The sequence below is a fragment of the Eschrichtius robustus genome, chromosome 11 (assembly GCF_028021215.1).
Source record: "Eschrichtius robustus isolate mEscRob2 chromosome 11, mEscRob2.pri, whole genome shotgun sequence".
Classification (NCBI taxonomy): domain Eukaryota; kingdom Metazoa; phylum Chordata; class Mammalia; order Artiodactyla; family Eschrichtiidae; genus Eschrichtius; species Eschrichtius robustus.
In genome coordinates this window covers 102,528,254-102,600,342 of record NC_090834.1, presented here as the reverse complement: position 1 = coordinate 102,600,342, position 72,089 = coordinate 102,528,254, and the positions used below count along the sequence as shown (strand labels likewise).

The window sequence follows — 72,089 nt, the reverse complement described above, 5'->3', positions numbered from 1 at the left end:
TGTGTTGTACACCCAAAACTAACATATTGTTATCTGCCAATTATACCTCAAAAACAGAGATAATTTAGATCTCAGTGCCAAGGGGAAGCCATAACCTGCCTCCCCTATTAAGTTATCATTGGCCTTCATCTTGTAAGGATGTTGGTGGTTATGGTGATGTAACCAGAAGAGGGAAAATTAGTAGAAAAGGAATTGGGATTACATCTTTGGGCAGCTTTAGGAAATGTTGATGTTAGCGTAACTTAAAGGGTAGCAGAAGCCATCTAGTCTTTTTTTTTTAACAATTAGAAAACAAGTGTTTTATATTATCACATTTTTGATACCCAAATACATATATTCAGTTCAATATATTTCAGTTCAAAAAGCTTTTATCTTTGCATGAAATTGTTGAACTTTAACACTCAAAGTAAAAACTGATACAGTTGGGTTTCAATCTGCCTCTTGTTTTCTATTCAGCCCACCTGTTCTTTGTTTCATTTTTTTCCTTCCTTTTGGAATAAGGTTATCTCAGATTAGGTAATTAACTACTTTTGCTTTTTTTGTCCCCTGTTAGTGCAACTTTCATCCTTTACTTATTAAGTTGTACCTTAATATTTTTATTTTTCCCTCACTAGGAAAGAACAGTATAACATTTTGATTCTGATTGCCTCTCACCCCTTTTTGCTTTTATTGTCATATATTTTAACTTTAAATTTAATTAAAACTTTAGAAGATTTTTTTCAACATTATTTTTTAAAGTTAATAAATTTATTTGTGTTACTCACATATTAGTGTTTCCAGAGCTTATTCTAATTTCCTGTATTTTCATTTTGGATCTTTTTGTTGTTGTTGTTCAAAGAACCTCCTTTAGTATTTCTTTCAGCACAGGTTTGCGGGCAACTGGATCCCTTAATCTGTTGTGTGAAAAGGTTATCATTTTGTTTCATTTTTGAAAAATAGGATATCTGATTATAAAATTCTAGATTGTGAGTTACTTATCCTTAGTACTTTTAAAGACATCACTCCACTCCATTCTGAATTTATTATTTATTTTGAGAAATTTGCTGTCAGTCTCACTTTTGCACGTTTGAAAAGAATGTTTCTTTTTTTCCTCTGGCTGCTTTTAAGATTTGCTTTTTGACTTCCATTAAATTAAAATATGATTCCAAATGTGAGGAACAAGCCAGTTGTTTGAATGACTTTACTACTTTTTTTTCTCACACTCCTTTTTGTAAAAAGTTAGTAGGGGTTCCTTAAAAAAGTAGGTCCAGGATTAAATATAGTTGAGGAAACACTGGATTTGTCAAATATGAATTTAACTTTAAAATCACATATAAGTAAATCTCCATGAAAGGGTTGTGCAGCGTATCACAAATATTTGAATAAATATTACCATCTTGAGGAAGTAGAATTCTGTGGAGCACTTTTTGAGACAGGCAGCCTTATTGTGATCTACTTTCTACCATAAACCAGGTCTTCGGTACTGTGTATGTAACACCTTTCTTAGCACCATAGCATAGAACTTAAATGTAATGCTTAGGATTTCTGTAGCCTGAATTCTCACACATACCTGCTGTGTGTCCTTTGCGAGTTCCTTATTTTCTCCAAGTGTGTTTTCTTTACATTTTTAAAAGAGGATAGTAATAACGTCTACACAGGGTTTTTTATGAGTACTATATTAGATAGTGCCTGGCATATAACATGTTTAGCAGCCATATGTTATACTATATATGTTATATGTGTAACATATAAATCTATATATTATACTATATATATACATTATACTATTAGTGAAATTAACATCAGAGTCATTGTAAATGCTAATAGTAACTGACCTGTACTTCATTGACCATAATCATCATTTATTACTTGTAGCATAATAACTTGTGTGCATGTTTTATATTCCAATTTTAAGTTAAGCGTCTGTATTTCTTGGGAGAAAAGGGTTTAGTACACGTGTTCTCAAGGAATGTTTGTGAGCTAATAAAAGAATAACAACAATCAATAAAATTTTTGAGTGATTATCACTTTAGGCATAGTGACTGCATCATATATATATGATATATATATATATCATATATATATATATATACACACACACATATAATCTCCTTCCAACTATATTATAATGTGATGATGTCTACAGTACCATCATGCCAATCTTACTTCAAGTGCTTGCTAAAGGTTTCATAAGTACAAAATGGAGAGTCTGGTATTTAAATCTCGATGTGTCTGTCTGCATATCTCTCACACTAAATAGATACTGGTAAAAGCATGAGCTTAGAGGAAAGAAAGATTCTAATGCATTTCCAGTAATAAGAGCAGCAGCTGTTTCTACAAGGACAAGCAAAAAAAAAAAAAAAAAAAACCTCAAAACATTAATAGTATAAGATGGTGATTAATGATATATGCAGAGTCTGAATACCTTGGTATGAGAATTCCATTCAGTCATGCCTCGATATAGTAGACATTAATTACTCAAAAATCACAAAGTAAATCCTAGGAATTACTGCACTGGGGCTTTTAAAACTCATAGGCTGTAAGGAATACTTTTTAGGTATGATGGATTAGCCTTGAGAAATAAGTTATCGCTCGGCTTACAATAATGCAGTTTCCCAGATCAGTTGGAATGAAATGTACTCCAGTCTGACGCTAAACGCCAATCCCAATGGTTTTTGCTTTAGGCAGGACGAGATTTGCGTTATTCTTACCAGTTATCCATGCTGGTCCTATGATCCATAATAGTCATTCCTCCTGATAATTTCAGTGTTTGGGATGAGCATTTTTGTTTGTTTACAGATTTTGTTCTGGAAAGGACACTGAAAACAAACTTCCAAGGAACAGGTCTTGCTAACTCTGCTGCAGTCCCTCTGGCGTCTTTAGATTCTACAAACTTCTTTGACAACTTGAGGCCTTACCATAACTCTTCATGTCGTTTGGGACAATCTTTCCCATGCTACCTCTATTCATCCTTTATGTATTGGCTGAGATGTTAAGTCTCCTGAGAAAAGCATTCTGACCAATCAATTCAAAGTAGATTTTGACTGTTGACTCTCATATGGGCAGCTTGTTCTATTTTTAATTTTATATCCTTATTTGTGAGTTTGTTTCATTTTTGTCTTCTCCAGTATAAACTTAAGCACATGAGACTAAGAACCATGTTTGTTTTGCATGGATATATACACCCAGGGCCAGGACTATGGCTAAACTCATTTGGGATCAATAAGTAGTTGAATGAATGAATAATTCTTATTAATGTTACAAATATTTCAAATGAATTAAGGGATGCAATAATTTCTATGATCCATTTGACTTAAAGACAACCCTCTGTCCCTATCCCCCCATGTTTATGTCAATATGGGGCCCTAGAGGTAATGATATAACTTGATTTTAACATTATCAAAGAGAATAAATGCAAGTTATGTTAATACACTCATGGTCTCCCTCAACAAGCAGAGCTGGATTCCTATAGACACATTCATCGCTTGTTCTCCAGTAGTGTGAGATAAGGACCTGTTTTTCCTCTCATGGGGGCTTTGTTCCCTGGGAGTTCCATGGGTGTGTAACTCTTTCACTCTTCAAGTTCCCATATGACTCCATTGGGCCTTATATTACAGGTAACAGACCAAATACCAGAGCCCCTTGACCATTCATTCATTCAACTGATTGGCAATGGTGTCTGTTATCTACGATGGCCTTCTCCCAAACTGAGATTTACTGAGAGCCTGCACTAATGACCATGGCAAATACTTGCAAATAATCATGACTTTGATTGTGATTATGATTACGGCCCTTTTTCAGGACATTGCAGGGATTCTCTTACTTTCTCATGACAGCAGTAGTCTTTTAGGGAGGATGTTGTTTGGGGCTACCTTTCTAATATTTCCATTTTATAGATGAAGATACAGTGACTTAAAGCAATTTAGTGACTTATCTGAGAAGGGAGATCAGCAGCTCTTACCATGAAATTCATGTTAGCTACTTCCCTGGCATTAAGTAATTTTTTTCTCAATCTCTCCTTGCCTTGGAGAACTTTTCCCTTTGATCAAACACTAAGAACATCTTAGGAGAATGTTTCTTATCTTTTACGGACTGAACTTCTGTTTTGAGACTCATATGTGAAAGCGCTGAATTTACCTGTTCATTGTTCAGAGAGCCAGGTAAGCCTCTGATCAAATCTACAATCTGTATAAATTTTCAGGGACAGAGGTAACCAGGAAAATACATCAAGGCACCCATTTCCCCCTTGATTTATTCATAACTGAATACTGAACATCTTGAATGTTACTATGTGTCTGTGGTTTTTAACAAGAGACTGTATCACAAACACCATGGAAATTCTTAAGGAGAATATGTATTTATCTTATAAAAAAATAAAAGGAACAAGAGGGTCTTGAGTCCCTGCTTTGACATGCATGAACTTGTAGAACTTGGACAAATTGTTAAACCTTTCTCACTTTTAGTTTCCTCTTTTGGAGTATGGTAATATTAGCTACATCGGCTAATCCCAAGGTCTTTGAGAGTATCAAATTGGATCTCAATTTGAAATTTTCTTATAATCTGGAGAGCACATAACAACATTATTGAAAAAGAGTAGGAATAGAGAGAGATAAATGAGGGGGACCCAGGCTAATAGACCAATTATAAAAATGCACTGAAAGAAGAGGTGTAAAAATCACACCAGAAGGAACAATTTACGGGAATGAGGGGACCTGGACTCCAGTTATTATTCTGAAGCTTTGCTGCATTAGGCACCCAGAATGATTAACTGTTAGATGTACTGACTGGTGAACTATAGTGTAAATGAGACCATTCTACCATCACACTGGCTTGAGGGACAAAAATAATGCTCTCTGCTTGGGAGTAAAGAATAAGAATATCCTACAACAATGATCATTTTATATATCTCCCTTGATCGTCTACACTTCCTGAACAGGGAATATGTTTTTTATATTATTGTAGACCTTAGAAAAGCACACAACCCGATATACTGTGAGCACTTACTTAGTACTTGGAGAGAGAATGAATGTTGGATGAATTACTGCACAAATTCCAGCACTTTATGTGGTTTATTAATTGGTGTTACTCAAAACTTATGTAACTGTAGAAGTATTTTTTCTTTTTCTTTTGGAGAGAGGGGAGAGGAATTTGATTGTAAACATGTGTGGATAGAGTTCTTGTCCCTCAGCTTGGATTCAGAGAGATAGTGTATTAGCCAAATTCCCACTAGCTAATCCTATGTTTGATTCCAAAGATCAAACTTATTTCCCCACATTGCTTCTGAATGATGGACTCAATAAAATAGTCATTCATGAAGAGGCCAATATAATGAGTAACTTTTTTTGCCCAGAGCTGTGGTAGAGAGTTTAGATTATATATAAAATATTAAGGGAATGTTGCTTAGTGTTCAAGAACTCAGGCTTTGATTCAAAATGGCATGGCTTCAAATACCAGCTCTGTTACTTGCTAGTTTTATGGACTTCAGGGTGTAACTCCTTGTCAGTAAGCTTCAGTTTCTTTATATGTGAAATGAGGATAATATGTCACATGGTTGGGTGATAAATCAATGGAGGTATAGTATGCATGGTGTAACATAGTGCCCTGAAAATAGAAAGTGCTCAGTAGTTTCTAGCTATCATAGTTTAATTCATTATTTATGTTTTTTGTCTATTTATACAGTATTGAAGCTCTATATGGGGGATGAAGCTTAAACTAAGATAAAACAAATTATTATGAGTAACAAAGTGATCAATGGTGCTCTATAGGTTATAACGGAAAAGCAGTGTCTAAAGAGGAAGAATTTTTGAAGACTTCATGAAAGCTTTGAAACTCATATTCTCTGAAGAATAAATTTGAATTGTACTGAGGGCACAGAATGTCTTGTGCACTTTTTAAAAAAGATTTTTATTGGAGTTTATTTGCTTTACAATGTTGTGTTAGTTTCTACTTTGCAGCAAAGTGAATCAGTTATATGTATACATATATCCACCATTTTTTTTTTTTTTTTTTAGATTTTCTTCCCATTTAGGTCACCACAGAGCTTGTGCACTTTTTAATTTTGTCCTGAACACCCAATATGTGGTGGTCTAATCCATAAAAATCTTTTCAAAAAGTTTGCTAAAAGGTCACTACATGATTCAAAGACCTTTTATAATTCTTATTTTTATCAGTAGGTTAATTTTATCACAAGAATGTTCCTGAAACTAGTTTTTTCTCCCCCGTAGGAAAATGCTGGATTAAGACTCACTCCTTCACGTTGTTGAGAAGATGGTAAAAAATAAAATGAAATGCTTTCAGTACATTACCCCCCCAGATTTAGGGACATCTAAGATGTGTATTGATTAAGGTAAGTAGGAACCAAGAGGGTGTCTTCTCTGGATAATAATGCCTCCCTACCCGCAAAAGCAGGAGTAAAGAGGGAGTGGGAAACTGCAGGCTTCTGTCAACACCTTCACCCTCCTTTCCACCCCACAACCTCATAGCCTGGTTGTCACCCTCTACCTTGAGACCTGAGGACTAATCTCATGATTCTCTTTATCACTGTATCACTTACAATGAAGCTGAGGAATCTCAGGTCAGCTCTCAACCCCTGTTAAATCATGTCCACATCCCTTTATATCCCCTTTTCTAAGCCCAGCAGCCACTCCTGCCCAACTCGTGATCATTCCACCGTGCCCTCTGGAATTATAGTCAGTTGTCAACATAACCCAATATACACTTAACCTCTCCTCTGAAAGGTCCCTTTACCTACTTGGTCCAACTGAAATCTGTGTCCTGGGACAGTGCTTCCCTTGCAGCCATCTCAGTGGTGGCAGTTTTCTCTTCCACTTTCCTCTTAATGCTGTATTGTTCCATGTTCTTGAGTTTGTAACATTATCATACTCTGATTTTTTTTTCTCCAAACTTTCTCCTTTATTGGTCTTATTTAGTTTTGTGTATTTAATATGATATGTGAATGTTAAACCATTAGAAAATTGCCAATACAGTTTGAATTAATAAAATCTGATGCAACCAGTCCAATTGTTTATGCAACCCTTCTAAATTAGATGGCTAAAAGGAATCTAAAACTCAGCATGACTAATCTGAAATCGTCTTTCTTGTTCTTTCTCAAACATCTGCTTCTTCTAAACCATTTCATTTGTTACTGTACAAAAAATGGAGTCATCATTGTTCCCTCTTTCTCTAATGCCCTACATTCAATATAGCAGGAAATCCAGCCAGCCCTACTTTTGAATTGGGTAATTTCTCCAGAACTGGGTAATTTCTCACTACCTCTCTCACTACCACCTTGGTTCAAGCCATCATTATCTGTTGATAGATTAATAAGATTAATGCAAAGGCAAATGAAATGGGTGAAATCATAACATCCCAGATTTCATTCTGACAAGGAAGCTTTCCTTAACCTCACTTACATTTTGGATCCCTAGATAGAACCTGCACAATCTCTAACTATTAGAATATCTATATTTTTAAATTCTTGTTTAGTGCCAGGCTATATTGTTATATCTATTTTACATATGGGGAAACTGAGGCTCAGACATCTTAGTTAACATGCAAGATGACTCAGAAAGTAAATGGATTCTTACTTGGTATAGCTGGACTGGCCACTATCTGAGTAGAAGAGGAATATTGTGTGAAAAATTGGAGGAAGGCATAGATGGAATATGAGGGTGGAAGAAATTTGGGACAGAAGCAAAGGGAATGAGTGAAGATATAGGATGTTTGATTTCAGAGTTATCTGGAATTCTTCTATCACAACATACACTCTTCTAATCAATACATGGACCAATAACTGTCCTAATCATAATGTGTAAAAGCCTACGATGCCAGTTTGCTTTATCACTACAGTTTGATAATGAGTTCAAGGGAAAACTGATGGCCAAGTGATACTGAGCAATACTCAAAGTCGGTCATCTAGTACGTGGTGGAGCTAGAACTTGTATCCAAATATCCTTAGTCTGGATGTACACTTTTAATTTTATTGTCTGGATGTCTTTACTCCTTGTACAGGAGTTTCTACAGTATCCCACTCTGTGGGAACTACACATTCTATGTGTCCTATTATCCTATGAGACTACTGAAGGCTAGAACATGATGTATTAAACTATGTTTTAGTAGAATATAATGCTGCTCTTGAGACAATAGTGGTAACTGAAATGAAATGAATTCAATTACAGTAACCTATTTTACTGCACGCATATTCTGTGTCAGTGTTTGAAAATCTGAATTGGTAGGCCAACATATATCATTTAGTAACAAATCCTGTGATTTTATGCATAAGTCACTTTCCATCCCTGAACTTTAATTTGGTCATTTATTAGGGTAGAAGATTGCATTATATTATCTTTAAAATCCTTTAAGCGAGGACATTCTACATTTCTCCCAATATTTAAAAATTACCTTTTGTTGTTATGCCCATCTTAAATTCAGAGAATTCTGACATAAAGCGTATCTTGGGCCTGATAGTTCTAAACCCAGTTACTACCCAGATCCTCTTTTCTCATTGCTACAGGTCATTCACATACTGCACAAATGACCCCCATGGAGAACAGTACAAAGGTGACTGAATTCATTTTTGTTGGGATAACTGATGCCCCAGAACTGCAGATGCCCCTCTTTCTAGTGTTCACTCTCATCTACCTCATCACTCTGGTTGGGAACTTGGGGGTGATCACGTTGACCCAGCTGGACCCTCGTCTCCACACTCCCATGTTCTTCTTCCTCAGTCACCTCTCTCTGGTAGACTTTGGTTACTCCACAGCTGTCACTCCCAAAGTGATGGCCGGATTCCTCATAGGAGACAAGGTCATTTCCTACAATGCATATACTGCTCAGTTTTTCTTTTTTACAGTCTTTCTCATTGTGGAAGCATTTCTCTTGGCCTCAATGGCCTATGACCGTCATGCAGCAGGATGTAAACCACTACATGACACCAACGTCATGACAACAAGGGTGTGCGCATGGATGGTCATTTGTTCCTATGTCCTTGGATTTCTGGAGGCCTCTATGCACACTTGGAACATATTCAGTCTCTCTTTCTGCAGATCCAATGTGATTGATCACTTTTCTGTGATGGTACTCCTGTCCTGGCTCTCTCATGCTCAGACAACAACAGAAGTGAGATGGTGTTTTTTGCTTTGGTGGGCTTCAATATCATCTTTTCTGTCCTGGTCATGTTGATCCCTTACGTGTTTATGTTTGTCCCCATTCTGAGGATGCACTCGTCTGAAGGACATCGGAAGGCCTTTTCTGCCTGTGCTTCTCACCTCACTGCCGTGTCCATCTTCTATGGGACAGGTGCCTTCATGTACTTAGAGCTCAGCTCCCGCCATTCCACGGACACAGACAAAATGGCAACTGTGTTCTATGCTATAGTCGTTCCTATGCTGAATCCACCTGAGGAACACAGAGGTAAAGATTGCCTTTAAAAAGGCTAGATGGAAGGCAAAGTCTTCTATAAGATTCATATTTTAATTATATAGAAACAACTATGTACCAAACAGGTCAGATCAAGCTAGGGAAAATATTGACTTGCTAGGCCAACAATTTTGTAAATTTTTAATGTACTTTCTCAAGTTATTTATTAAGTTTATGACAGAAGTGGCTTACAAATACGATATATCAGGAATAGTAGCTTAAGAAGTATCAAACTTGAGCATAGAAGTCTTATTATAAAATTTCTTCTTAATTACATTTCATTATTTCACATGATCATCCCCACTCTCATTTCACTCAAAGTATATTTAAGTACATGCCCGAAGAAACATCATTTATGCAAACCACATGTAATTCACACATCCATGAGTGGACAGAAAAATGAGTCCAAACATAAGTGGGATTAGTCTACTTTTATTAGTATAATTTAAAACAATGATTTTGGTGTCTGATAATACATTCATTTTGGGTTTTTTTTTTAACATCTTTATTGGAGTATAATTGCTTTACATTGTTGTGTTAGTTTCCGCTATATAACAAAGTGAATAAGCTATATGTATACATATATCCCCATATCCCCTCCATCTTGCATCTCCCTCCCACCATCCCTATTCCACCCCTCTAGGTGGTCACAAAGCACCGAGCTGATCTCCCTGTGCTATGCAGCTGATTCCCACTAGCTATCTATTTTACATTTGGTAGTGTATATATGTCCATGCCACTCTCTCACTTCATCCCAGCTTACCCTACCCCCTCCCCGTGTCCTCAAGTCCATTCTCTATGTCTGCATCTTTATTCCTGTCCTGCCCCTAGGTTCTTCAGAACCTTTTTTTTTTTTAGATTCCATGTATATGTGTTAGCATATGGTATTTGTTTTTCTGTTTCTGACTTACTTCACTCTGGACAGAAATGTACAGAGTCTAGGTCCATCCACCTCACTAGAAATAACTCAGTTTTGTTTCCTTTTATGGCTGAGTAATATTCCATTATATATATGTGCCACGTCTTCTTTATCCATTCCTCTGTCGATGGACACTTAGGTTGCTTCCATGTCCTGGCTATTGTAAAGAGTACTGCAATGAATATTGTGGTATGTGTCTCTTTTTTTTTTTTCTTTTTGAATTATGGTTTTCTCAGGGTATATGCTCAGTAGTGGCATTGCTGGGTCACATGGTAGTTTTATTTTTAGTTTATTAAGGAACCTCCATACTGTTCTCCATAGTGGCTGTATCAATTTACATTCCCAACAACAGTGCCAGAGGATTACCTTTTCTCCACACCCTATCTAGCATTTATTGTTTGTAGATTTTTTGATGGTGGCCATTCTGACCGGTGTGAGATAATACCTCATTGTAGTTTTGATTTGCATTTCTCTAATGATTAGTGATGCTGAACATCCTTTTATGTGTTTGTTGGCAATATGTACATCTTCATTGGAGAAATGTCTATTTCGGTCTTCTGCCCATTTTTGGATTGCGTTTTTTGTTTTTTTGATATTGAGCTGCATGAGCTGCTTGTATATTGTGGAGATTAATCCTTTGTCAGTTGCTTCATTTGCAAATATTTTCTTCCAGTCTGAAGGTTGTTTTTTCGTCTTGTTTATGGTTTCCTTTGTTGTGCAAAAGCTTTTAAGTTTCATTAGGCCCCATTTGTTTATTTTTGGTTTTATTTTCATTTCTCTAGGAGGTGGGTCAAAAAGGATCTTGCTGTGATTTATGTCATAGAGTGTTCTGCCTATGTTTTCCTCTAAGAGTTTAATGGTGTCTGGCCTTACATTTAGGTGTTTAATCCATTTTGAGTTTATTTTTGTGTATGGTGTTAGGGAGTGTTCTAATTTCATCCTTTTATATGTAGCTGTCCAGTTTTCCCAGCACCACTTATTGAAGAGGCTGTCTTTTCTCCACTGTATATGCTTGCCTCCTTTATCAAAGATAAGGTGACCATATGTGCGTGGGTTTATCTCTGGGCTTTCTATACTGTTCCACTGATCTATATTTCTGTTTTTGTGCCAGTACCATACTGTCTTCATTACTGTAGCTTTGTAGTATAGTCTGAAGTCAGGGAGCCTGATTGCTCCAGCTCCGTTTTTCTTTCTCAAGATTGCTTTTGCTATTCAGGGTCTTTTGTGTTTCCATACAAATTGTGAAATTTTTTGTTCTAGTTCTGTAAAAAATGCCAGTGGTAGTTTGATAGGGATTGCACTGAATCTGTAGATTGCTTTGGGTAGTAGAGTCATTTTTACAATGTTGATTCTTCCAATCCAAGAACATGCTATATCTCTCCATCTATTTGTATCATCTTTAATTTCTTTCATCAGTGTCTTATAATTTTCTGCATACAGGTCTTTTGTCTCCTTAGGTAGGTTTATTACTAGATATTTTATTCTTTTTATTGCAATGGTAAATGGGAGTGTTTTATAATTTCACTTTCAGATTTTTCATCATTAGTGTATAGGAATGCAAGAGATTTCTGTGCATTAATTTTGTATCCTGCTACTTTACCAAATTCATTGATTAGCTCTAGCAGTTTTCTGGTAGCATCTTTCTCTATGTATATAGTACCATGTCATCTGCAAACAGTGACAGCTTTACTTCTTCTTTTCCGATTTGGATTCCCTTTATTTCTTTTTCTTCTCTGATTGCTGTGGCTAAAACTTCCAAAACTATGTTGAATAATAGTGGTGAGAGTGGGCAACCTTGTCTTTTTCCTGATCTTAGTGGAAATGGTTTCAGTTTTTCACCATTGAGGACGATGTTGGCTGTGGGTTTGTCGTATATGGCCTTTATTATGTTCAGGTAAGTTCCCTCTATACCTACTTTCTGGAGGGTTTTTATCATAAATAGGTGTTGAATTTTGTCAAAAGCTTCTCCGCATCTATTGAGAAGATCATATGGTTTTTCTCCTTCAATTTGTTAATATGGTGCATCACGTTGATTGTTTTGTGTATATTGAAGAATCCTTGCATTTCTGGGATAAACCCCACTTGATCATAGTGTATGATCCTTTTAATGTGCTGTTGGATTCTGTTTGCTAGTATTTTGTTGAGGATTTCTGCATCTATGTTCATCAGTGATATTGGCCTGTGGTTTTCTTTCTTTGGGACATCTTTGTCTGGTTTTGGTATCAGAGTGATGGTGGCCTCATAGAATGAGTTTGGGAGTGTTCCTCCCTCTGCAATATTTTGGAAGAGTTTGAGAAGGATAGGTGTTAGCTCTTCTCTAAATGTTTGATAGAATTCACCTGTGAAGCCATCTGGTCCTGGGCTTTTGTTTGTTGGAAGGTTTTTAATCACAGTTTCAATTTCAGTGCTTGTGATTGGTCTGTTCATATATTCTATTTCTTCCTGCTTCAGTCTCGGAATGTTGTGCATTTCTAAGAATTTGTCCATTTCTTCCAGGTTGTCCATTTTATTGGCATAGAGTTGCTTGTAGTAATCCCTCATGATTCTTTGTATTTCTGCAGTGTCAGTTGTTACTTCTCCTTTTTCATTTCTAATTCTGTTGATTTGAGTTTTCTCCCTTTTTTCTTGATCAGTCTGGCTAGGGGTTTATCAATTTTGTTTATCTTCTCAAAGAACCAGCTTTTAGTTTTATTGATCTTTGCTATCATTTCCTTCATTTCTTTTTCATTTATTTCTGATCTGATCTTTATGATTTCTTTCCTTCTGCTAACTTTGGGGTTTTTTTGTTCTTCTTTCTCTAATTGCTTTAGGTGTAAGTTTAGGTTGTTTATTTGAGATGGTTCTTGTTTCTTAAGGTAGGCTTGTATAGCTATAAACATCCCTCTTAGAACTGCTTTTGCTGCATCCCATAGGTTTTGGGTCATCGTGTTTTCATTGTCATTTGTTTCTAGGTATTTTTTGATTTCCTCTTTGATTTCTTCAATGATCTCTTGGTTATTAAGTAGTGTGTTGTTTAGCCTCCATGTGTTTGTATTTCCTACAGATTTTTTCCTGTAATTGATATCTAGTCTCATAGCATCGTGGTTGGAAAAGATACTTGATACAATTTCAATTTTCTTCAATTTACCAAGGCTTGATTTGTGACCCAAGATATGATCTATCCTGGAGAATGTTCCATGTGCACTTGAGAAGAATGTGTATTCTGTTGTTTTTGGATGGAATGTCCTATAAATATCAATTAAGTCCATCTTGTTTAATGTATCATTTAAAGCTTGTGTTTTCTTGTTTATTTTCATTTTGGATGATCTGTCCATTGGTGAAAGTGGGGTGTTAAAGTCCCCTACTATGATTGTGTTACTGTCGATTTCCCCTTTTATGGCTGTTAGTATTTTCCTTATGTATTGAGGTGCTCCTATGTTGGGTGCATAAATATTTACAATTGTTATATCTTCTTCTTGGATTGATCCCTTGATCATTATGTAGCGTCCTTCTTTGTCTCTTGTAATAGTCTTTGTTTTGCATGGAATATCTTTTTCCATCCCCTCACTTTCAGTCTGTATGTGTCCCTAGGTCTGAAATGGGTCTCTTGTAGACAGCATATATACAGGTCTTGTTTTTGTATCCATTCAGCCAGTCTTTGTCTTTTGGTTGGAGCATTTAATCCATGTACATTTAAGGTAATTATCAGTGTGTATGTTCCTATTACCATTTTCTTAATTGTTTTGGGTTTCTTTTGGTAGGTCTTTTCCTTCTCTTGTGTTTCCTGCCTAGAGAAGTTCCTTTAGCATTTGTTGTAAAGGTGGTTTGGTGGTGCTGAATTCTCTTAGCTTTTGCTTGTCTGTAAAGGTTTTAATTTCTCCATCAAACCTGAATGAGATCCTTGCTGGGTAGTGTAATCTTGGTTGTAGGTTTTTCCCTTTCATCACTTTCAATATGTCCTGCCACTCCCTTCTGGCTTTCAGAATTTCTGCTGAAAAATCAGCTGTTAACCTTATGAGGATTCCCTTGTATGTTATTTGTTGCTTTTCCCTTGCTGCTTTTAATTTTTTTTTCTTTGTATTTCATTTTTGATAGTTTGATTAATATGTGTCTTGGTATGTTTCTTCTTGGATTTATCCTGTATGAGACTCTCTGTGCTTCCTGGACTTGACGGACTATTTCCTTTCCCATATTAGGGAAGTTTTCAACTATAACCTCTTCAAATATTTTCTCAGCCCCTTTCTTTTTCTTTTCTTCTTCTGGGACCCCTATAATTCGAATGTTGGTGTATTTAATATTGTCCCAGAGGTCTCTGAGACTGTCCTCAATTCTTTTCATTCTTTTTTTTTCATTCTGCTCTGCGGTAGTTATTTCCACTATTTTATCTTCCAGGTCACTCATCCATTCTTCTGCCTCAGTTATTCTGCTATTGATTCTTTCTAGAGAATTTTTAATTTCATTTATTGTGTTGTTCATCACTGTTTGTTTGCTCTTTAGTTCTTCTCGGTCCTTGTTAAATGTTTCTTGTATTTTCTGCATCCTATTTCCAAGATTTTGGATCACCTTTACTATCATTACTCTGAATTCTTTTTCAGGTAGACTGCCTATTTCCTCTTCATTTGTTTGTTCTGGTGGTTTTTTACTTTGCTCCTTCATCTTCTATGTATTTCTCGGTCTCTCATTTTGCTTAACTTACTATGTTTGGGGTCTCCTTTTTGTGTGCTGCTGGTTCGTAATTCCTGTTGTTTTTGGTGTCTGCCCCCAGTGGGTAAGGTTGGTTCAGTGGGTTGTGTAGGCTTCCTGGTGGAGGGGACTCATGCCTGTGTTCTGGTGAATGAGGCTGGATCTTGTCTTTCTGGTGGGCAGGACTGCATCCGGTGGTGTGTTTTGGGGTGTCTGTGAACTTATTATGATTTTAGGTAGCCTCTCTGCTAATGGGTGGGGTTGTGTTCCTGTCTTGCTAGTTGTTTGGCATGGGCTGTCCAGCACTGGAGTTTGCTGGCTGTTGAGTGGTGCTGGGTCTTAGCACTGAGATGGAGATCTCTGGGAGAGCTCTCACTTATTGATATTACATGGGGCCAGGAGGTCTCTGGTAGTCTAATATCCTGAACTCGGCTCTTCCACGTCCAAGCCTCAGGCCTGACACCCAGCCTGAGCACCAAGACCCTGTCAGCCTCACGGCCAGGGATTTTCTTGCCTTTTGGGAAGTCTGAGGTCTTCTGCCAGCGTTTAGTAGGTGTTCTGTACGAGTTGGTCCACATGTTGATGTATTTTTGATGTATATGTAGGGAGGAAGGTGATCTCCACATCTTACTCCTCTTCCATCTTGAAGTTCCTCCCCTGGTAATACATTCTTAAATATAAACTTGGTGCCAAATATCCTGGTTATAGGTTTATTACTTAATGTGTTGTTTTTGTTCCATTTCAATGACAATAAACATCATTATATGGTCATCTTTAATTAGTTCAGTTTTCATCTTTATCAACTTATTATCCAGAAGTTACATCTTCACATGATAATTTTAATTAGAAAAAAACAGACCAGAGTATGACAAGAGAAATAATAATAAAGGCGTATTTTAATTCACTGAAATAAAAATAACATTTAATTTTAAAGTATGGTTTGACTCTTTGTCTTCAGGTACTCAGCCAAGGACACGTTTTATGCTCCTTCCTTCATGTATGCAGTCAGGCCACCAATTTATAGATTGGCATTTAAGCTCAAATTAGAGGTTGACCTGATTGGTCCTTGCCAACCTCTAAGAATAACTTAGCCTAGTTTTAAATTTGGGGATGTTAGAACACTATGAATCATTCAGCGTTATGATAACAATTATAAAGATATCTTTTAGAGCAATCTAAAATTTAACACCATGATCAAGTTAGATTTATTCCATGGTCACATGGATAGTTCACCATACAGAAATCAATCAATGTGATACACCACATTAACAAAAGGAAAGATAAAAATCACATGATAATCTCAACAGATGCAAAAAAAGCATTTGACAAAACTGATTGTCCATTCATGATAAAAAAATCTCATCAAAGTGGGTAAAAAGGGAACATATCTAACATGATAAACCCACCTACTTATGTTCAATTAATTGATGACAAAGTAGGTAAGAATATACAATGGAGAAAGAACAGTATCTTCAGCAAGTGGTGCTGGAAAAACTGGACAGCACATGTAAAACAATGAGATTAGAACACTCCCTCATACCATATACAAAAATAAACTCAAAATGAATTAAAAACCTAAATGTAAGACCTGAAACCATAAAATTTCTAGAAGAGAACATAGGTGGAACAGTCTTTAACATAAATTGTAGCAATATTTTCTTGAATCAGTCTCCTAAGGGAAAAGAAATAAAAACAAAAATAAAGAAATGGAACCTAATTAAATTTAAAACTTTTTACAATGAAAAGACAACCTACAGACCAGGAGAAAATTTTTGCAAATAATGCGACCAACAAGGGATTCCTTTCCAAAATATACAAACAGCTCATAAAACTCAATAAAAGAGAAAACCAAATAACTCAATCAAAAAATGGGCAGAAGGGACTTCCCTGGTGGTCCAGTGGTAAAGAATCCACCTTCCAGTGCAGGGGCAAGTAAGCCTGCATGCTACAACTACTGAGCTCACGCGTCTCAATGAGAGAGCCCAAGTGCCGCAAACTACAGAGCCCATGCATTCTGGAGCCCACGTGCCACAACTAGAGAGAAAACGCACACGCCACAACTAGAGAGAAGCCCGTGCACCTCAATGAAGAACCTGTGCACCACAACTAAGACCCAAAGCAGCCAAAAAATTTTTTTTAAAAATGGGCAGAAAACCTAAATAGACATTTCTCCAAAGAGGGCATACAGATGGCCAATAGGTACATGAAAAGATGCTCCACATCACTAATTATTAGAGAAATTCAAATCAAAACTACAAAGAGGTGTCACCTCACACCAGCCAAAATGGCCATCATAAAAAGTCCACAAAAATTGTTGGAGAGGATATGGAGAAAAAGGAATGCTTGTACACTGTTGGTGGGAATGTGAATTGGTGCAATCACTGTGGAAAACAGTATGGAGGATCCTTAAAAAACTAAAAATAGAACTACCATATGATCCAGAACGTCCACTTCTGGGTACGTATTTGGAAAAAATTAAAACATAATTTGAAAAGATACATGCATAGCAGCACTATTTACAATAAGCAAGACATGGAAGCAACCCAAGTGCCCATCAAGAGATGAATGGATAAAGAAGAAGTAGTGGATTATATATATATATATATACAAACACACATACATACATATTATTCATCCATAAAAAAGCATGAAATTCTGCCATTTGCATCAACATGGATGGACCTAGAGAATATTTAGCTTAGTGAAATAATAGACAGAGAAAGACAAATACTGTATCATATTACATTTGGAATCTAAAAAATAATGCAAAAGAATATATATGCAAAGCAGAAACAGACCCACACATATAGAAAACAAACTAGTGGTTACCAAAGGGAGAGGGAAGGGAAGAGGGGTAAATTAGGTATATGGGATTAAGAGATACAAACTACTATGTATAAAATAGATAAGCACCAAGGATATATTGTACAGCATAGGGGATTATAGCCATTAATCTATCTTCCAGATCACTTCTGTATTACCTAGTCTGCTGCTAATTTTTGCTAGTGTGTTTCTCAGTTCAGTTGTTGTATTTTTCTGTTCTGATTTTTTCTTTTTTACATTTTCTATTTCCTTGTTAAAATTCTCACCGTGCCCATCTATTCTTTAATTCAGTTAGTGTTCTTTTTACTAATGCTTTGAACACTTTATGTGGTAAATTATTTGTTTCATTGGTTGTTTTTTCTGCAGTTTTCTTATGTTCTTTCAATTGAAACCAATTCCTCTGCCTTCTCATTTTGCTTAACTTTCTCTGTCTCTATGAAATTAATTGAAAGTTACCTATTCCAGTCTTGAAGGGATGTCCTTGTGTGGGCGCGTCCCTATACAGCCTGCATATGCTCACTGGATTTGGTGGAAGAGCTGGGTCTGATGTGAGCTTGAGTCACGTCCTTCCCCAGTGTGTGCTGGCAGCTATCTCCTTGGTAGGAGGAGGGGCTGGAGATGGAGGGGCGAGAGCCAGAACGAGGTGTGAGCTGGAGCTTCTCCTCTGCTCAGGGGTTAACCTTGCCCTATTGGGAACGGGGTCAGGTCCCAAGTTGCTGGAGCAGAATTCCTGAGGGTCCAGCCTCCTCTGGCACTGTTCCCTCTATGTGGATGTTCTACCTCTGCCGGCACAGTCACCCTTGTTCCCAGAGGGGAGCAGTGCTGGAGCAAGTGGGGCAGATACAGGCACCCAGCATGGGTCTGGGCACAGGCTGTGGTGTGCCGGCCACCGTCAGAGTCCTGGACTGCTTTCGATGTTCTGTCTCCATAAACCCCAGTTATGGCTGCCCCCACCCTGCTCAGCGGCTGTTCTGGTTCCAGGCTGGCACAGTCTCTCACAACTGAGCAGTGCCCTCACCCACAGTAGCCCCTGCATTAGTGTGGAGCTGTATTGTGAAGCAAGCGGGGTATGGTGGGTGCTTGGGTCAGGCGGAGGGCATGCACTGAAGTGGTCACGGGAAAACAGCCAGAATCCTAAGAAGATTTTTGCACCTTGTTTCAGGAGTAAGCAAGTGTGGGGCACACTCTTCGCTAGCAGAGTCTAGGTGTCTTACAGGCCTCCTATTAGTCCACTGTTTTTCGAACCAGCTAAGGGGACTCATCTTCCTCGTGTAGAGCCCCCAGGCTGGCGTGCCTAATATGGGGCTCCAACCACTCACTCCCCAGGGAGGATCTTTGCCCTTGTAATCCCCCCTTCTATGTGCCTTCCCAGGGGCACAGGTCCCAACCTGATCATTTCTCTTCCCTTCCTGCCTGATTCCGTGTGGACCTTTCTTACAACCTTGGTTGTACAAAAGTCTTTCTGCCAGTCTTCACTTAGTTTTCAGTGAGAATTGCTCCACGTGTAGATATTTTTTTTTATTGGACTAGAATTGCTTTACAATGCTGTGTTAGTTTCTGCTGTACAGCAAAACGAATCAGCTGTACGTATACATATATCCCCTCCTTTTTGGATTTCCTTCCCATTTATAGATGTATTGTTGATGTGTTTTTGATGTGTTTGTGAGGGGAGGTGAATTCCACACCCTCTTAGTCTGCCATCTTGATTTATTCTCTCAAATTAGTGGGAAAAATTTTTCCACTCTGAAGCTAAATGTGATGGCTTCTGGCAGGCAGGACAATATTTGCGCTATGCTTATAACCTACCTGTTCTAGCCCCGTGATCCAGACCTGATGATAGTTTTGTTATTAGGGATGAGTGTCTCTGTTTTGTTTTGCTTTGTTTTATTCAGGTTTTGTTCTGGGAGGGTGCTAAAATGGAAACCACCAAGGAAGAGGTCTTGCTACCTATGCTGCAGCCACACTGTCTTCTTTTAGATTTTGCTGACTACCTTGAAGTATGGGACCTTTACTACATACTTTTAATTTTGCTTGGAATGACCTTCCCCCAACACTGATTCTTTACGATTTTAGGTCTGGCTGAAATGTTAACTTTCCTGAGAAAACATTCTGATCAGCCAATGTAAAGTAGATTTCTTCTTTTCTCTCTCATTTTCTATGTATAAGTACATGCTTATTCTACACATAAGCACACATAGCATTTTGTTCTACATGTAATTATATGTTTCTTAGAATGTTTACTTGTTTAGTGTACTTTTTCTCCCTTAAACTTAAGCACCATGAATGCAAGAACGAAGTTTATTTTACATGAGTCTGCATTATCAGTGTTCATCATTATGGCTGAAATATATTTGGGATCAATAAACAGTTAAATGAATTAAATAACCTACTATGTATAGCACAGGGAGCTCTACTCAATACTCTGTAATGGCCTATAGGAAAAGAATCTTAAAAAAGACTGTATATATGTATACGTAGAGTTGATTCACTTTGCTGTGCACTTGAAACTGACACAACATTGTAAATCAACTATACTCCAATAGAAATTTTAAAAAAGAATTGATATTTCTTCTCACTGGTACAAACATTTAAGGTGAATTAAATGAAGAACTAATTCCTGGGGTCCACTTATCTTGTTTAATGACAGAGTCCTTGCCTCTATCCCCCAATATTTATGTCAAATTGTAGCCCTGGAGGTCATGCTGTGGATGGATTTGTGCATCACCAAAGAGAATTACTGCAAATAGTGTAAATAAATACACCCATGGTCTCCTGCATCAAGCAGAGCTGGATCCCCACAGACACTTTAATCACTTATTCCCTAGTTAGGTAAGATAAAGAGTTTTGTAGCCCTCACAGGGTATTTGTTCCCTGAGAGTTCCATGACTACATAATTCCCTCCTGGTTCCCATGTTTTAATCTTTCTGGTCTCCACATGACTCCAGTTGGCCTCATATTAGAGAGTGCAGCCCAAGATTCAGAGTTACTTTGGCCATTTATTTTTCTTTTGATTTGTTACTTGTTGTCTAGCAGCAACAATGACCTTCCCCCAAACTGTTGTTAAGAGCAGCAACAATTTTTTCCAGGGAAAAAACCCCCAAATAATAGTGATGATGGTTGTGATTATGATGATCACCCCTTACCAAGTATGCGGTATTTTAGGGTTTTCTTATTTTCTTATCATAGCAGCAGTCTTCAGGGAGGATGTTGTTGGGCCTGCCTTTCTCTTATTTCCATTTTACAGATGAAGATATCAAGGCTCAAAGAGGTTAAGAGATTTATCTAAGAAGAGTGAGCAGAAGATCCAGGAGTAGAATTTTAGTTGCAATTTCCAAGGCCAATAACATTTTTTCCTTCAGTTTCTTCCTGTCTCTAGAGAACTTCAAGCACTTTGGCCACACTAAAGAACAACATCACAACAGGGTGTTTACTTTTTTTCACAGACTGAATTTCTGATTTAAGATTCACTCACATATGAAGGTGCTGGACTTGCATGTTGAATTGTTCAGGGAATAAGGTAAACCTATAAATCTACTAGATGAAATCTACTAGATGAAATCTACTGTCTGCATAAATTTTCATGGGTAGAGGTAATCAGAAAAATGCATCAAGGAATGGGTTTCTCCTTTTATTTATTCAGAGTTTGGGCTTGAATGTTTTGAAGATTTCTTCTGTCTGTTTCATGTAACTGGGAATTGTATGTCTAAACAATGTAGAGATCCTATTAGAACATGTATATTTATTATGTGACATAGAGGAAAAGCACAAAAAGATCTTGAGTGTCTGCTAAGTATAAACTAGTTCAACTTTGAACAAATTATTTAAACTATTTCAACCTGTTTTCTCTTTCAGGGAATGTGATAATATTAGTTATTTTGACTAATCCCAGAGTTGTTGAGAAGACCAAATTGAGTATCAATATAAAATCTGATTGTAATCTAGGAGCTAATAGAATATTTAAAAAGAGGGAGGGCTTCCCAGGTGGCGCAGTGGTTGAGAATCTGCCTGCCAATGCAGAGGACATGGGTTCGAGCCCTGGTCTGGGAAGATCCCACATGCCGTGGAGCAACTAGGCCCCTGAGCCACAATTACTGAGCCTGCGCATCTGGAGCCTGTGCTCCGCAGCCAGAGAGGCCGCGATAGTGAGAGGCCCGCGCACCACGATGAAGAGTGGCCCCCACTTGCCGCAACTAGAGAAAGCCCTCGCACAGAAACGAAGACCCAACACAGCAAAAATAAATAAATAAAAAAAAAAAAAAAAAAAAAGAGGGAGAGGAGGAATGGAAAATAATAATGTGGGAAAAATCAGGCTTAGAAATAAGTTATAAAATGCACTAAAAAGGAGATGTGTAAAATTACACGACATAATTATGTGCACAAATAGAACTAATCTCAATGTCTAATCCTGCCACTAAAGACTTATCTGGTGTTGGACACCTAATTTATTAACTATTACATGGACTGATAGATAGACTAAAGTGTAAATAGAATCACTCCCATCACACAGTTCTGAGAAAATAATCCTCTCTCTTGGGAATAGAGAATAAGAATAGTACACAATATTCATCAGTTTATATATCTGTCCTAGTGCACTCAATATCCTGAGGTCAGGAAATGTGCCTTGTTCATCACTGTAGACCTGGAAACCAGCACACTGATTGGTGCACCACAAGGACTTAGTGCTTATAGAGAGAATGGAGAAATGGACAGTATTAAGCACTTTATGTGGCTTATTGGTTGGTATTACTAAAGACTCATGACACTTTTTAGCTCTTTGAGGATTTTTTGAGAGGTTGAAGTGGGTTGTAAACATTTGTGGTTCCAGTTGTTGGTATTAACTGAGATCCAGAAAGGTAAGTTATTTGCACTAAGTCACACAAACAGGTAAGTATATTTGATTCCCAAGTTTATTGTTTTTAATGATCCACATTGACTCCCAATGACAGATTTAATCAGTCACTCAATCAATCAACCAATCAACTAAATGAGTTACTTTGTTGTGCCTAGCTTAGGTTAAATGTAAAAAGTTTAAAGGAGCATTTTTTTCATGATAAAGAGGTAAGGCTTAGGTTCAAAATAATTTGGCTTTAAATCCCAGCTTTGCTACTTTCCTCAGACTTAAGCAAGTAACTAAATGCCAGTAATCTTTGTTTTCCATACCTGTGAATTGGGGATAATATCTCACAGGAGGTGTAAGGATTAACTGAGGTAAAGTAGCACACTTTCTAGCTTGGTGATGGGAGCATAGCAAATGCTCAATAAATCATATCTATTACAGCCTACATCATTATCAATCATGACTTCTACTATACAAAATAATAAATTATATAAAAATTTAAAAATGTTTTGAGTAACAAAGTGATAAATTTTACTCATCATAATGACATAATCATATCTGAAGAGTAAGAAGCTGGGGAAGACTTCAGAGAATCTTTGGAAGTTGTGTTATTTTATGAAGACTACATGAGAGGAGAGAGCATTTTGTCAAGACAACTGAATTTTTTAGTTTGTGCTGAGCACCAGCTCTATGGTAGGCCATTCTATAAGAAGTTTCCATCTATGGAGCAAAGAATGATAAGAGATCAATAAATGCCTCAAAGAACCATTGTAGGTTCTTAATTTCTTTTCAACTAAAACAAGTTTTAACTGTCTTTTCCTTCCAGGAAGGTGTTGAATTAAAACCTAAGATTTCAAGTGTGGAGAAGAAAGTTAGTAAAAAGTTTGAAATAATTCCAAGAACATTTTTTCCCCAGAATTTAAGAAAATTGGAATGGCCGTTATATACATAGAGAGAGAAATGTGTAAAAAACTGAAGGAAAGGATATGAAAGATAGGAGAGTAGGAGTTTGAGAGGAAAGCAAATGTCATGAGTGATATTATCAAACCTTTGATTTCATCCTTAATCTGGATACTCCATCTTATATCATCCACCTCTCTAATATAAGATAGGACAAGCTCTCTGTCCAAATCATAATATCAACCACTTACGTAGTTCCAGTTTGCATCATCAACCCAGTATGATGGGAAAAATGATGGCTGAGTAATGTTGCACTCTACCAATGTTCATTGATTCCATACACGGTAGAGGTGGGATTTGCATCTTTTGACATGGCTTTAACATAGCTCCAGATCAGGGACATCTGAATGCAAAAGTTAAAAACTGTATTAATGTAATAAAAGTCAAAAACTGTTATTTTATAGATGTTTTAGTCCTTGTACATTAATTTGTTTCCCATTTAATTGAAGTATAGTTGATTTACGATATTCTAATATTATATTAGTTTCAGGTGTGTACCATAGTGATTCAGTATTTTTACAGATTATAGTCCATTAAAAGTTATTACAAGATAATGGCTATAATTCACTATGCTATAAATATGTCCTTATTGCTTATCTATTTTATACATAGTAGTTTATATCTCTTAATCCCATACCCCTAATTTTCCCCTCTCTCCTTTGCTCTCCCCTTTGGTAAACACTAGTTTGTTTTCTCTGTCTGTGAGTCTGTTTCTGTTTTGCTTTATACATTCATTTGTATTATTTTTTTAGAGTCCACATGTAAGTGATGTCATAAAGTGTTTGTCTTTCTCTGTATTATTTCACTAAGCATAATATTATTAAGGTCCATCTATGTTGCTCCAAATGGCAGAATTTCATTCTTCTTTATGGCTGAGTAATATTCCATTGTATATATGTACCATAACTTCTTTATCCATTCGTCTGTTGATGGGCAATTGGATTGCCTCCATGTCTTGGATATTGTAAATAGTGCTGCTGAACATTGGGGTGCATATATCTTTTCTAAGCAGTGTTTTTTTTTTTTTCAGATATATGCCCAGGAGTGGGGTTGCTGGATCCTATGTTAACTCTATTTTTAGTTTTTTGAGGAACCTCCATACTGTCCTCCATAGTGGCTGCACCAACTTACATTCCCAGCAACAGTGTACAAGGGTTCCCTTTTACCCACATCCTCACCAACATTTGTTACTTGTAGACTTTTTGATGATAGCCATTTTGACAGGTGGGAGGTGATATCTCATTGTGGTTTTAGGACATGTTTTATTTAACTTTCTTTCACTACCATATACAACTGTTCTGACACAACGAAAAAGACAAAAAAATGTCAGTTGCAGTAAAATTAATTCAATTTCACATTAATTTTGTTAAGCTATTCTAGCTTAATACAAAGAATAATTTGTGACTATTTTGTAAACTTTGACTTGGCTGTCTGAGCTGCTCTTGTTAGCAACTAATCTGATGATATTGCTTAAATCCTTTCTTTTTATCTTAATTCAGTTTTCTATGAAGTTAGGAGATTGGATGCATTATCTCCATATCCTTTTGCCTGGATTATTCTATGATTTATCAATAATTCAAAATTGCATTTTACCGTCATGGCCATGCTTTAGACCTAAAAACTCCTGGAAACTGGTTATTGCAATACTGAAATAAGGCACAGAGTAAACATGCTGATTGATTTCGGTGGAATCTTCCTTTCATTTAGTATTCTGATTCTGCTTTTTTTTTTCTTTCTTTTTTTTTTTAATGTCTTTTTTTTTAAATTAATTAATTAATTTATTTTTGGTTTTGACTGTGTTGGGTCTTCGTTTCTGTGCGAGGGCTTTCTCTAGTCGTGGCAAGCGGGGGCCACTCTTCATCGCGATGCGCGGGCCTCTCACTATCGCGGCCTCTCTTGTTGCGGAGCACAGGCTCCAGACGCGCAGGCTCAGTAATTGTGGCTCACAGGCCCAGTTGCTCCGCGGCATGTGGGATCTTCCCAGACCAGGGCTCGAACCCGTGTCCCCTGCATTGGCAGGCAGACTCTCAACCACTGCGCCACCAGGGAAGCCCTCTTTTTTTTTTTTTAATTGCTATAGGGCAGCCACACAATTCCCAATTAATCTCCATGGAAAACACTACAGAGGTGACTGAGTTCATCCTTGTGGGGTTGGCTGATGACCCAGAAGTGCAGATTCCCACTCTTTATCATCTTCTCTCTCATCTACCTCATCACTGTAATTGGGAACCTGGGGATGATTGAGTTGATTCTGTTGGACTCTCTTCTCCACACTCCCATGTACTTTTTCCTCAGTCACCTCTCTCTGATGGACTTTGGTTACTCCTCAGCTGTCCCAAGGTGATAGCAGGATTCCTCACAGAAGACAAAATCATCTCCTACAATGCTTGTGTCACCCAGTTCTTCTTTGCAGTCTTTGTCATTGCAGAAAGTTACCTCCTGGCTGCAGTGGCCTATGACGGCTATGCAGTAGCGTGCACACCCCTGCATTACACCACCACCATGACGACTAATGTGTGTGCACGTCTGGGCATAGGCTGCTACTTCTGTGGTTTCCTGAATGCCTCCATCCGCACTGGGAACATTGTCAGGCTCTCCTTCTGTAGGTCCAATGTGGTCGATCGCTTCTTTTGTGACGTTCCTCCTCTCCTGGCTCTCTCATGCTCAGACAACTACATCAGTGACATGGTTATTTTCTTTGTGGTGGGTTTCAATGCCCTCTTTTCTATCCTGGTAATCTTGATCTCCTACCTGTTTATATTTATCACCATTCTGAGGATGCGCTCATCTGAAGGATGCCAAAAGGCCTTTTCCACCTGTGCTTCCCACCTCACTGCCGTCTCCATCTTCTGTGGGACAGGCATCTTCATGTACTTACAGCCCAGCTCCAGCTATTCCATGGGCACAGACGAAATGGCCTCTGTGTTGTACACCATGGTCGTCCCCATGCTGAATCCATTGGTCTACAGCTTGAGGAACAAAGGGGTCAAGAGTGTCTTTAAAAAGGCTGTGGGGAAGACAAATTCTTCTAGAGAATTTGTATCTACAATAAGGCGGTTTTACCCACCTCAGATCTCTCTGGTGAAAATACTTAACCTGTCTAACCCACACATTTCTAAATTCTTATGGTAATTTCTCCAGCTATTGATTAAATCTACAAAGCAAAAGTCTCAAAAAATATGATAACTAGGAATAATAGGTTAAGAAGAATCACCCATGAACATGGGATTTTTTTTTTTTTTTGCTGGTCACTCACTATTATTTATTTACATCTGACGAACTATATGTCTATGGAATTTCATAGTCAGGTCATATGCCTTTAAATAGACAGGCAAAACAGAGGAATAGAACATTCTGTTGACAGGTAAATGTGAATCAATCCGGTTTCTTTCAAAGGAAAATAATCAAGCTCTTTTCAAATAATGCAAAATGCAAAATGATTGCCTGTTGGAGGGGGTGGGGAAGCCTATGAGCTTCTCTTCTCAGAGAAATGATTGCCATATTCTAGCTGGAGGAACATATGCTACAGCTTATCTTGTGATTTCTCGGCAGTCTCTGATATTTATTAACAGTTGATTTTCTGTCATTGCTCTTCTTCCTCCTCTTTCCTCCTACAGTGTAAATTAGTTTCCCCAAATGTACATCTCGCCTTCATTTTCTTATCAGTCTTGCAAAAAGGGTGATTATTTCATTATTGGTTTTGAAGAGTCTTTCATATTAAGTGGTGCAGCTCTGGTTTCAGACAGACATTTAACAGACTCTTATTTGTTTCATTCTTTGTCTCATCATCTTAATCAAAACCCCCTGAGACCGAGTCTTTTCTAGTAACAAACAAGAATAAGAGGAAATTATAAATTGTTGCTTCCGTGGAAAATGCAGTATTCATCAGGAATGCCTGGTGGGATTGAAACAGGGTAGACTTCAAACATGTGAAAACAATTGTACTCACCTATGAAAAACCTTTTAATAGCTAGTATACCTGTCTTCCAAGTCTCTTGTTAGCTTAATACCTAAGCAGCGTCCCTCTGTGGGGCTCAAGCCTTATTATATTGTCCTAAGGTTGCTAGCAGAAAATTTTTCAGCATAAGAGTTTATTTTTTCATATGAGACCTGCTGTCTTGCTTTCTCCCACATACTTTAGAACATGGGATTTTGATTTTAAAAATTCTTCTTAATAAGTATGTTCACCTACACTCCCACACGAACATGTACATTTACATGCATGTTTTAGCATATGCACACACATACATCATTCATGAGAAACTCATGAAACTCACACACCTACAGAAGGAGAAATTAATTAAGACATACATGAGATAGGTCTATTATTATAGTAGAATTTAAAACAATTATTTTGGTGTCTGGGAACACACTCTTAATATAAATATTTGACTTAATGTGAATAAGATATATATGTTTGGTTTTTAAAAATTATTGTTCAATTGATCTTTTTACATATGAAAAAGCAATAGGTTTTGTATTTAAAAAATTAACTTTTATGAAAATACTTCCAAAGTTTTTTGAGTGTAGATTTATTATTGATTCTTTGTTCTTATTTTTAATAAAAATGCTTGCCTTTACACAGGCATTTATTTTCCTAGACAAATTTTCATATAAGTCATATCTAAAAATAATATGTTTATATATGTCATTTTAAATAGAGAAAATATACAGTAATATGGGAAAAAGAAAAGGATCATAAAGGCATGTTTTAATTCACTTAAATAAAAGTATAACATTTAATTTAAAAATTTTGAGCGCCAAGAATTATAATAGTATTAATAACTTCTTTGCATATAAATGTTATGAATTTGTTAATGTCCGAATACACTAAAATTTTGAGTCTCACAATGTTAAAAATTTTGAATCTATATATATGTCCATTCTTTTCTTCAGATTTGGGAAGATTTTTGCCATTATTTCTGCAAATATTTTCTGTCCCTTTCTCTCTCTCCTTTTGGGAATCCCATTATGCATATGTTGGTACTTTTGCAGTATCCCACTGTTCTCTGAGACCATTTATTTTTCTTTATTCTTTTTTATTTCTGTTCCTCAGGCTGTATATTCTCAACTGACCAATCTTTATGTTGACTGATTTTTTTCTTCTGCCAGCTTATATCTGCTACTGATACACTTTAGTGAATTTTATACTTTATTTATTTTATTTATTTATGTCCTGGGATAAGCCCACTAGAGGTCTACTGTACCCAGAGTACGTCAGGATCACTGAGAAGGGCCCCATCTCTGACACGAGGGACAAAGTTTCTGTGTAAGATGAAAGCTGTATCAGAAGAGTAGAGAAAGGACTCTGCTATTCACAACCATGCTAACAAACACTGAGTAATAAGTAAACACAGTCTACTGCTAGGAGAGGGCCAAGACACATGGAGAGCCTTTCTAAGGTTCAAATGCAAAGGAAATATTTAAAATTGCGAAGGTCAACATTCATTGCAGCTCTATTTACAATAGGCAGGGCATGGAAGCAACCTAAGTGTCCATTGACAGATGAACGGATAGAGAAGATGTGGCACATATATACAATGGAATATTACTCAGCCATAAAAAGAAATGAAACTGAGTTATTTGTAGTGAGGTGGATGGACCTAGAGTCTGTCATACAGAGTGAAGTAAGTCAGAGAGAGAAAAACAAATACCGTATGCTAACACATATATATGGAATCTAAAAAAAAAAAAAAAAAGGGTTCTGAAGAACCTAGGGGCAGGACAGGAATAAACACGCAGATGTAGAGAATGGACTTGAGGACATGGGGAGAGGGAAGGGTAAGCTGGGATGAAGTGAGAGAGTGGCATGGACTTATAAATACTACCAAATGCAAAATAGATAGCTAGTGGGAAGCAGCAGCATAGCACAGGGAGATCAGCTCATTGCTTTGTGACTACCTAGAGGGGTGGGATAGGGAGGGTGGGAGGGAGACTCAAGAGGGAGGACATATGGGGATATATGTATATGTATAGCTGATTCACTTTGTTATAAAGCATAAACTAACACACCATTGTAAAGCAATTATACTCCAATAAAGATGTTAGAAAAAAATTAAAAAATAAAAAATAAAATAAAATTGAGAAGGTCACAGATATTGAGAAATATCTTGTAAACCAGCTCCCATCCTAAAACATGGTCATGCCATCTGAAGGCTCTTCATATGTGGTTCACTGATGGTAACTATAGAAACAAGATCCAAATCCAGTTTGACTTGTATGTAACTAGATTGACTCAGCTGTCCACACTAATGTTCTAGCCAAACAAAACAACAACAAAATGTAGGACTATCTTCGGGCATAAAATGTATTTACCACAAGATTTATTGCTTTATACACGATGTTTAACTTTCAAAAAAATCACAAGGAATACAAAGAGGCAATACTTTGCTGAAAGACAAAGCAATCAGCAGAATCAGATGCTTATATGACAGAGATATTCAAACTATCAGAGAAGGAATACAAAATAAATATACGATTAATATGTTAAAGATTCTAGTGGAAAAGTTGGAAAACATAATAGTCAGACTGACGATTTTAACAAAGGAATGAAGACTTAAAAGAAACAACAAATGGAAATGCTAGAGTCCACAATATCCACAACTGTATGGTCCATGGAAAAAGTCTGGCTAGGACTTCTATTACTATACTGAGGTGGTTAGAGTGGGCACCCTTGTCTTGATCCTGATCTTAGAGAAAAAGCTTTCAATTTTTCACTGCTGAGTATGACATAGCTGTGGGTTTGTCATGTATAGTCTTTATTATGTTGAAGTACATTCCTTTCATACCTAATTTGTTGAGAGTTTTTATCATGAAAAGATTTTGAATTTTGTCAAATGCTTTTTCTACATCTATTGAGATGATCATATGATTTTTATCCTTCATTCTGTAATGTGATATATTACATTGATTTATTTGCATATGTAGAACTATTCTTTCATCATTGTGTATGATCAAATCCAACAATATGTAAAATTCTTAATAAGTCATGACCAAGTGGGATCCCAAATTAATTGCAAGTGGGATTTCAAAACAATGTACTGTATTAAGATGCTGTGGGGTTTTTTGTTTGTATGTTTTTGGTTTTTTTAAATTTATTTTTTATTGAGGTAACGTTGGTTTATAACATTATGTAAGTTTCATGTATACTGCACGTATTTCTAATTCTGTATACACTACGGCAGCCTCACCAACAAAAATTTAGTTTACATTCATGCACTATATTGATACCCGTTACCAATTTTGCCCTCCTCACTGCCCCTTCTCCTCTGGTAACCACTACTCTGTTCTCTGTATCCATGTGTTTGTTTTTGTTTGGTTTGGTTTGTTCATTTATTTTGTTTGTCTGTATGTTTGTTTGTCTTTAGATTTTTATTGGAGTATAGTTGATTTACAATGTTGTGTTAGTTTCAGGTGTACAGCAAAGTGATTCAGTTATATATTTACATGTATCCACTCTTTTTTAGATTCTTTTCCCATATAGGCCATTACAGAGTATTGAGTAGAGTTCCCTGTGCTATACAGTAGGTCCTTATTAGTTATCTATTTTATATATAGTAGCATGTATACGTCAATCCCAATCTTCCAATTTATCCCCCTCCCCGTTACCCCCAGTAACCACAAGTTTATTTTCTACATTTGTAACTCTATTTCCATTTTGTAGATAAGTTCATTTGTACCCTTTTTTGTAGATTCCACATATAAGCGATATCATATGATATTTGTCTTTCTCTGACTCACTTCACTTAGTATGACAGTCTCTATGTCCATCCATGTTGCTTGTTTGTTTGTTTTATATTCCACATGAATGAAATCATTTGGTAGTACTACACTAAAACAATATAATCATCTCAATAGATGCAGAAAAAGACTCAGACAAAATTCATCATTTATTCACAATAAAAACTCTCAGCAAGGTATTAGTAGTGGGAAACTTCTTAAACATGATAAAAAACATCTATGAAACACTTATAGCCAGCTTCATACTTTATTTATGATGAAAGACTGAATGCTTTTTTCCAAAGATTAGAAATAGGCAAGGATGTCTCCTCTTATCACTTCTATCCATCACGATAGGCATCAATACAGTAAGGCAAGAAAAAGAAAGAAAAACACATTGGTTGAAAATGGCAGAAGACCTAAATAGACATTTCTCTAAAGAAGATATACAGATTGTCAACAAACACATGAAAGGATGCTCAACATCACTAATCATTAGAGAAATGCAAATCAAAACTACAGTGGGGTATCACCTCACACCAGTCAGAATGGCCATCATCAAAAATTTACAAACAATAAATGCTGGAGAGGGTGTGGAGAAAAGGGAACCCTCTTGCACTGTTGGTGGGAATGTAAACTGATACAGCCACTATGGAGAACAGTATGGAGGTTCCTTAAAAAGGTAAAAATAGAACTACCACACGACCCAGCAATCCCACTACTGGGCATATACCCTGAGAAAAACATAATTCAAAAAGAGTCATGTACCACAATGTTCATTGCAGCTCTATTTACAATAACCAGGACATGGAAGCAAACTAAGTGTCCGTTGACAGATGAATGGATAAAGAAGATGTGGTGCATGTATACAATGGAATGTTACTCAGCCATAAAAAGAAATGAAACTGAGTTATTTGTAGTGAGATGGATGGACCTAGAGTCTGTCATACAGAGTGAAGTAAGTCAGAAAGAGAAAAACAAATACCGTATGCTAACACATATATATGGAATCTAAAAAAATAAAAAAAGGTTCTGAAGAACCTAGGGGCAGGACAGGAATAAAGATGCAGGCGTAGAGAATGGACTTTAGGACACGGGGAGTGGGAAGGGCGAGCTGGGACGAAGTGAGAGAGTGGCATGGACATATATACACTACCAAATGTAAAATAGATAGCTAGTGGGAAGCAGCCACATGGCACAGGGAGATCAGCTCATTGCTTTGTGACCACCTAGAGGGGTGGGATAGGGAGGGTGGGAGGGAGGGAGATGCAAGAGGGAGGAGATACAGGCATATATGTATATGTATAGCTGATTCACTTTGTTATAAAGCAGAAACTAACACACCATTGTAAAGCCATTATACTCCAATAAAGATGTTAAAAAAATATTGGTTGGAAAGGAATAAATAAAATCCCCACAATTCAGGGAAGATATGAATTTCTACTTAGAAAATCCCAAAGAATATGACAAAAAGCTGTAGAACTAATGAGTTTAGCAAGTTCTTAAGAAACAAGGTCAATATTCAAAAATCCATCATAATGCTATATAATGTCAATAAACAATTAGAAATTGAAATTTAAAAGCAGTACCATTTGCAGTAGTACCAACACCATGAAGTACTTAGGTATAAATCTTGCAAGATATGTGCAAGATGTGCTGAAGACTATAAAACATTGACTAAATAAATCAAATATGACAAATGGAGCAATTTACTACATTCATGGATTAGAAGACTAAATAATTTTAAGATGTCTGTGTTCCCAAATCCCAGAAAGAATTTTTGTAAAAATGGGCAAGCACATTGTAATATTTATATGGAAAGTCAAATAAACTGGAATAACCAAACAATTTTGAAGAACAACAGCGTTGAAGCACTCACATCCCTCCTTTCCAGATTCACCATTAAGCTACAATAGTCAAGTAGTGCGGTATCGGACAAAGGATAGCTGTATTAGATTAAACGTTACTGGAACCAGATAGAGATTCCAGAAATACAGCAATACTGATATCGTCAGTTGATATTTGCCAATTCTGCAAAGGCAATTTTAAAGAGAAGTATAGTATTTTCAACTGATACAGTTCGAATACTTGTTAAAAACTCAAAAAGGCAAGTCACGAACTGGGAGAAAGTATTTGCAAATCGCATATCAGTCCTTATCAGTAAAGGGCTTGCATTTTGGAATACATAAAATATTCTCAAATTGGAATAATAATGAAACAAATACGGTAAAAATGGGCAAAAGGTTTTAACAGAGACTTTACAAAGGAAGATAATAGGGATGGCAAATAAGCACATGAAAAGATTCTCCACGTCATTAGTCATTACAGGAATGCAAAACAAGGAGATACACTACAGACCCCTTGGAGTAACTAACTAATAAAAACAAACCTATAAATATCAAATACTGCCAAGGATGTGAAGCAATCAGAACTCTCATACATTGTTGGCAGGAATGCAAAATAGTATACCATTTTGGAAAACAGGTTGACTGTATCATACAACCCAGAGATCTCACTCCTAAGAATGTACCCAAGTGAAATATATGCATATGTTCACGTAAAATTCTGTATGTGAACGTTTATAGACACTTTATTTGCGATAGGTTAAAAACTGGAAACAGCCCAATTTTCTCTCAACTGTGGAATGGATAAACCATCTGTGCTGAATACACAGAATACCTCTCAGCAATAAACAGGAACCAATTACAGAACAACTACACAGCTCCGTAAATTTCAAATTCATTACGCTAAGGGAAAGAAGCCAGACTCAAAAGACAACCTACAGTATGACTCATTTTTTATGACATTCTTACAAAGCCCAAACTATAAGGGCTGAAAACAGATCAGTGTTTGCTAGCAGGTAGAAGGAGTGGGTCAAGCATAAAGGGGTATAGGAAATTTGGGGGGTTGATAGAACTGTTCTACATCATGATGTGGTGGTAGCTTTACAGCCACATACATTTGTGCAAACTGTTAGAACTATACATTAAAAAGTGTGGCTATAACTTTATATAAATTATACATTAATTAGAAAATGAAAAAAAAAAAGTCAAGTAACACAAACTGCTCGGTGCACTTACTCAACAGGCACTTAAACTCCCCACAGACAGTTTAATTGCTTCTTCACTAAATAAATGAGATGAAGAGCTGAGAACCCTACGTTCTCATAGGGGACCCCATTCCCCTGACAGCTCTGTGTCCCTATAACTTCCTCCTGGCTCCTATTCATTAGCCTTTGGAATCTCCAAATTACTCCATTTAACATCATTTTAGAGGACCAGTCTGTGTGCAGAACCCTTTTTTTCATTTGTTTATTCATCTGAATGGTAATAGATTCTAGTGTACATGTCAGTTTCCCTCCAAACAGGATTTGCTTAGAACCTGCAGCCAGAATCAAGGAAAACACTCTAAGATAAGAATTATACTGATTCAGGTTAAAGTGATAACCCCTTTACCAAATTGTTTTGTAGATCATCTTTCATTTGCTATTCACAGACAGAATTCTGTGAGATGTGTGGGAGAGGTAATTTTATTATTTTTGTTTCATAAATAAGAAAACTAAGCTTGACAGAGGTAAATGACTCTTCCAAGGGATCATAAATAATACATGGGAGATGTAGGACTTGAACCCAGGTTTCCTAGCTCCATGTCAATGATTTTTCTTCCATTTATTCATGCTTCAGAGACTTTAAAATCTTTTTTACCAGTACCTGAGAGACCTTCTCCAATAGGATTTATACATTCTACCCTGGTTGATTTTCTGATTTCAGACTCACAATTCATGGTTGCCTTTCCCTTTTTGTCAAGGGGGAAGGTAAGCTTCTATATTTCCTTATATATTATTAGTGAGAAGTGTAATTCATGCAAAAACCAGAAGGAGGCTACGTCTGCTATAAGACATTTCCACGAAGTAGTGGATGTTTTCAATATTTTTCTCAAACAGTGAGGAGGAACTGATCACTAAATGTCAAAATCTATGTCAATGGGGAGTGTTGTGATACTCAGGAAGCACCATGCTGCTTTCCTAAAGAGGATAAGAACAAACAAACCACCACCACAACAACAAAAACCAAAACAAAAAAACACATAGGATAGATTGTGCTCTGATTTGGTAACTTCATTTAGTTTACTAACTCTAGGCCTGTTATTGAAGGGGAAGTTAAATAGAACAGGGTGAAATGATACTTCTTTAGACTACAAGAGGACCACCATGAATTAGAAAACCCCTTACTTTATTTATTTCAGCCTTCTTTTCCTCTTAATCTCACTCATATTATTACTAGCACATCTAGAAAAGCTAAGAGTGACGGCTAAGGCCATAGGTTTTAAAATCTGTCTGACCTGGATATGAATCTTGAGTTTATTTCTTGCTAGGTGTAGATTTTTATGAAGTCTCCTAACCCCTCAAATACTCAGTTTCCTTAATGACAAGAGGTGGATAATAATACTCCATACCTTATAACATTGTAGGATGAAGTTGTAGGATAATATAACAAATGTCTTTAGGTACTAGGCATGAAAGGTGAAGTCGTGAAGGGGAAACTGGTAGAGAAGAATGGTTAATAAATGGAAGCTGTGACACAGGCCTCAAATTCAAATGAAAAACTTTAGAATGCGAGGTTCACCACAAAAGCAGATCTGAAAGCTCGTCAAACTCAGGAGCATACAATTTCAACCCTAGATTTTTGTGATCCAGCTTATGGGTTGCAGTCGTGAGAGTAAGAATGAGTTTGAAGCAGAAGAAAACTGTTTCAACCCAAGGTAAAATATGGATCTCTAGGAAGAAATTGAACAATGGCTGGTACAGCCAATGATATGGTTAGAGGAAAGACAGAGTGAGACCCACAGGAGGAATCAGAAGACCTGAGTGGACATAGTGTGTGAAGAAAGACTAATCAAGGAGAGAGGCTATCAGACTTCAAAAGTAATCCATAACCTAAAGATCTGAATATTGCTTCCCACTTTTTCCAAACCAAGGTAGAAACCATCATTTCTTCCTAATACTAACATTAGAACTAACACTAATCAGGCTTATATTTATTGTTTTTCGTGCATTATTTTATTAACTCTGACTTTTGTCCCTTCGCATTACCTCTTTGTTTTTAGCGATGAAAAATATGAGGCTCAGAAAACTTAGGTTAGGACACTGTCTCCCTGATAGTAAATGGTAGGTACTTTTAGAATGCTATTCATCTCCTCCCAGATCTTGAGTTCTTACACTCAGTGCATTACTTTCTCTTCAGAATTGCCTTTGCTGTTTGGACATATTTGTTGTTGCAGTCATTGCACTGCATCTACATTACATGTACATCTCTGTTACTCCACTGTAAGTCCCATACCCAAGGATAGTATATTAGTTATTTCAGTGGTCCTAACAACTAATATTAAACTTGGTCTAATGGATTCAATAAAACATGTGAACTGAATTAGTTCACTTCAACTCAAATTTCAGTTCATATCATGGGAATTGGAAACTAGTCTGCCTGGGTACAAAGCTTGACTCTGCCAGTTAATACTCACGTAAACTCAAACAAATTAAGCAATCTTTTTGAGTCTAAGTTATCTCATAAAATCAATGAGGGTAATGACTAATGAACCTCATAGCATTGTTAAGAGGATGAAACGAATATATACACATACAGTCAATCCTCATATTCACAGATTTCACATTTGCAATTTTTCCTATAATTAAAATTTATTTTAATCCTAAAATAAATATTTGTAGTGCTTTTGTGATCATTTAGGGACATGTGCAGAGTGGTGAAAAATATGAGTTGCTTGACGTTCATATTTCCAGCAGAGGTTGAACAAGGCAATTGCTCTACCTTCTTGTTTCCGTTCCCATACTGTAACTGTTTATTATGCAGTCTTTGTAGTGCCAGTTTTCCATACTTTTATGCCTTTTGTTGGTGATTTTTTAATTTAAATAGCCCCTGAGTGTAATGCTGAAGTGCCGTTGAGTGTTCCTGAGCACAAGACTGTGATGTGCCTTAAGGAGAAAATAAGTGTATTACATAAGCTTCATTTAGGTATGAGTTATAGTGCTGTTGGCTGTGAGACCAATGTTAATGAATCAACAGTATATATTAAATACGATGTTAAAGAGAAACACACATAAACAAGCTTTTGGATTGATTGATTGATGAAAATGTGACCAGAGGTTTGAAGGAACCTATTTGTGTATTTCTGCTAGGAGCAAATAAGCACTCATGAATTCACTGTCCACTGTTACTTTATAGAACCCAACTACTACAGATAATGAGGATCGACTGTGACATACTGGAATGTGGGCACTATAGAAGGGTATGTTGTTTCTTGACTCAGTAGATATGATTTGGAAGATGGAGTCATTCCAGATATGTGACTTTGGACAAGTCATTACCCCTTTCTATACCTCAGTTTCTCATATACAAGATTAGTAAACTTCATGAGTGATCCATGAAGCCCCTCAATTTCAACTATCTATAACACAACAGATAGTTTATTTACTAATTTTCTTATGTGTATGCTTTAGATCTGGAGAACAAATTATTGCTGTAATTAAAATAATCCACAGAGTATACATGCATTCCAATTTCACTGTACCCTCTGTTCCATTCCTGTTCCTTTACCTCTCATTGTTGCAGGGCATCGTGTGATTCCCAAATGATGTCCATGGAGAACAATACAGTAGTGACTGAATTCATCCTTCTAGGACTTCCTGATGCTCCAGAAATGCAGGTCCCACTCTTTATAATGTTCACTCTCATCTACCTCATCACTCTAGTTGGAAATCTGGGGATGATCATGTTGATTCTGTTGGACTCTCATCTTCACACTCTTATGTACTTTTCCCTCAGTAATCTCTCACTGGTGGACTTTGGTTACTCCTCAGCAATCACACCCAATGTGATGGCAGGATTCCTTACAGGAAATAAGGTCATCTCCTACAATGCATGCACTGCTCAGATGTTCTTTTTTACAGTCTTTGCCACGGTGGAAAGTTACCTCTTGGCCTCAATGGCCTATGACCGCTATGCGGCCGTGTGTAAACCCCTACATTACACCATCACCACGACAACAAATATGTGTGCTTGTCTTGCCATAGGCTCTTATGCTTGTGGTGTTCTGAATGCCTCTGTAAACATTGGAGATACCTTCAGTCTCTCTTTCTGTAGGTCCAATCTGGTTCATCACTTTATCTGTGATCTTCCAGCAGTCATGGTCCTTTCCTGCTCAGATAAACACATGAGTGAGATGGTTCTTGTTTATATTAGTACCTTCCATGTGTTTTTTGCTCTCATGGCTATCTTTATTTCCTGCATGTTCATATTTATCACCATCCTGAAGATGCATGATCATCCCCACTCTCATTTCACTCAAAGTATATTTAAGTACATGCCCGAAGAAACATCATTTATGCAAACCGCATGTAATTCACACATCCATGAGTGGACAGAAAAATGAGTCCAAACGTAAGTGGGATTAGTCTACTTTTATTAGTATAATTTAAAACAATGATTTTGGTGTGCTAGTTTCCCCACTACATCTAGTTTACATATATATCTTAGTTTCTCCACTGTGCACCCACAAGCATTGAGTTTGGTCTAGTGTATGCAATGAATAAATATGAATTTAGTTAAAATAAATTCAATTAAACTTCAGTTAGGATCATGTGTCTTGGAAGTCACTCTGCCTGGGTCCAAAGCTTGAATCTGTCAGCTGGTACTTGTGTAAACTTGCTCAAAACACTTAACCTTTTGTAGATTTGTTAGAAGATTAACCATATTTAAACAAATTAAACATAAATGTGTACTTGGACTGAGCACTGTATAAATGTAAGCTGTTAATAGATTGAAGTGATCTGATTTGGGACATGTATTTATGGCAAATATGTGACCTAAGACAAATAATAATCTCTTTCTGCACCTCAGGTTGTTCATTTGCACAAGTGGGAAGTTGGCCATGTAATCCGTATGGATCTTTCAGCTTCAAGAGTATGTAACTATAAGATAATTTATTTACTAAGTTTTTTTTCAATCAATGCTTTAGATCAGAGAATCATGAAGAATAATTTATTGCCATCATAAAATGAAAAAATAATGGAGTGTTTATATATTTAAATTTCAGTGCAGTCTCTTTGCTGTTTACCAGATGCTCCTTGCTTTCTCATTACTACAGAGAATTTAGTAATACACATGGAGAATGGTACAAATGTGACGGATTTCATCCTGGTGGGTCTAACCAATGCCACAGAACTTCAGATTCCCTTCTTTATTGTGTTCATCCTCATTTTCCTCATCAGTGCTTTTGGAAACCTGGGGATGATCACACTGATCCTGTTGGACTCCTGTCTCCACACCCCAATGTACCTTTTCATCATTAATTTGTCTTTGGTGGACTTTGGCTACTCCTCAGCTGTCACACCTAAAGTGATAGCTGGGTTCCTTAGAGGAGGCAAGGTCATCTCCTACAATGCATGTGCTGCTCAGATATACTTATTTGTAGCCTTTGCCAGTGTGGAAAATTTCCTCTTAGCCTCAATGGCCTATGACCGCTATGCAGCAGTATGTAAACCCCTCCATTACACCATCACCATGAAGACAAGTGTGTGTACACGTCTGGCCATAGGCTCCTATGCATGTGGTTTCTTGAATGCTTCCATCCATGCTGGAGGCACATTCAGTCTTTCCTTCTGTAAGTCCAATGTGGTCCATCACTTTTTCTGTGACATTCCAGCTGTCATGGCTCTGTCTTGCTTGGATAAACACATTAGTGAGGTGGTTCTTGTTTTAATTTCAAACTTTAATGTCTTTTTTGCTCTTCTGGTAATATTGATTTCCTACCTTTTCATATCGATCACCATCTTGAAGATGCACTCAGCTAAGGGATACCAAAAGGGTTTGTCCATCTGCACTAGTCACCTCTCTGCAGTCTCCATCTTCTATGGGACAGTCATCTTTATGTACTTACAACCCAGCTCCAATCATTCCATGGACACAGACAAAGTGGCATCTGTGTTCTATGCTATGGTCATTCCCATGCTGAACCCTATCGTCTACAGCCTGAGGAACAAAGAGGTTAAAAGTGCATTCAAGAAGGTTTTGGGGAAAGCAAAATTCTCTCTAGCCTTTGGATTTTAATGTTGTGTGATGTACAAAATCTAGTTTCATTTCTCTCAGGTCATCCCATTCACATTTTAGCCCTACATTACATTTAATTCCTAAAATTATATCCAACTCAAAAGTCTGTTGTTTAGTAAAAATAAAATATACTTAATACTTCAACTATATATGTCTCAAGTGAAGCATAAGATATTCTGGGTCCTGCTTCTTAAAAACCTTATGAATCGTTTTTGATTTATTCACTTGTTACACAGATGTTTTCTCTACCACATGCCAGTGCAAACATACATGTAAATCAGTAGGACAAACAAGCCCATGAACAGAGGTTCATACAAGTGCTCTATGTGGGCGTGTGGTCACATACATATGGCAATGGTAAATTTGTAGTGTAGGTAGCTTATAATACAATAATTTAAAATAGTTTAAAGCTATTGAATATAAATTTATATCTAATCTTATTTATTTCTTTAGTATATCTGTTCTAAGAGTCTTAATTGGAGAAAAAGCTATATAATTCTAAATGAAAGTATGTCCTTTGTTGGCACATTTTATTGAAAGACATAAATATCACATTTAAATTGAGTTATATTTCTGTCTTGGCTGAGTCATTTTGTAGAACCAATGTTTCCATTATGATTTTCAAAAGGAAGAAAGAAATGGAATACAAGAAAAATGGAAGGAAATAAAAGCATTTTCAATTATTTGTACATGAGCACAAACTTTCACAATGTTTAAAAATATGCACTGAGAGTATCAATGACATTGTATGTTTTTCTATCTGCAGATGCTTTGAAGTGGTTAGTGCTTCTCATTTGTTTACACTTAAGGAGTTAGGTCATCCTTTTCACTCTCCAAGTCTTCTCCTCCACTCCATTTACACTGATTCCCTCGCTATTTCTTGATAACTCCATATATGTTTCCACATCAGGGCCTTTGTACTTACTACTCCCTCCGAGAGGAATCTTCCCTTACTTCATTCAGGGTGTCCTTAAATGTTATCCTACCACAGAGGCCTTCCTTGACCATCTTTATAAAATACTCTCTCCTCCCCACATACAGCAACTCCTCACCCTGCATTTTTCTTTATAGTCCCTATCAACACTCACTCATGTATGTTTGCTCGCCAACTGGTTTGTTAACTATTTCTCCTAACTAGAGTGTAAGTTCCATAAGAGCAGTGACTTTATCTCTTTTTCTCATGTGGTCCTCAGTACCTAAATGAGTATGTGTTTCACAGCAGATTCTCAATAAACACTTACCAAAAGTACAAATAAAGTTTGAGTCCTTTTGTACTATATGTTAAATCTTTGAACCATTGATGATTATATTACAGTTTATTCCCCTTAGTTACCTTGTAGATATACATATAGAGCATTTCCAGAGTTACAGCTTATTTTCTGCTTTGCTGAAATGTTTTATTTTTTTTAATTAATTAATTTATTTATTTATTTTTGGCTGTGTTAGGTCTTCGTTTCTGTGCGAGGGCTTTCTCTAGTTGTGGCGAGCGGGGGCCACTCTTCATCGCAACGCGCGGGCCTTTCACTGTCGTGGCCTCTCTTATTGCACAGCACAAGCTCCAGACGCGCAGGCTCAGTAGTTGTGGCTCACGGGCCTAGTTGCTCCGCGGCATGTGGGATCTTCCCATACCAGGGCTCGAACGCGTGTCCCCTGCATTGGCAGGCAGATTCTCAACCACTGCGCCACCAGGGAAGCCCTGCTGAAATGTTTTAATCTACATTCTTGCTCAATGTTTTCATGCCCCACTTTTGGCACAATGATTTCCTAGATATCCCATCAATGGGTAATCTCAGATCATCTCAATATGTCTTGTAAAGTGGCAAGTAAACACCAAATAAATTCTAATTGGTAAATCATAAGAATACATTAATATGAGATTGAATAAAAGTTTACTCTCTGATTTAATTTGGAAAATTACTTCATACGTACTGTTTATACACCTAACTGAAATGCTTCAAAATGTCCGTATGGAATATAGACCAGAAAGTATCTGTCAGTGATAAACATAACATGCATTTCATATCCTAGTGTAAAGCATAATCATTATGCATTTATTTGACCCTCAGGGATCTCCATTTTATACTAAAGCTCTAATGGGAACGTGCACCAGTGGCTCCTTTTTTGTCTCTATTTAATTATTGACTTCAACATCTCGACATTTGTAAGATTGTGCTTGAATGTACTAAGATGATCATGCTGTTCCTAGTGGGCAGTGTGTTATATCACAAGAGTCACTTCTATCTTTATAGTGATGCTTCTCTTGTTGAAATTTAATTATTTAACTTTAGAATTATTTTAGAGTTACAGCAAATTTTCAAAGATCATGTAGAATGTTCCCATGTGAACCCGTGTAGGTTGAATAGTGGCTCCCAAAAGATCCACATCTGAGTCCCTGGAACATGTGAATATTACCTTATGTAGCATAAAAAGGACTGTGTGCATCTGCGATTATCTTAAGTATTTAAGACTGATCAATTACCCTGGATTATTCATGTGGGCCCTAAAGGAAATCATATATATCCTTATAAGAAGAAGTCAAAGAGGACTTCCCTGGTGGTTGCCCCAGTGGTTAAGAATCCGCCTGCCAATGCAGGGGACACGGGTTCGATCTCTGGTCCAGGAAGATACCACATGCCTCAGAGCAACTAAGCCCGTGTGCCACAACTACTGAGCCTGCACTCTGGAGCCCACGAGCCACAACTACTGAGCCTGTGTGCCACAACTACTGAAGCCCACGTGCCTAGAGCCCGTGCTCTGCAACTAGAGAAGCCACCGCAATGAGAAACCCGCGCACGGCAACAAAGAGTAGCCCCCGCTCACCACAACTAGAGAAAGCCCGAACACAGCAACGAAGACCCAACACAGCCAAAACTAAATAAATAAATGAATAAATTTATTTTTTAAAAAAAGTCAAAGAGAGATTGGACCACAGAGAGAAGAGGAGAAGGCAATGTAACCATGGAGACAGAGATTGGAGTGATGCAGCCACAAGCCATGGAATACCACCAGAAGATGAAACAGGCAAGAATGGATTTTATTCTACATCCTCCAGAGGGATTAGGAGCCCTACCACCACCACATCGATTTGGGCACAGTGAAACTAATTTGGAATTTCTGGCTTCTAGTACTGTGAGAGAATAAATTTCTGTGATTTTTAAGCCACCAATTTTTTGGTAACATGTTAGAGAAGCCATAGGAAACTAATAAACCCTTGCCCAGGTTCCCCTATGTCCTGTATTATTTATTTATTAAAAATTTTAATAACAAATGTATATATTTGAGTGCAACATGACGTTTTGATATACATACACATGGTGAAATGATTATTGCAGTCAAGCTAATTAACATATACATCTTCTCACCTAATTACTTTTGTGTGTATGTGTGTTGTAGCATCATTCACAATAGCCAAGACATGGAAACCACCTAAGTATCAGTTGAAGGATGAACGGATAAAGAAATTGTGGGGAGAGGAGATCCAGATGGCAGAGTAGGAGGACACTGAGCTCACCTCCCCCCACAAACACATCAGAAATACATCTAAGTGTGGAGCAATTCTCACTGAAAACAAACTAGCAACTGATGAAAGACTCTTATACAACCAAGGCTGTAAAGAACGATCTGCAGGGAGTCGGGTAGCAAGAGAAGAGAAGCAATCAGTTTGGGACCTGCGCCCCTAGGAACGGACATGGAGGAGGCGGGGATTACCTGGGCTAGGAGATCCTCCACGGGGAATGAGCAATTCTAACCACATATTGGGTACCCCAGCCCTGGGGCCCAACACCAGGAAGACAAGTCCCCTTGGCTGGTTTGAAGACCAGTGGGACAGGCTGGGGAGCTGTGAGAAATGTGGAGTCCACTGTGGAGAGCTCACACACACTTGCTGACCCCCTCTCTTCCCCTCCAAACAAGGAGGAAGAAGCATGTTGAGACTGCCTGGACCTCTGGCCAGTTTCCCACAGTCACCCTAGCATGAGCCCAGGCCCAGGCCAAGCACCAGCTTGGCCCCTCTTGTTCCACTAGGGAGAAGGCTGCCTGGCAAGGAGAGTAAGAAGTGGTTGGGGACAGAGCCAGCTCAGGCCCAGCACTATATTTGAATGGGGTAAGGGCAGACATTACTGGTGCCAGATAGAGAGAGGTCAGCCTGGCCCCCTTCTCACACTGAGTGACTGGTCTTTCCAGGCCATAGCGGACAGCGGAGCCACTAAATGGAAAGAACTTGGATTCCTAAGTCACTATATGAGTCCCATATAGTGTATATGAACAGTATATGAGCAAGAAAAACCTCTGTGGGTGAGCTATTTTTTTGTCTAACAGCTAGTATTATTTATACCAACAAATATAGAGAGATTCCCATAAGACCTTCTGGGTGCTGTTGGTAAGAAGTGGAGGAATATATGACAGAAAATTCTGTAAAATATCTACAGTGCAATTTAATTCCAGAAATATTTATTTCTTAATCCCCACCCAGCCTGTAAAACATAATTAAAATGGCTAGTAGGAATAACATTAGCACAAGAAAAATAAAAGTCCACTTTAACCAAATTTTCTGATCTAAGATATCACACTAAAATCCTCTGAGCTTCTACTGGAGATAATAATTGTACTAAATGAGTGCTGAATGAGCAAGAACTTTGCACAGTGCTGGACAGAGAATAGTTGTTTAATAAATGCGTCCTTTCCCTTCTCTTCTTCTCCCTAATCCTTCTGCCTCTTCCTTTTCTGTATTGGCATCCTTCTCTGTTCATCCGAACACATTAAATACACATAACATATCAATAAATCATATATTGTATTATTAAATATTAATAGAATGTATTATAGAAATAGTTATATAGTTTATATAAACACTAATATATTTAATATATTCTTGTTACATTTAATATATATATTTACATTTACAAGTGTGGCTCTGCTATTTAATTGTGAGCTTTTTGAGGACAGAAGTGTTATCCCATAAAGTCTGTATTCTTGGAATGTAGTCCAACGTTGGTCAAATAACCCAATAATCGAAAGAAAATGTGATTGAGAGGGACTGAGATGATTTCAATGTCTTCTGACAACTATACAGCAGGGTGTAAACCTCTCCGTTGTACCACCACTATGATAATAAATTTTTTGGTCCTCTGGCCCTCATTGACTGCTAGGTCTGTGGGATGTCCTGAACGCTTCCATCCATAATGATTTCACCTTAAGTTTCTCCTTTTGTCTGTCCAACATGGTCCATCACTTTTTCTGAGAAAGCAAGCTGTCATGGCTCTCTCTTGCTCTCATAAATCTATCAGTGAGCTAGTTCTCGCTTTGTGGTGTTTCAATATCTTTCTTGTTTTTCTGATTACCTTGATTTTCTACTTGTTCATAACTATCACCATTTTGAGTATGTGCTTAGCCAAGGGATACAAGAACATCTTGTCCACCTGTGCTGGCCACAACCCTGCAGTCTCCATTCTATGGGACAGTCTCTTCATGTACTTATATTTAATCTCCAGGAATTCTCTGGACACAGATAAGACAATATTGTCTCGTGTTAGTGTTTTAAATAGTTAGGATACTAAATAACCTAATTTAACCCTCTTAGATCTTGGCACAGTGACATACCTGTCAATACACTTTATTTCCTGAAGTGATATCTTCACCTGTTCAAAATTATGTTTTTAATTAAGAGTAAACATTATACACAGAAATGTAATAGCTTAATCATAAGAGCTCACAGTGAGCTTAAGACATTTCGAGGCCTTATTATGTACTGGGTACATTGGGTAATACAGAAAAAAAAAATTAAGGTAGCATATTATATTGTTTATATTATGCATTGTTTATATTGTTATTCAGGCTTGGATTCAGACTTTAAAGGTTTGAATCTATATGAACTAAGACAACAGTGCCTGGTGTGAAGGGTAATGAGGTTGCAGATGTGATTGTTGCTGATATTATTGTTGTTAAGATTAAAAAGACATGTCCTATAGGACACATTTACTATCAAATTGAAAGGATAAAACTTCAACATCCTTTAATATCTACTCCTTAGCCCCCACCATCTCTCAGCTTCCATATCTGCATCTTAACTCAGATATCCTTTTCTTAAGTTTCCCAGTGTCTCCTTCTTTGTCTCAGTTCTTACCAGGTGTGACCTAAGCAATGGTTTGCCCTGAAATGGTTATAATAAAGGTGGTGACAAATGAATGAATTTAGGATATATTTTGAAGGTAGAGATAATAGTATGTGCTCATGGACTACATGTGGATTGTGAGGAAAAGAGAGCCAGGGCTGAATAATTCTGGCATTAAGAGCTTGTTTGTTGAAGAATTTATCAGATTGGATTAGATATTTAGCCTGGATTCTGAAAATCGGGAAAGCTATTTCATAAATACAGTTGGGTGAAATAATCAGTACAACCTTCAATAGATTCCTCTGGCAGAAGTCTTGCCATGAAAGATAACGTGTCAAAATTTGTATCTGTTATTATCCCTGAATCTCAACCCTCAGTTTTTTGTTGTTAATAATTGTAAGTATGGTATGTTTGATTATACAATTTTGAATTTAAGCTATTAGGTCACTCACCCACATAAGTTTCTTTAGTAGAGTGGTTCCAATAATTTTGTTGAGCTTTTTTTGTTATTTTTTCGATAGTCATATAATACTATGACCACTATTCATATTAATATTTATTTAAGAGTAGTAATAATTGTGACATTGCATGCTAACTATGTATTAGGCAGTATTCTAAGTGATTTAAACATATCAACTTATTAAATTCCCCAAACAGCCTTGTGAGGTACTATTATTACCATCCCTGTTTTAAACTGAGGCACAGAGAGGTTGTGAGTTGCCCAAGGTTACCCAGCTAGTAAGTAGCAATACCAGGATTTGAATGCAGGCAAGTCACTCCAGAGACCATGTTCTTTATCACCACAATATGCTTCCTCTGTGAATAACAGTGTTGGTCTCCAAACACCTTTTGTTTGTTTGTTTGTTTGTTTATTTTAACATCTTTATTGGACTATAACTGCTTTACAATGGTGTGTTAGTTTCTGCTGTATAACAAAGTGAATCAGCTATATGTATACATATATCCCCATATCCCCTCCCTCTTGCGTCTCCCTCCCACCCTCCCTATCCCACCCCTCTAGGTGGTCACAAAGCAATGAGCTGATCTCCCTGTGCTATGTGGCTGCTTCCCACTAGCTATCTATTTTACATTTGGTAGTGTATATATGGCCATGCCACTCTCTCACTTCGTCCCAGCTCAACATTTCCCCTCCCCATGCCCTCAAGTCCATTCTCTGCATCTGCATCTTTATTCCTATCCTGCCCCTAGGTTCTTCAGAACCATTTTTTTTTCTTTTAGATTCCATATATATGTGTTAGCATGTGGTATTTATTTTTCTCTTTCTGACTTACTTCATTCTGTATGACAGACTCTAGGTCCATCCACCTCACTACAAATAACTCAATTTCATTTGTTTTTATGGCTGAGTAATATGCCATTGTATATATGTGCCACATCTTCTTTATCCATTCATCTGTCGGTGGACACTTAGGTTGCTTCCATGTCCTGGCTATTGTAAATAGCGTTGCAATGAAAAATGTGGAACATGTGGAACATGCTGTGTTGGGTCTTCGTTGCTGCGCGTGGGCTTTCTCTAGTTGCAGCGAGTGGGTGCTACTCTTCGTTGCAGTGCGCGGGCTTCTCATCACTGTGGCTTCTCTTGTTGCGGAGCACAGGCTCTAGGCTCGCAGGCTTCAGTAGTTGTAGCACGTGGAGTCAGTAGTTGTGGCTCACGGGCTCTAGAGCACAGGCTCAGTAGTTGTGGCGCACGGGCTTAGTTGCTCCGAGGCATGTGGGATCTTCCCAGACCAGGGCTGGAACCCGTGTCCCCTGCATTGGCAGGAGGATTCTTAACCACTGCGCCAGCAGGGAAGCCCCATGTCTCTTTTTGAATTATGATTTTCTCAGGGTATATACCCAGTTGTGGGATTGCTGGGTCATATGGTAGTCCTATTTTTAGTTTTTTAAGGAACCTCCATACTGTTCTCCATAGTGGTTGTATCAATTTACATTCCCATCAACAGTGCAAGAAGGTTCCGTTTCCTCCACACCCACTCCAGCATTTATTGTTTGTAGATTTTTTGATGATGGTCATTCTGACTGCTGTGATGTGACACTTCATTGTAGTTTTGATTTGCATTTCTCTAATGATTGGTAATGTTGAGCATCCTTTCATGTGTTTGTTGGAAATATGTATATCTTCTTTGGAGAAACGTCTATTTAGGTCTTCTGCCCAGTTTTGGATTGAGTTGTTTGCTTTTTTGATATTGAGCTTCATGAGCTGCTTCTATATTTTGGAGATTAGTCTTGTCAGTTGCTTCGTTTGCAAATATTTTCTCCCATTCTGAGGCTTGTCTTTTCATCTTGTTTATGGTTTCTTTTGCTGCGCAAAAACTTTTAAGTTTCATTAGGTCCCATTTGTTTATTTTTCGTTTTATTTCCATTTCTCTAGGAGGTGGGTCAAAAAGGATCTTGCTGTGATTTATGTCAAAGAGTGTTCTTCCTATGTTTTCCTCTAAGAGTTTTATAGTGTCTGGCCTTACATTTAGGTCTTTAATCCATTTTGAGTTTACTTTTGTGTATGGTGTTAGGGAGTGCTCTAATTTCATTCTTTTACATGTAGCTGTCCAGTATTCCCAACACCACTTATTGAAGAGACTGTCTTTTCTCCATTGTATATTCTTGCCTCCATTATCAGAGATGAGGTGACCATATGTGCGTGGGTTGATCTCTGGGCTTTGTATCCTGTTCCATTGATCTATATTTCTGTTTTTGTGCCAGTACCATACTGTCTTGTTTACTGTAGCTTTGTGGTATAGTCTGAAGTCAGGCAGCCTGATTCCTCCAGCAGCGTTTTTCTTTCTCAAGATTGCTTTGGGTATTCAGAGCCTTTTGTGTTTCCATATAAATTGTGAAATTTTTTGTTCTAGTTCTGTGAAAAATGCCATTGGTAGTTTGCTATGGATTGCGTTGAATCTGTAGATTGCTTTGGGTAGTATAGTCATTTTCACAATGTTGATTCTGCCAATCCAAGAACATGGTATATCTCTCCATCTGTTTGTATCATCTTTAATTTCTTTCATCAGTGTCTTATAGTTTTCTGAATACAGGTCTTTTGTCTCCTTAGGTAGGTTTATTCCTAGGTATTGTATTCATTTCGTTGCAATGGTAAATGGGAGTGTTTCCTTAATTTCTCTTTCAGATTTTTCATCATTAGCGTATAGGAATGCAAGAGATTTCTGTGCATTAATTTTGTATCCTGCTACTTTACCAAATTCATTGATTAGCTCTAGAAGTTTTCTGGTAACATCTGTAGGATTCTCTCTATATAGTATCATGTCATCTGCAAACAGATTGCTGTGGCTAGAACTTCCAAAACTATGTTGAATAATAGTGGTGAGAGTGGCATCCTTGTCTTGTTCCTGATTTTAGAGGAAATGGTTTCAGGTTTTCACCATTGAGAATGATGTTGGCTGTGGGTTTGTCATATATGACCTTTATTATGTTGAGGTAAGTTCCCTCTATGCCTACTTTCTGGAGGCTTTTTATCATAAATCAGTGTTGAATTTGTTTGAAAGCTTTTTCTGCACCTATTGAGATGATCATATGGTTTTTATCTTTCTATTTGTTAATATGGTGTATCACATTGACTGATTTGCGTATATTGAAGAATCCTTGCATTCTTGGGGTAAACCCCACTTGGTCATGGTGTACGATCTTTTTAATGTGCTGTTGGATTCTCTTTGCTAGTATTTTGCTGAGGATTTTTGCATCTGTGTTCATCAGTGATATTGGTCAGTAGTTTTCTTTCTTTGTGACGTGTTTGTCTGGTTTTGATACCAGGGTGATGGTGGCCTCATAGAATGAGTTTGTGAGTGTTTCCCCTCTGCTATATTTTGGAAGAGTTTGAGAAGGATAGGTGTTAGCTCTTCTCTAAATGTTTGATAGAATTCACCTGTGAAGCCATCAGGTCCTGAGCTTTTTTCTTGGAAGATTTTTAATCACAGTTACAACTTCAGTGCTTGTGATTGGTCTGTTTATATTTTCTATTTCTTCCTGGTTCAGTCTTGGAAAGTTGTGCTTTTCTAAGAATTTGTCCATTTCTTCCAGGTTGTCCATTTTATTGGCATATAGTTGCTTGTAGTAATCCCTCATGATTCTTTGTATTTCTGCAGTGTCAGTTGTTACTTCTCCTTTTTCCTTTCTAATTCTGTCGATTTGAGTCTTCTCTCTTTTTTTCTTGATGAGTCTGGCTAGGGGTTTATCAATTTTGTTTATCATCTCAAAGAACCAGCTTTTAGTTTTATTGATCTTTGCTATTGTTTCCCTCATTTCTTTTTCATTTATTTCTGATGTGATTTTTATGATTTCTTTCCTTCTGCTAACTTGAGGTTTTTTTTGTTCTTCTTTCTCTAATTGCTTTAGGTGTAAGGTTAGGTTGTTGGTTTGAGTTTTTTCTTGTTTCTTGAGGTAGGATTATATTGCTATAAACTTCTCTCTTAAATCTGCTTTTGCTGCATCCCATAGGTTTTGGGTCATCGTGTTTTCATTGTCATTTGTTTCTAGGTATTTTTTGATTTCCTCTTTGATTTCTTCAGTGATCTCTTGGTTATTAAGTTGTGTAATGTTTAGCCTCCATGTGTTTGTATTTTTTACAGTTTTTTTTCCTGTAATTTATATCTAGTCTCATAGCATTGTTGTCGGAAAAGATACTTGATATAATTTTAATTGTCCTAAATTTACCAAGCCTTGATTTATGACCAAGATATGATCTATCCTGGAGAATGTTCTATGAGTACTTGAGAAGAAAGGGTAGTCTGTTGTTTTTGGATGGAATGTCCTATAAATATCAATTAAGTCCATCTTGTTTTATGTGTCATTTAAAGCTTGTGTTTCCTTATTTGTTTTCATTTTGGTTGATCTGTCCGTTGGTGAAAGTGGGGTGTTAAAGTACCCGACTATTATTGTGTTACTGTCCATTTCCCCTTTTATGGCTGTTAGCAGTTGCCTTATGTATTGAGGTGCTCCTATGTTAGATGCATAAATATTTACAATTGTTATATCTTCTTCTTGGATTGATCCCTTGATCATTATGTAGTGTCCTTCTTTTTCTCTTGTAATAGTCTTTATTTTAAAGTCTATTTTGTCTGATATGAGAATTGCTACTCCAGCTTTCTTTTGATTTCCATTTGCATGGAATATCTTTTTCATCCCCTCACTTTCAGTCTGTATGTGTCCCTAGCTCTGAAGTGAGTCTCTTGTAGACAGCATATATACAGGTCTTGTTTTTGTATCCATTCAGCCAGTCTATGTGTTTTGGCTGGAGCATTTAATCTATTTACATTTAAGGTACTTATCGATATGTATGTTCCTATGACCATTTTCTTAATTGTTTTTGGTTTGTTTTTTGTAGGCCTTTTCTTTCTCTTGTGTTTCCTGCCTAGACAAGTAGCTTTAGCATTTGTTGTAAAGCTGGTTTGGTGGTGCTGAATTCTCTTAGCTTTTGCTTGTCTGTAAAGGTTTTAATTTCTCCATTGAGTCTGAATGAGATCCTTGCTGGGTAGAGTAATATTGGTTGTAGGTTTTTCCCTTTAATCTCTTTCAATATGTCCTGCCACTCCCTTCTGGCTTGCAGAGTTTCTGCTGAAAGATCAGCTGTTAACCTAATGGGGATTCCCTTGTATGTTAATTGTGGCTTTTCCTTGCTGCTTTTAATATTTTTTCTTTGTATTTAATTTTTGATAGCTTGATTAATATGTGTCTTGCTATGTTTCTCCTTGGATTTATCCTGTATGGGACTCTCTGTGCTTCCTGGACTTGATTGACTATTTCCTTTCCCATATTAGGGAAGTTTTCACCTATAATCCCTTCAAATATTTTCTCAGGCCCTTTCTTTTTCTCTTTGTCTTCTGGGACCCCTATTATTCGAATGTTGGTGCATTTAGTGTTGTCCCAGAGGTCTCTGAGACTGTCCTCAATTCTTTTCATTCTTTTTTCTTTGTTCTGCTCTGCGGTAGTTATTTCCACTCTTTTATCTTCCAGGTCACTTATCCATTCTTCTGCCTCAGTTATTCTGCTATTAATTCCTTCTAGAGAATTTTTTATTTCATTTATTGTGGTGTTCATCATTGTTTGTTTGCTCTTTAGTTCTTCTATGTCCTTGTTAAACGTTTCTTTTATTTTCTCCATTCTATTTCTAAGATTTTGTGTCATCTTTACTATCATTACTCTGAATTCTTTTTCAGGTAGACTGCCTATTTCCTCTTCATTTGTTTGGTCTGGTGGGTTTTTAGTTTTCTCATTCATCTGCTGAATATTTCTCTCTTCCCATTTTGCTTAACTTACTGTGTTTGGGGTCTCCTTTTCGCAGGCTGCAGGTTTGTAGTTCCCATTGTTTCTGGTGTCTGCCCACAGTGGGTAAGGTTGGTTCAGTGGGTTGTGTAGGCTTCCTGGTGGAGGGGACTGGTGCCTGTGTTCTGGTGGGTGGCACTGGATCTTGTCTTTCTGGTGGGCAGGACCGTGTCCGGTGGTGTGTTTTGGGTGTCTGTGGACTTAGTATGATTTTAGGCAGCCTCTCTGCTAATGGGTGGGGTTGTGTTTCTATCTTGCTAGTTGTTTGGCATAGGCCATCCAGCACTGTAGCTTGCTGGCTAATGGGTGGAGCTGGGTCTTAGCATTGAGACGGAGATCTTGGGAGAACTCTCGCTGATTGATATTACATGGGGCTGGAGGTCTCTGGTCGTCCAATGTCCTGAACTCAGCTCTCCCACCTCAGAGGCTCATGCCTGACACCAGTCCAGAGCACCAAGACCCTGTCAGCCACACGGCCAGGTGTGTGGGGATTTTTTTGCCTTTTGGGAAGTCTGAGGTCTTCTGCCAGTGTTCAGTAGGTGTTCTGTAGGAGCTGTTCCACATGTAGATGTATTTTTGATGTATTTGTGGGGAGGATGGTGATCTCCACGTCTTACTCCTCCACCATCTTGAAGGTCCACTGCCCCTCCAAACACCTTTTAAAATTGCTGTAAGACTCTTGTAACATACTAAAAGTAGGGAAGAATGCCCACTTTATTTTGTCAGATGAAGAAATTAAAACTCAGCAACATTATGTGGCTTTTCCAAGGGGATAAAATGGGAATGACCATCTCCCTCCATTCTGTGATGCCTCCCTCAAGGGGATGAAGCCAGGCATAGGCTGTATAGTATAGAGTTTGTTTGAGTGGTCATGATTTTGATATTTTTACACTTTTGGGGGTATTTCTTTTAATGGGGGGACAATTTTCTCTGAGGAGTGAAAGGAAAGCTATCCTTCTTAGACCTTAGATGGAGCACAATGGCTTGGGTAATCATCTCATTCTTCACAGTATTCACATCCAGAAGGCAGTGATACATCATTTTTTCTCAGGTAATTACCTAAAACAATATCTGGGAAGATTAAATGAGATACTATTTATTGTCCTCTGACTACCTGGCATATGGTAAGTGCTTAGTTAGTATGAGTGCTATCTTGCTCAGGAATGACAGTGATAAAAGTGAAAGTAATTTGCAGAGGAAGCACAAACTTTCAACCCAAATAAAAATAAGCAACAGATATTTTGAATATAACTGAGTGGTCATTTGGAATATCTGAGTGGGGTCAGGAACTAACGAATATAGTGCATACCTTTACAAATGGTGAGATGGAGGTCAGAAGCTGCCAGTCTCAGGGTTATTGGGAATCCTACACTGGTAATGGTGTCACAGTGTGCTTGTGCCATTCAGGTGACAGAATGTGCCATGAATCATTTTCCATGCATCAGTAATTCATCCATTTTGCTTCCCTTGTTTTGACAGGTGAAACACCATTTCAAAATGGCATTCATGGAGAACAGCACTGAAGTGCATGAGTTTAGACTCTTGGGACTAATTGATATCCCAGCACTGCAAGTCCCCCTCTTCATAATATTCACTCTCATATATCTCATCACTCTCATTGGAAATCTTGGGATGATCACGTGGATTCTGTTGGACTCTCGTCTCCACACTCCCATGTATTTTTTCCTCAGTAACCTCTCTCTGGTGGATTGTGTTTACTCCTCAACTGTTACTCCCAAGGTGATGGCTGGGTTTTTCACAGGAGATAAAGTCATCTCCTATGGGGGATGTGTTGTTCAGATGTTCTTCTTTGTGGCTTTGCCAGTGTAGACTGTTTTCTACTAGCAGTCATGGCTCATGATCAGCATGCAGCGGTGTGTAAGCCCTTGCATTACACCACCACTGTGACCACCAGTGTATGTGCTCAAAGGGCCATAGGCTGCTATGTCTGGGGCTTTGCTCAATCTGCCATCCACACTGGATTCACCTTCTGCCTCTCCTTCTGCCATTCCAATATGGTCCATCACGTCTTCTGTGATATTCCCCCAATCCTGGCCCTTTCCTGCTCTGATATCTACATAAATGAGATTGTGCTCTTTACCTTAGCAGCTTTCAATGTCTTTTTTGCCCTTATAGTTACCTTGACTTCCTATCTGTTCATATTCATTGCCATCCTGAGAATGCACTCAGCAGACGGAAGGAAGAAAGCCTTTTCCACCTGCACCTCTCACCTCACTGCTGTCTCCATATTCTATGGAACTGTCATCTTCATGTACTTACAACCCAGTTCTAGTCATTCTATGGGCAATGACCAAATGGCATCTGTGGAACCCTATAGTCTAAGGAATAAAGAGGTTAATAATGCTTTCAGGAGAGCCATTGAGAAGATGAAGATTCTGTTCAGCACATAGATTTAATTAGAGAGATTATACGATCTGTATAGCTAAGCAGTTATCTATTGCTTTGTAACACACTACCACAAAACTTAGTGGCTTAAAACAACATTTTATATTTCTCATAATTCTATGGTTGGCAGGGCAGTTACATTGCTGCTTTCACATGGACTCCCTCATGAGGTTGCCTATCTTCTGCATAGTCAGTTGGGCTGAAAGCTTAAAGATGGCCTTACATTCCTGGATGTTGATTCTGGCTACTCTCTACCTCTTCTCCACATGGTCTTTGATCCTCCAGAGGCTGGACAAGCTTTCTTTCATAATATTTTCAGGCCAGCATTCTCACAGTGTGAAAGTAAAAATAAAAGGCTCTTGAAGTCCAGACTCCCAACTCACAACATTTTTTTTCTTCCATAAAAGATTGGCATCGAAATAGAGGTATAAATTTGAAAGTTATCAGCATGTAGATGGTACTTAAGTCCTGAGAATGAATGAGATCTGTAAGAAGACATAGGTAGAGAGAAGGGAAGTGGTTTAAGGACTAAGACCTGGGTAACTGTCTCAATAAAAGGTCAGAGAGAGGAGCTGCCAGCAAAGGTGAGTGGTGTCCTGTAAACCAAGTGATGTGAAATGTTTCAAGAGGGAATGTCTGTGTCACAGGTGCTGGTAGGTTAAGTAATATCAAGATTAAGAATTGATGATAAGCTTTAGTGATATGAAGTTGATGAATGACTTTGAGTAGTTTTAGATCAATGGTGGGGGTAAAAATATTTTAAATGTATACCCTACAATCTAGTCCCTAATTATTCATTGTTTTAGTTACTAAATGTTTTCCCAACCTGCATAATACAGTAAATATATGTTGTCCTTTTCTTAGAGCAGCTAGGGAAATATGGCTTTGATACCCTCAACTTTTGAAAGAAAGCAGGTACCTAAAGATCTGTTGTATTGAATACTTACTTTGCAACAATTTATAGTTCTGGGCTTTACTTTCCCTTCATTGTTTCTGAATATAAGATTGTGTGTAATTAGTTCTTTGGGAGAATGAAGAGAAAGAGTGATTTATGTTACTTTTGGGGAAAGCAGTGTACAGACAGGAAAATAAAATGCTTAAGAAATGGTGTGATGCTTGAGGTGATGAAGTGAGATAAAGGCAGGGATTTGGAACAAGAATTGAGAGAAAAGTAGAAAACTTAAATAAACACAATATATACTCAAAGATGTCTCAAAAATATTTGCAATGATACTGAGCTTCCTGTCGCTTGTTGCTACTTAATTTAACAGCTAAAAGAAAGACTGGAGGGGGGGAGAGATAAATTAGGAGTTTGGGAATGACATATACACACTACCATATATAAAATAATTAATCAACAAGGACCTATTGTATAGCACAGGGAAATATACTCAATATTCTATAATAACCTAAATGGGAAAAGAATCTGAAAAAGAATAGATATATGTCAATCACAATCTTCCAATTTATCCTCCCCCCTTCCCCCCAGGTAACCATAAGTTTATTTTCTACATCTGTAACTCTATTTCGGTTTTGTAGATAAGTTCATTCGTAGCCTTTTTTCACACTACTATATATAAAATAGATAAGTAATAAGGACCTACTGTATAGCACGGGGAACTCTACTCAATACTCTGTAATGGCCTATATGGGAAAAGAATCTAAAAAAAAGAGTGGATTTATGTATTTGTATAACAGATTCACTTTGCTGTACACCTGAAACTAATACAACATTGTAAGTCAATTATACCCTGATAAATATTTTTTTAAATAAAAAGATTACTAAAAAAAAAAAAAGAGTATATATATGTATAGCTAAGTCACCTTGCTGTACACCTGAAACTAATGCAACATTGTAAATCAACTGTACTCCAATATAAAATAAAAATTAAAAAAAAAAAACCTACTCTTTTGATTTGAAGTGACCAATTTGGTTTTACCCAGGAACCCCAAAGCACTCCATCTATGGACCCTAATAAATGCATGTGCCCCATGTTCTGTCATTCCCTCTGTCTGCACTCTGGCTTGGCCTCCCTGTGTGACCCCTGGAGGCATGCTGTATACTTCTTCCACGACCTGTGAGTAATAAACTTCTCTCTTTCAATTTCTCTCGTGGTCTGTTGTTGAACTGTAGCTCACTACCTGGCACCCTTTGCTCCACTTAACAAAGTCAAAACAACCAGAAAGGCCAAGGGCAGGAGACAATCAGTGTTTTAAATTTAGCTCAAACAGTGCAGCTGAGAGTGAATTCAAACTTCCTCCACCTTTTTGTTCTATTCAGTCCCAAAGGGATTGGGTGATGCTCACCCACATTGGGGTGCTTCACTCAGTTCACTAATTCACATGCTGATCTCTTCCAAAAACACCTTCACAGATCCACTCAGGAATAGTGTTTAACCACATATCTGGACATCCCCTTACTTACTCAAGTTGACACATAAAATTACGCACCACAGGGCTTCCCTGGTGGCGCAGTGGTTGAGAATCTGCCTGCCAATGCAGAGGACACGGGTTCGAGCCCTGGTCTGGGAAGATCCCACATGCCACGGAGCGACTGGGCCCGTGAGCCACAACTACTGAGCCTGCGCATCTGGAGCCTGTGCTCCGCAGCAAGAGAGGCCGCGATAGCGAGAGGCCCGCGCACCGCGATGAAGAGTGGCCCCCACTTGCCGCAACTAGAGAAAGCCCTCGCACAGAAACGAAGACCCAACACAGCCATAAATAAATAAATAAAAAATAAATTAAAAACAAAAAACAAAAAACAAAAATTATAAAAAAAAAAAAATTACGCACCACAGAAGGGCTTGCTATTTTCATTTTGTTATTATTTTCTGTCCCTCTTGTAGCTATTATTCCCCTCTTTTACTCTCTTGGTGCCTTTCTCTGTGTTTTGTTGATTTTGATATTTAGTGATATGCTTTGATTCCTTTCTCATTTTCTTTTGTGTATCTTCTATTGGTACTTCTTTGTGATTATCATGGGGCTTGCATAAAACACCTTATAGTTATAACAGTCTATTTTAAACTGATAACAACTTAACTTTCTATTATATACAAAAACTCTAATCCTTTATACCTCCCCTCCCCTTTACGTTATGGATATCACAAATTATATCGTTTTATATTTTTTATCCCTTAATATAGTTTTACAGCTATAGTTACCTGTTTATCCTTTAAATGCTATACTGGAATTCAAAGTGATTTACAAACCACAATTACAGTTTGCTGGATTCTATATTTGTCTGTATATTTACCTTTGCCAGTGAGCTTTATATTTTCATATACTTTTGGGTTGCTGTCGAATGTCCTTTCATTTCAATTGGGACTTCCTTTAGCATTTCTTTTTTTTTTTTTAACATCTTTATTGGACTATAATTGCTTTACAATGGTGTGTTAGTTTCTGCTTTATACCAAAGTGAATCAGTTATACACATACATATGTCCCCATATCTCTTCCCTCTTGCATCTCCCTCCCTCCCACCCTCCCTATCCCACCCATCTAGGTGATCCCAAAGCACCGAGCTGATCTTCCTGTGCTATGCAGCTCCTTTAGCATTTCTTGATAGGCAGGTCTAGTGATGATGAACTTCATCAGCTTTTTATTAAAATTGAACTATAATTGACATACATATTATATTAGTTTCAGGTGTACAACATAGTGATTTGACATTTGTATACACTATGAGATGATGACACTGATAAGTAGAGTTACCATCTGTCACCGTTTAAAGTTACTACAATATTATTGACTATATTCCCTATTTTATGTAGTACATCACCATTACTTATTTATTTGTAACTGATGAGCACCTCTTAATCTCCTTTCCGCATTTTGCACATCCCCCACCCTCTCTTCCCTGGCAGCCATGTTTTTCTCTGTACCTATGAATCTCTTTCTGCTTTTTTTTTTCATTTTTTTTGGTTTGTTTTTAGATTCCACAATAAATGAAGTGATAAGGTATTTGTCTTTCTCTGTCTGACTTACTTCACTTAGTCTAATACCCTTCAGGTCCATCCACATTGTCACAAATGGCAAGATTCCATTTGTTTTTATGGCTGAGTAATATAAATTGTATATCTACACCACACCTTCTTTATCCATTCATCTATCTGTGGACACTTTGGTTGTTTCCATATCTTGTCCATTGTAAATAATAATGCTGTGATGAACATAGGGATGCATGTATCTTTTTGAATGTGTTTTTGTTTTCCTTGGGTAAATTCTCAGAAGTAGAATTGCTGAATTGTATGGTAGTTCTATTTTTAATTTTTTGAGAAAACTCCATATTGTTTTCTATAGTGGTTACACCAATTTACATTCCCACCAACAGTGCAGGAGTGTTCTTTTATCTCAACATCCTTGTCAACATTTGTTATTTGTTGTCTTTTTGATAATAGCCATTCTGATAGATGTGAGGTGATATCTCATTGTGGTTTTGATTTACATTCCCCTGATGATTAGTGATGAGCATTTTTCATATGCCTGTTGGCCATCTGTATGTATTCTTCAGGAAAATGTCTGTTCAGGTCCTCTTCCCATTTTTAATCAGTTTTTTTTTTGTTGTTGTTGTTGAGTTGTATGAGCTCTTTGTATATATTGGATATCAACCCCTTATTGAATATATCATTTGTAAATATCTTCTTCCATTCACTAGGTGGTTTTTTTTGTTGTTGATAGTTTCCTTTGCTGTGTAAAATCTTTTTAGTTTGATGTAGTCTCATTTGTTTATTTTTGCTTTGGTCTCCCTTGCTTGACTAGACATATCCAAAAAAAAAAAAAAATTAATAAGACTAATGTCAAAGAGCTTTACTTCCTATGCTTTTTTCTGGACGTTTTATGGTTTCAGGTCTTACTAAAATTTTAGTGTGGGAATTATTTCAGATTTACACAAAAATTTCAAAGATAGTATTGAGAATTCCTATATCCACTCACCTAGTTCACTTTACATGTAAAGTTTCATTATCTTATGTTACTGTGGTTCATTTTTCAAAACAAAGAATCCAACTTTGGTACTTTGTGGTTAACTGAAACGTCCAGAGTTTATACAAATTTCACTAGTTTTTCCACTATGTAATGTTTCTTTGTTTCAGGATCCAATCCTGAACATCAGAAACAAAGTAGTCGTTTTGAAGGCTATGATGTAATAGTGTGTTACCAACAATGTGTAACTTGCACAGCCACTATTAAGATAAAAGAGAAAGATACAGGGTATGGAGGAAAATAAATGAAGCAGGCTAGAGAGTCATAGCTAGAAAAAAATCTGGGGTGTGATGATCAGAATATGGGAGAAAATTGATAGGAAACCTCTAGGTTGTTGAAGGAATTGCATTGCTAAGAAAGCTATGCTTTCATTTAAAAAGTCTTTGAGCATTAGATTACCTCTGAGAAGTCCAAACTGCATGGTTGGAAGTAAGCCACAAAACAATATTCTTCAAGGAGAAAAGATTTCAATACCACTTCAGAAGTCATCATAAAAAAAGAATTCAGAAAGCAACATCCAAAAGATTGAATGAGATGCTAAGAAAAAGAATGAAAAATGGAGTTCTTAACCAAGAGACATATCAAGATGTAATGAAGAATTGTCTATCATTCTCAGGGTTGGCGGGGGGCAGTCTTTGTGATGCCAACTCAGCAAAATTTCAGAATTGGCTAACATGTCTTCCATTATTCTCTTTTATGAATGAGGGTTTTCCCCCTTATTATCATTACCCGGCTTCAACATTATATATTGGATGTGTATATGGGATGAGCTAAGTTTTCTTTCTAGTTCACAAGTTGTTGGATCAGAAGGAACCACACTGGACTGGATGGAGGTGACAAAGTTATCACTTAGATATACTGATAATTGAGCTCCTACCATTAGCTCGAAATTTAAGTTGTCCCCTGCCAGAAATTTGGATTGGAACTCTAGTGCGTCTTTGTCTCCTCAAAATTCAGAATTCTCCAGTCCAGCCCTCTAGCATCTTATTACCTTCAAAATATGACTGTGTCCTGTGAGTGAGATTGTCCTTGTCTTGAGACAGTCTCCTCCTGTAGCAGTTATTTGTTTCCTTTGTATAAAAAGACTTCAGGGCATTTTACTCTACCTTTTAGAAGAATCTGGCCCAATTCTTCAGCCTTAAGCAATCCAAAACATGAAGACTACCGGTAATGTATGAAGATTCTGTCAGGAACACTCACCTCTGTTGTAGACAGCACTAAGGGTTGGCAGTGACATGAAAGAATTGAGATTATCATGTATCACCAGTGGGATTGCAAAATGATGCATCACTTTTAAAAACCAGTTGGCAGTATGTTATAAAGCTAAACATAAACTTTACCATTATCAGTCAACAATTCCACTTCAAGGTGTTTACTCAAGTGAAATGCAAACTTATGTTCATACACAAGCCTGTAGGCAGATGTTTATAGCAGATTTAATTGTAATCAATAAAAACTAGAAATAAACAACCTGGTTAGATCCATGTAATAAAATACGATTTGATAATAAAAAGGAACAAACTACTGATGCGTGCAACAAATGGATGAATGTCATGTGTATTATGCTAAATGAAAATAACCAGACTCAAAAAGCTACATACTGCATGGTTTCATTTATATGACATTTCTTGCAAAGGAAAAGTCATAAGGACAAATATAGTCTCTGGGGGGGTGCCAGGAAATTTTCTCTGCAAAAGAACACAGGAAAATTTGGAGGGTATATAGGACTGTTCTTTATTTTGATTGCATTGGTGGTTACACTATTATATACATTTGTCCAAACTCTCAGAACTGTACACTAAAATGCATAAAATTTACTGTAAATAAAACATACTGAAACTGGAAAAAAAGGAAGAAACAACAACAAAATAATGTAAACACATCTCTGTACTATCTCAATAAGCCAAGTTGCATCTTCACATGCAGTTTAATTGCTTCTTCCTGAAGTAAGTGAGCAGGACCTGTATTTTTCCTCATGGGGGCTTATTCGCCTGAGATCTCCAGGTCTCTAAAATTCCCTCCTGGTTCCCATTCATTAGCTTCTGAAGTCCCCAAATAGTTCTTCTCTTTGACATCATTTTAGAAGTGACAGACTATATACAGAGCCTCTTTGGTAATTTATTTACTCATCTGAATGTGAATAATTGTTAGTACACATGCTGATCTTTCCCCAAACTAAGGATTATCCGTGAGTTTGCAACCATTGACAGGAAAAATCGCCAAGATAAAAATTATATTGAATGCAGACAAAATGACGATTTACTGACTTGTTTTATAGACCTTATTTCAATAGCTATTCACAGCCACGATTCTGTGAATTAGGCTATGTTAATAATATTATGTCTATTTCACAAATAAGGAAATTAAGATTGTCGTAAGGTAAGTAACAACTACAAGGGCACCTTTTGATTAGTGCTCCAAGAGAGTTTCTCCAACAGGATTTATACATTCTTCTCTGAGAGAGTTTCAAATCCGACTAAAAATTTAGGATTTCCAGGACCTTGATTTCAAATAACAGGTAAGATTCTATATTCTATACACATTTTGAGTGAGAAGTGGAGTACTTGTAAAAGCAGTAGTGAAACTGATACTATGAGTTATTTGGGCTCAAAATAGAATGTCATAAACATTTTTCTGAAACAACTGGGATCAAGCCCAATTACAAGCTTGATCAAGCCCAATGCTTCCCTTAGTAGGACGTTCAGTGATACATACTCATGAAACACTATGCTATGTTCCCAAAGAGGATGGGCAAAAACATTAGATGATGCTCTGAGTAGGTAGCAATTTCATTTGGTTTATTAGCTTCCCCTGTTGCCATAGGGGACGCTCACAGCAAAAGTCTGAACTGACAGTTGTTTAGATTCCTAAAGGGTCCTCATGAGATTATGTAGATTTGTATCCCATTCACTATTATTTACCTCATAATTTCACCCTTTTCATGACATCTGTAAAAGCTGACAAAGCAGTCATTCAGAAAATAGATTGTAAAACCAATCATATATACATTTGAATCTTGAACCTACTTCATATTAGACATGTAATTTAGGAAGTAACTCCTCAAATTCTCAGTTTTCTTATCTGTAAAATATTGGTAATAGCACTTTTAATGGAAAGATTAAATGAAACATATCTATATCTGCATATATAATTCTCTTATTAGTGGTCATAGAACACAGAATATGCTATTAAAAAGCTACGTTATCATGTTTGTCAGAAATTTGTAAACAGAAATGTCTTTAGAGACTAGGAATGTAAAGTGAAGTTGCAACATGGCCAGGAGGAAGATTGCAGAGAAAAGTAGCTGCCAGACAATGGATGTCCTGCCAAAGGACCTCCTACACTGTTGGTGGGAATGTAAACTGGTAGAGCCGCTATGGAGAACAGAATGGAGGTTCCTTAAAAAACTAAAAATAGAGCTACCATATGATACAGCAATCTCACCCCTGGGCATATATTAAAAGAAAACTATGGTTCAGAAGGATACATGCACTCCAATGCTCATTGCATCACTATTTAAATAGCCAAGACATGGAAGCAACCTAAATAATGTCCATTGATGAATGGATAAAGAGGATGTGGTACATATTATATAGAATGGAATATTAGCCATTCAAAAGAATGAAATAATGTCATTTGCAGCAACATGCATGGACCTAGAGATTACCATACTAAGTGAAATAAGACAGAGAAAGACAAATATGATATTGCTTATATGCGGAATCTAAAAAAATGATACAAATGAACTAATTTACAAAACAGAAACAGACTCACAGACTTCAAAAACATATGGTTACCAAAGGGGAAACTGGGGGAGGGGGGCGGGAGGGATAAATTGGGAGTTTGGGATTGATATATACACACTACTACATTTAAAATAGGTAACCAACAAGGACCTACTGTATAGCACAGAGAAGTCTGCTCAATACTCTGTAATAGCCTGAATGTGAAAAGAATTTGAAAAAGAATAGATATATTTATACATATAAATAAATCAGCTTGCTGTACACCTGAAACAAACACAACATTGTAAATCAACTGTAGTCCAATATAGAATGAAAATTTAAAAAAATAGGCAATTGACTTTTCAAAAATCTTCCCAATGCTGACTGGATATCACATGGGCTTTTACTATTCTCTATCAAAGACTAGTTTTACTTTGTATCGTAAACACTGGAATATAGCTGCATCTGAGACAAATGTGAAAGATATGTATAACTAGGTAACACTCCTTGTGTATTTCAATAAATCTTTCTAACCCAGAAAATAAATTAAATTAAAAGCACAAGCATATCATTAAAAAATAAAAATATGGACCTTGCCAGAGAACAGATGTGCAGGCTAGAATTAAACTCCTGGTCCATGACTTTTCAACCCTCATCTCTGTGATTTAGCTACGGAATGAGAATAAACTGAGTAAGAATGAGTTTTAGGGAAGGAACTCCTTCAAATACAAATCAGAAGGAAAATTAAGCAAGGTAGACTGAATGTCCCTGGATTTTCACATGAAATGGCTGGTATAGAGTGAGATATCCTGGAGGACACAGAAAAGGCTAAATGAACACAATGTGTGAGGAAAGGCAAGTTGAGAAGTGAATGTACTGGACTTCAAACTCACCCACACCTTGAGACCCTACATATCAGTACCTTCCTTTCCTAAATCAAGATGGAGACCATCATTTCATCCTAATAAGAAGATAGCAACTCATCAGGATTATGCTGAACACCCAAGTTGTGCTTTTTAAAAAAAATGTATTATCTCATTTAACTATTTATAATAATCTAATTTTAGATGTCCCATTACCATCTTCATCTTGGAGATAGAGAAAACAAGGCTCTCAGAAGTTATATTAAGAATAATGTCTCCCAGATAGTAAAAGGTGGGACTGCTTTTTGAATGCATATGTACTTCTTTCCAGAGCCCTAGCTCTGTCTTGATCCGAAGCTTGACTCTGTCAGTTGACATTTGTGTAAAGGTCCACAGAACACTTAACCTTTTGTAGGTCTGTTGAGAGGATTAAGCATTTTAAAATATATTAAACGTAAATGTGTTCTTGGAATGAGAACTGTGTAAATGTAAGCTGTTAACAGACTCATGCGATCTGATTTGGGAGATGTATGTATGGCAAATATGTGACCTTAGACAAATCATAACCTCTTTCTGCACTTTAGTTTGTTCATTTGCACAAGTGGGAAGTTGGCCATGTAATCTCTACGGATCTTTCAGCTTCAACAGTGTGTAACTATAAGATAATCTATTTACTATGTTTTTTGGTTCAGATCTATGCTTTAGATCAGAGAATCATGAAGAATAATTTATTGCCGTAATATTATGGTAAAATAAACAGGGTGTTTTTATATTTAAATTTAAGTGAAATCTCTTTGCTGTTTACCAAATATTCCTTGCTTTCTCATTACTACAGAGAATTTAGAAATTCTCATGGAGAATGGTACAGAGGTGACGGATTTCATCCTGGTGGGTCTAACCAATACCCCAGAACTTCAGATTCCTCTCTTTTTTGTGTTCACCCTCATTTTCCTCATCAGTGCTTTTGGAAACCTGGGGATGATCACATTGATCCTGTTGGACTCCCATCTCCACACCCCAATGTACTTTTTCATCATTAATCTGTCCTTGGTGGACTTTGGCTACTCCTCAGCTGTCACACCTAAAGTGATGGCTGGGTTCCTTAGAGGAGACAAGATCATCTCCTACAATGCATGTGCTGCTCAGATGTTCTTATTTGCAGCCTTTGCCAGTGTGGAAAATTTCCTCTTAGCCTCAATGGCCTATGACCGCTATGCAGCAGTATGTAAACCCCTCCATTACACCATCACCATGACGACAAGTGTGTGTACATGTCTGGCCATAGGCTCCTATGCATGTGGTTTCTTGAATGCTTCCATCCATGTTGGAGGTACATTCAGCCTTTCTTTCTGTAAGTCCAATGTGGTCCATCACTTTTTCTGTGACATTCCAGCTGTCATGGCTCTCTCTTGCTCGGATAAACACATTAGTGAGATGGTTCTTGTTTTAATTTCAAGCTTTAATGTCTTTTTTGCTCTTCTGGTAATATTGATTTCCTACCTTTTCATATCGATCACCGTCTTGAAGAGGCACTCAGCTAAGGGATACCAAAAAGGTTTGTCCACCTGCGCTAGTCACCTCTCTGTAGTCTCCATCTTCTATGGGACCGTCATCTTTATGTACTTACAACCCAGCTCCAATCATTCCATGGACACAGACAAAGTGGCATCTGTGTTCTATGCTATGGTCATTCCCATGCTGAACCCTATCGTCTACAGCCTGAGGAACAAAGAGGTTAAAAGTGCATTCAAGAAGGTTTTGGGGAACGCAAAATTCTCTCTAGCCTTTGGATTTTAATGTTGTGTGATGTACAATAATCTAGTTTCATTTCTCTCAGGTCATCCCATTCTCTTTTTTAGCCCTAAAATGTATTTAATCCTAAAGTTATATCCTTACCACTTCAAAATATGTTATTTAGGGATAATAAAATATGTCCAGAAATGTAATACTTGGACTAGTATGGTTCAAGGAAAGAATACGATGTTTTGCGTCCTGCTTATCAAAAACATTACTCATGGCATTTGATTTATTCACTTGTTACACAGGCATTTTCTCTACCACATGCCAGGGGAAACATACATGTAAATCAGTGGGACAAACAATGCTATGAACAGAAACACATATGTGTGCTCTATGTGGACATGTGGTCACATACACATGACAGTGGTATAAATGTAAGCAATAAATAAAGTGTAGGTAGTTTTTAATAAAATAATTTAAGATAACTTTTGGGTTATTAGAATATAAATTTATGTCTAATCTTATTTATTTAGTTGACTCTCTCTTCTAAGAGTCTTAATTAGAAAAAAATATTATGTAATTCTAAATGACAGTATGTGCTTTATTGGCACACATTATGGAAAGACACATAAATATTACTTTTAAATGAAGTTATGTTTCTGTCTTGACTGAGTCATTTTGTAGAACCAAATGTTCACATTAAATTTTTTGAAAGGATGAAAGAGCTAGAATAGAAAAAAAATGGAGGAAAATAAAAGCATTTCAATTTTTCATATATGACTTTTGAACCAGACACCATTTTAGGTATTAAGGCTAGAGTTGTGAAAAAAGCAGATAAAGTCAGTAATACTCTCATGGGGTTTACATTCTAATTGGGGGAAAATACTTACAAGTGAACATATAAATATACAATGCTTTGTTATAAAGCAGAAACTAACACACCATTGTAAAGCAATTATACTCCAATAAAGATGTTAAAAAAAAAAAGTCCATTGGAGGAAAAATAAATAAATAAATATACAATGAGTGTTAAGAAAGGCTATGTAAAATAAAGCAGAGTGATAAATAAGGTTGCATGAAAAGGAGGAATTTTATGAAGGAGGTAAAGGATTGTATCTATGATATGGTATCATTTAATCAAGCACATAATGAAATAAGGGGACATCCTAGGTAGAGGAAACAGGTAGTAAAATGTCCTGCGCTAAAAGTATGTTTTGAATTGTCATAGAGTAGAAAAAAATCAGAGTTTATACAACTAGCTGAATGACTAGAGGAATGATAACGAATGATGTAACTCAACTAAAGTACGAGTGAATGAGTTGCAATAACCGTTTAAAAGCATTTAAGGACAGAACAACGTGTAACATTATTGTTATTCTCGTTATATTTATTTAACGCAATGTGAAGAGTTGGTGGTCATATGTGCATAAATTGAAAACAGCCTTTATTTTCTCTCCTCTTGTATGCTGCCATTTTAAAAAAAATATTATGAGAACATGTTGTTTTAAACAAATAAATCAGTGCTAACATAAATGATAATTCTATGAAAATGCTATGTTTATAGATAAAATGTACCAACAAAAATTTACATACTTTAGCAAGGTAGAGAGAGAGCAAGAAAATGGCACCTGCCAGCACCTCTGGTGGACACTTTAAGAATAGCAAATAAACCTCCACCACATAGAGTCTGGGAGCTTTTCAAACTGCTGTTTCTGCCCTGGACCCCAGGGTGAGGGAATCTGTGCATGAGCCCTTTGAGAGCAGTTTCTCAGTTTGCTATAGCACTTTGGGGCTCACGGATTTGAGCCCCATTTGTTTTCAAAGCCAGATGCTTTGGGGGCTCATCTCTCAGGTGCAGGTCTAAAGAGATGGGGCGCCGGATGTGGTGTACAAACCCTTTGTTCCTCAGAGAGAAGCTCCAGAGTAATGAGTTCCCTCCCAACTGTGGGTTGCTCTGCCAGGGATGAGGTTTATGTCTTATCCTCTCCTATCCACCTCAGTGTGACCCTGCTATTGTCTAATGCAGAGCTGATCATCTGTTCTCAGAACTTTTTCAGAGGGAATTGTAGTATGTGTAGGTGTAGATTCAGTGTGTCCATGGGAGGAAGTGAGGTCAGGATCTTCCTATGTAGCCATCTTGGAACACAAAAAGAGGCTACTTGTACCTGATTTTAGGTGGGGGGAGTTTTTCACTTTTGAAAATTGTTAGCTGTGGGTTTTCATAAATGCACTTTGTCAGGTTGAGGAAGTTCACTTCTATTCCTACTTTTCTGAGTGTTATTTTTCATGAAGGCATGTAAGATTTTGTCAAATGCTTTTTTTTTTTGGCCGTGCCGAGTGGCATATGGGGTCTTAGTTCCCCAACCAGGGATTGAACCCACGCCCCCTACATTGGAAGCGTGGGGTCTTAACCACTGGATGGCCAGGGAAGTCCCTCAAATAATTTTTTTGAATCAATAAGATGATTATGTTTATCCTTCATTATATTGAAATGGTTTACTTCACTTATTGATCTTCATATATTGAACCATTCTTGCATTCCTGGGATAAATCCTACTTAGTCATGGTTTATAATCTTTTTAATATGTTCACTGACTTACTTTGCTAACATTTTGTTGACTATTGTAGCATCTATATTCATGAAAGATATTGGTCTATAGCGTTTTGGGGTTTTTTTTTTGCTCATGTTTTTGACACATTTTGCCATCATGGTAATGCTGCCCTCATAAAATGACTTAGGAAGAGTTCTCTTCTGTACTATTTTTTGGAAGAGTTTCAGAAACACTGATATTTATTGTTTTTTAAATACTTTTGGAATTCACCAGTGATGCCATCTTTTCCTGTTTTTGCTTTTGTTGTTGTTGAAAAGTTCACATTGATTTAATCTCTTCCTGTTATATGACTGCTCAGATTTTATATTTTGATATTTTGACACAATATTGGTAATTTAGGTTTTTCTAAGAATTTGTGTATTTCTTCTGGACTACCGATAGTTGTACAGTTGTTAATAGTTAGTATTATAATCTTTTTTATTTCTGTAAGACTGGTAGTAATGTCCCTCTTTTTATTTCTCATTTTAGTAATTTGAGTCTTTGCTCTTTTTTTTTCATAGTCAGCCTACAAAGGTTTGCAGTTTTTGTTGTTTTTTTAAAAGAATCAACTTTAGCTTTGTTGTCTCCTCTATTGTTTTTATTGTCCATTTCACTTATGTCCACTCTAATCGGTATTATTTCCTTCCTTCTTTAAGCTTTGGTTTTAGTGAGCACTTCTTTTCCCTTAAAGTGTAAAGTTAGGTTATTGATTTGAGATCTTTCCTCATTTTTAAAAGGAACACTCACAGCTGTAAGGATCTCTATGAGCACTATTTTTGTTAACTATTCAATATTTGATGGGTAGTGTTTTCATTAATATTTGTCTTAACGTATTTTTTATTTCTCTTCTGTTTCCTTCTTTAACCCATTGGTTGTATAAAGTGTGTTTTTTAATTCAAAACTATGTGAATTTTCTTAAAATATTCTTTCTGTCCTTTTCCTTTTCTCTGCTCTCATTTTTTTTTTTTTTTACATCTTTATTGGAGTATAATTGCTTTACAATGGTGTGTTCATTTCTGCTTTATAACAAAGTGAATCAGCTATACATATACATATATCCACATATCTCATCTCTCTTGCATCTCCCTCCCACCCTTCCTAACCCACCCCTTTATGTGGTCACAAAGCACCGAGCTGATCTCCCTGCTCTATGTGGCTGCTTCCCACTAGCTATCTATTTTACATTTGGTAGTATATATATGTCCATGCACTCTCTCACTTTGTCCCAGCTTCCCCTTCCCACTCCCCATGTCCTCAAGTCCATTCTCTACATCTGCGTCTTTATTCCTGTCCTGCCCTAGGCTTTTCAGAACCTTTTTTTTTTTCTTTTTAGATTCCATATATATGTGTTAGCATAAGGTATTTGTTTTCCTCTTTCTGATCTATTTCACTCTGTATGACACACTCTAGGTCCATCCACCTCACTACAAATAACTCAGTTTCATTTCTTTTTATGGCTGAGTAATATTCCATTGTATATATGTGCCACACCTTCTTTATCCATTCATCTGCCGATGAACACTTAGGTTGCTTCCATGTCCTGGCTATTGTAAATAGAGCTGCAATGAACATTGTGGTACATGACTCTTTTTGAATTATGGTTTTCTCAGGATATATGCACAGTAGTAGGATTGCTGGGTCATATGGTGGTTCTATTTTTAGTTTTTTAAGGAACCTCCATACTGTTCTCCATAGTGGCTGTATCAATTTACATTCCCACCAACAGTGCAAGAGGGTTCCCTTTTCCCCACACCCTCTCCAGCATTTATTGTTTGTAGAGTTTTTGATGATGGCCATTCTGACTGGTGTGAGGTGATACCTCATTGTAGTTTTGATTTGCATTTCTCTAATGATTAGTGATGTTGAGCATCCTTTCATGTGCTTGTTGGCAATCTGTATATATTCTTTGGAGAAATGTCTATTTAGGTCTTCTGCCAAATTTTGGATTGGGTTGTTTGTTTTTTTGATGTTGAGCTGCTTGTATATTTTGGAGATTAATCCTTTGTCAGTTGCTTCATTTGCAAATATTTTCTCCCATTCTGAGAATTGTCTTTTCATCTTGTTTATGTTTTCCTTTGCTGTGCAAAAGCTTTTAAGTTTCATAGGTCCCATTTGATTATTTTGTTTTTATTTCCCTTTCTCTAGGAGGTGGGTCAAAAAGGATCTTGTTGTGATTTATGTCATAGAGTGTTCTGCCTATGTTTTCCCCTAAGATTTTTATAGTGTCTGGCCTTAAATTTAGGTCTTTAATCCATTTTGAGTTTACTTTTGTGTTTAGTGTGATCTATATTTCTGTTTTTGTGCCAGTACCATACTGTCTTGATTACTGCAGCTGTGTAGTATAGTCTGAAGTCAGGGAGTCTGATTCCTCCAGCTCTGTTTTTCTTTCTCAAGATTGCTTTGGCTATTCGGGGTCTTTTGTGTTTCCATATAAATCGTGAAATTTTTTATTCTAGTTCTGTGGCAAATGCCATTGGTAGTTTGACAGGGATTGCATTGAATCTGTAGATTGCTTTAGGTAGTATAGTCATTTTCACAATGTTGATTCTGCCAATCCAAGAACATGGTATATCTCTCCATCTGTTTGTATCATCTTTAATTTCTTTCACCAATGTCTTATAGTTTTCTGCATACTGGTCTTTTGTCTCTTTAGGTAAGTTTATTCCTAGGTATTTTATTCTTTCTGTTGCAATGGTAAATGGGAGTGTTTCCTTAATTTCTCTTCCAGATTTTTCATCATTAGTGTATAGGAATGCAAGAGATTTCTGGGCATTAATTTTGTATCCTGCTACTTTATCAAATTCATTGATTAGCTTTAGTAGTTTTCTGCTAGCATCTTTAGGATTCTCTATGTATAGTATCATGTCATCTGAAAAAAGTGACAGTTTTACTTCTTCTTTTCTGATTTAGATTCCCTTTATTTCTTTTTCTTCTCTGATTGTTGTG

The 72,089-nt window shown here is 37.1% G+C and overlaps 5 protein-coding genes and 1 pseudogene across 5 annotated transcripts; all 6 read left to right on the top strand.

The window, feature by feature from the left end:
- Positions 1 to 8,511: 8,511 nt before the first annotated feature.
- On the top strand, positions 8,512 to 9,453 carry LOC137771848 (olfactory receptor 5B12-like; annotated as a pseudogene).
- Positions 9,454 to 25,703: 16,250 nt separating this feature from the next.
- On the top strand, positions 25,704 to 26,729 carry LOC137772278 (olfactory receptor 5B12-like). Its single transcript, XM_068556136.1, is given in 3 exon segments — positions 25,704 to 25,775; positions 25,777 to 25,927; positions 25,930 to 26,729. Coding segments are annotated over 3 exon segments (1,020 nt in total). The 5' UTR covers positions 25,704 to 25,706.
- Positions 26,730 to 37,961: 11,232 nt separating this feature from the next.
- LOC137772277 (olfactory receptor 5B2-like) lies at positions 37,962 to 38,762 on the top strand. The gene has a single exon (XM_068556135.1). The coding sequence runs from the start codon at positions 37,962 to 37,964 to the stop codon at positions 38,760 to 38,762; it is 801 nt and encodes a 266-aa protein (XP_068412236.1).
- A 728-nt stretch (positions 38,763 to 39,490) lies between these two features.
- Positions 39,491 to 40,438, top strand: LOC137771792 (olfactory receptor 5B2-like). Its single transcript, XM_068555456.1, has one exon. The coding sequence runs from the start codon at positions 39,494 to 39,496 to the stop codon at positions 40,436 to 40,438; it is 945 nt and encodes a 314-aa protein (XP_068411557.1). The 5' UTR covers positions 39,491 to 39,493.
- Positions 40,439 to 54,335: 13,897 nt separating this feature from the next.
- Positions 54,336 to 55,249, top strand: LOC137771767 (olfactory receptor 5B12-like). The gene is given in 2 exon segments (XM_068555416.1): positions 54,336 to 54,651; positions 54,654 to 55,249. Coding segments are annotated over 2 exon segments (912 nt in total).
- A 10,415-nt stretch (positions 55,250 to 65,664) lies between these two features.
- Positions 65,665 to 66,609, top strand: LOC137771783 (olfactory receptor 5B2-like). Its single transcript, XM_068555441.1, has one exon. The coding sequence runs from the start codon at positions 65,665 to 65,667 to the stop codon at positions 66,607 to 66,609; it is 945 nt and encodes a 314-aa protein (XP_068411542.1).
- Positions 66,610 to 72,089: the final 5,480 nt, after the last annotated feature.

What these genes read in the sequence shown, in the direction of transcription:
- LOC137772277 (XM_068556135.1), top strand. Translation starts at nt 37,962, where the DNA reads ATGATGTCCATGGAGAACAATACAGTAGTGACTGAATTCATCCTTCTA.
- LOC137771783 (XM_068555441.1), top strand. Translation starts at nt 65,665, where the DNA reads ATGGAGAATGGTACAGAGGTGACGGATTTCATCCTGGTGGGTCTAACC.
- LOC137771792 (XM_068555456.1), top strand. Translation starts at nt 39,494, where the DNA reads ATGGAGAATGGTACAAATGTGACGGATTTCATCCTGGTGGGTCTAACC.